Here is a 54,637-nt window from a genome sequence, read left to right on the forward strand (position 1 = left end):
TCTTGTACACCCACTGCTTTCTGGGAAGTAGGCTTGGTGCCAACAGGACAGTCCAGGAGTCACAGCAGTGGCCACCAGAGATGAAATATCCTCATGGCCAGGACAGTGGGACAGGATTGAGATGGGTGTTGACTCAGGCACCCAGGAGACACCAGCTCCTGGGGACAGGGGGAAGCCAGGGCACCACAGGCTCTCATGTTCCCTGGTGGGAGGTCCCTGCCAGAACGGGCAACCTGTCCCCAGAGGCACCACTGTAGGCAGCTGGTAGACTGCTCCCAGGGGTGCAGGTCAACAGCAGGAGTCCACTGGAGCCAGCTGAATCTTGCACTTCAGAGTGGATCTCATGGGACATCCATTGTCTCCAGACCTTTAGTTAAGCCATCTTTGTCCCCTCAAAAACACCCATCTGGGCAGGCAGGCATTGAACTTGGGAGTTGGCTCCACAGAGGGCCAGAGGATCCCAGGAAGCCCCCAGCCCCAGGCAGGGTCCCCCTCAGTACTCACCCAGCAAAAGGCAGCCTTGCTCCCATCAGGCCTGGTGATTGGGAGAGAAGTCAGCGCCTGTCTTCACCTCCCCCAATTCCCCGGGCATTGGCTGTGTCAGGCAGCTTCCGTGCCGACCTCGCCCTCAGAATACACCTAAGCTGGGTTCGTGGTGGTCCCTCCTCGCCCCAAGCCCAGCACCCTCTGCCCCTCAGCTGGGAGTGGGGACACAGGCTCTGGCCCTCCAGGTGTTGGCCCTACCAGTTCTGCCCTACCCAGTCCCCCAGCACCCTTCCTCCTCTCTCCCTTCCCTGCACCTGCCTCACAGCAGTGTCCCTTCCTGGCCTTACCCTGCAGCCCCTCCCGCCAGGCCCCTCGGCCCTCCCCAGGTATTTGAGAATGTTGCTATTTACATCTTGCATGGGGTCAGTCTCCCCCCAAGATGGGCAGTGGCTCCCAGGTGTAAGGATGGCTCAGAGAGCTCTCTAGACTGTGGCAGGAGGCAGCAGGAGAGCAGAGGCGTGCTACCACTTCCCAAGCTGCAGGGCAGCAGTGGGCAGCCCACAGGCCCTAGCCGCTGGTCCCCAAGCTCCAGCAGGCAGGGACACAGGGGTCTTGGAAAGCTGGGCTGAGTGGAGAACCCCAAGCAGGCCTGACCCTGCTGCTTCTGAGGCCTAGGGGTGGATTCTGAGAGTGAGTTGACATGCTTCCCCAATGGCACAAAGTCTCATGACGATCCAATGAATCAACAGACACTTGGGAAATATTAATAAACATTTTTTATGAACTATTACAACAAAGAACTTCAGCAAGAAGGAAAATGAAGTTTATGATCTTTGAGTAAACATTTTTAGCGTAACAGTCTCTGCGACCAGATATTGAAAGAGAAAAAAATCAAGCTTATAAAACACCATTTCTCTGTTATCAACTGGAATACACTAAAAATAGGATAATGGAAATACATGTTCTTAAAGCATTTCCACAGGAAATGTCCATAATTATGACATTCTAAATCATTTAGCAATTGTATATGCTACATTAACTAAAACAAATGTATTCCTTATTGCACATTTTAAAATTGGAAGGATACTCTAGCTTAAGTGGGGGATATTTAGGGGGAAAATATTTTGGCTCAAAATGTATACTGCACCAAGGCAGCTTCATTCTAAAAACATAAACCATACCATTTAAAATAAACTTTTATATTTTGAAGCCAATAATCCTTTAACTTGATGAATAGTTTATAGTCCATTTTCTGACTAAGTGTCAGAGGTTAACTTTATGGGCCCTGTTTTAAGGCCTGTGAACAGCCCTCACTAATCTGAGAATTAGGTGTATATGGAGGTTCATCTTTAAAGCCTGAAGGCATTAAGTCTTTTGCAGCAGGTGGTGGCCCATAGTCTTGGGGACCATGAGTTGGAGGTGGTAATGGGGCACCAGGAATGAAGTACTCTCTTGGGCCAAATGAGCCTAAAGGTCTAAATGGTGCTGGTGCGGGTCCTGGAAAAAAATCACGAGGGTCAAAAGGCAAATCCCATTTTCCAGGTGAAACACCTGGTGCATATTCTCTGAAGCCTATTGGTGGACGCATACCAGGACCTGGAAAATAAAAAGGAAGTTATGTAAATACCCAGAAATTTCTGAACTAGGGTGATTTCAAGTATGTTAATATAGTCTTTAATTTCTCCCAAGCCTAGAACATCAACTGGTGAACATCCTGACTTGCCAGATGAGGCAAACTGAGATGGAACAAGTTTAGTTATAGCCTTTGACCAACCAGCCATGAAGCAACATATTAAGGATTTAAACATGGCTCTACCTAGCTCCAGGCTTGTCTTTTTTCTTTCCCTACTACATAATTGCAGAATTATTTCTATCTCACAAGAGCTCCATTTATATTTGGAAGTACTATATTACCATGACAAGATGATAGATCATGAAATAAGAACTTCACTACATCAAAGAAATATTGATAAAAGGAAATTCCACTATAATTACTGTATCCATTAAAAATTCATGAAGTATTTCAGCATGGACTTTACACATGCCATCAGAATCAAGGTGCATGCCCTCCTGAAAAAGGCCTTCCAAAGCCACCTAATTAAATCAGCAATATTTATTAGGTCACTGTTAAATCCTCCTCTTTAACACTTCCCTCTGACTTTTCTCAAGGTAAGGAGGGTTTGACTTTTCTATATTCTATAACCTACTGCTTATGCTTCCATTATGGGTGATTACAAACTTTATGTTATAGGATTTTCATATCTGTGACAAAATTTTAAGTTATGGCATGTGTCTCATCCACCTTTCCATCTATTGCAGTGCATATCAACAGATTTTCAACAAACATCTGCAGAAGTAATATTTCTGGCTTTTCTGTATATAGCCCCTTATCCTTGTCTATGAGAGATAGCTATTGCCTATCTCAGTATAAGATTATGTAGTGTCCCATATGTCCCAGAAAACTGGAGGAAAAGTTAAAATGTACTCAGCTTTATCCTTTCATTGTTAAGACCTGAGATAGCAACCAACTGTTTTAGCAAGCAATGGAAATGAAAGATGAATGTGATTTATAAGTCAATCACTACTGTTCAGATCATCATACCAAACGGTGGAGGAATTGGCCGAGGCCCAAAAGGCCCACCAAGCTGACGTGGCGGTCCATACCAAATGGGAGGTGGTGGAGGCCGTCCCATCGGGGGTCCCATGAAGGGTACCCCTGAGAAAGGAGGGGGCCCTTTCATAGCCATATGAACCTGCAATTTAAGATTTGAAAGCAGTTAAAAGTTTTAAAATTCCTATGTATTAAGACAAAGTACCAACACCGATAAAAGCTAAAACCCAAAACAGGCACCTGTCCAGAGAACACCATCAGTGCAACAAAACTACCCACCCCTCCTGTGTATTCCCACCGACAGCTTACAGAAGTTGGAAGGATGCCACAAGAGGGAGCAGTTTGTTACTGATTATATCTGCACAGGAAAGGGAAAGGCAAGAGGACTGGCAGAGGTTATTAACAGAGGTGATTTCTGACCAGTATGTCATGCTGTATTCACTACAATCTATTTCAAAGGGAGTCCCCCCCTCCCCATCACTTCCCTTTCATCACAATAGCTCATTACTTCCATATTAAGAATGAACAGAATAAAATGAAAAATCCATTCTCTACCCATGTAATAATAGCTACTATTCAGAGTATCTTCAGTAAGTCTTTCATATATTATTCAACCTCTGAGATCTTTAAGTAGACTGTCTTATTTTAAATAAGAGGGAACAAAAGCAAATGGAATATCATAATTTGTTGAAGGCCACACTGCATATTAAAGGAACTCAATCCCAGGTTTTCCTCCAAGCCATGCTTTTCCCACCTCTACTCCTCTCTAACAATGGGTCTTTTCTCTCTTTTAAATCTTCTACTACAAAGGGATTTGGGGTCTTATCTAAGGTGCCCTTAGATTTCTCTAGAGATGTATATTCCTGGAATATATATATACACTGTAACTTGAGAAGTATTTTCCATCACAGTGCTATATACACAAATTAGGAAGACAAGGCTTTAATATTTACTTTCCTTTACTGTACACCATTTGAGATATTGATTTATCATTTCCTATGAGTAGTGGGTTTGAAACTAAACAATTAAAAATTTATTTTATTATAGAGCTGCAGAAGACCTACCGGATATAATAGCAACACAGTTACAAGAGAATACACTTATGTGAACAAATGAGACCATTTCTTGGGACTGGCTCAAGAGGTCATTTCAGATGATCATTGTTTCACTGAAACAGTATTTCACTTTCAGAAAATCTGATACCAATCTATTTCAAATCACTCAAAATAGGGTTTGCACAAATGAAGGAATTCTTAAATAACATTCTTCCAAACAAAAATAAAAATGATGAATTATGTAATTTATAATGAATTTACTTTGCCTTAGAACATTCAACACAAAATACCATATAAAGTTAGAGTGATAACTTTTCACATTCTATAGTTCATTATAGTTGTACACACTTAAGCAACATTCCCAAGTTAATGAGAAAAGTAAGCTCAATATTGCATGCAGTTTAAAGCAAACAAGATCAGTGTCATGCTCTGAATATCCTTCCCAGAAATGCACAGAATAAAACCCAATTCAGGTCTCAACCTCTAAGTACTTACTCCTACTGGATGCTCAGTCAAAGAAGTAATTGTGGAGACTGAGGGGGTCTCAGGTTCTTGGGGAACAGTTTGCTTTTTAAGAAACAAATGGGATAGTACAAATAGAACACAAAGAAGGATAAAGCAAAGAGCAAGTACTGTAGGAAAGCTACATGTTCCTGCATGACCACATGATTCACAGTAACTACAGAACTTACCTCGCCCTCATTCGTCACCTTAGCTGGAGAAGAACTTCTGGAGCTGCTGTTCATGTGAGCTGGACCACATCCTGGGTCTGTTAGAGATCAAAGAATGGATTCAGACTTAATCCTAACATGAAAAGAATAAAAATCATCCATCCACAATTACAGATTCTTTGAAGTTACTTGGTCCCTTTACCAGAGGCAACGGGTTTCCCAGATGCCTCAGAAGACCAGTACGAGGTAAAGGTCCATCCATTGACCCTTGGGAAAGAAAGACCAGAGCCCTTGTATGTATTTTTCAGAAGAAATAAATCACTGGTGGACAGGTCAGGATTCAACAATAACTAGAAAGCAACATGAAAAATGGGTTGCCCAGGGGTTGGGGTCATAGCTCAGTTGTAGAGTGTTTGCCTAGCATGTGTGAGGCACTGGGTTTGATTCTCAGCACACATTTAAAAAATAAAGATATCATGTCCATCTACAATTAAAAATATATTTTTTTTAAAAAATGGGTTGCCCAATATGTAAATCACAATTTATGAAGAGACTTAAGTAAAATAAAGAACTGCCTTGGGTTGATAGAACAGCAGATTAATAAGTACTGGTCCTAAACTTTAAGCTATAGACATGAAGTATGTGTAGGCTGGCTTTTCTTTAGTCTGTATAACCTGACTTCCAATCTTACCAAGACTACAGTCCTATTTAGAATTGGAAATAAGACTCAGTATTTCATGTTGGAAATATGTATGCTACATAAAGTTTAAGGCTACTTTTATAATATTTGGGAAAGGAACACCATAGAGATTTAATTTAAAGATAAAGGTTTACACTTCACAGTGTAAAATTTAAAAGAAAAAAACAATACAGGGACCTCCAGGAAAAAAAAAATGTTTTCTAGAACAGATTTTACAGAAAACATTCACTAAGATAAAGTAAGAAATTATCTTCTATATATTGTACAGGCCCAAATTCTATGTTTTCTTTAGAATATTCAAAAGGGAAAAAAACCCCAAAACCTTGAAGTAGTTTACTATAAAGCAACATGTGAATGCTCACCAAATCCGTTTCTAGGCATAGCTTTTTGATTAAGAGTAGCAGAAGGAGGTCTCTCAGCTGGCTCTGCTGTCAGTGGAGGGGAACATTCTCCACCACTCACAGGGGATGGACCAAAAGAGCCATTATGGCTCAGTGGACCTAACGACAACAATGCCATGTTACTACTTTAAGGCAGCTTTCTCACTGACACCAACCCTCGCCTCCCGCTTTAGCAAATCATTCAGATTATTTCATAACCATTGCACACAGAAGTAAAAAGTAATTTACATACATTCTGCACCAAGAAATAAAATAGCTCCTTTTACAAAGTACCCCCTACCTCTCCGAGGAGGATTTTGTAAATTTGGTCTTCCCGGCATAGGTTTTACAATCACGGGTTCATCTTGCCGCACTGCCATCTTTTGGGTCATTTCCAATAGTCTTGAATATTGAGAAAGAATGGGCTGAATTATGAAACAGCAATCTATTCCTTCATAGATAATGTCTAGCATAACCTTAAAACACTATAAAACATATAGTAAGATATCAAAATCACATACTTCTGTCTCAAATTAGCAGCTTCCCTTTTCTCTTCAGCTACAGCTCTTTCTGCAGAACGAGCTTTGAGCTTTTAAAGAGAAAATATTCAAATTCAGTTGCGGTAGGCTATGCACAAAATAAAGAAAAGGGGGAAAAAATCTTACCCAATTATCATGAGCTTTCTTCTCATGCATAGCAATCTGAAAAAGACAACACATTAAAAAAATATGTTTTTAGGGACTCATTATAATAGCCTATAATTGTCTGTATTAGATATCAAAGAATTCTGCAACTACAGGACAGTATTAATTACTACCTGGTGTTTAAATGAGCGCTCCGTTTTCTGTAATTCTTCTTCCATCTCTTCAATTCTCCGCCTAAGAATTACAACAATTGAATAACATTTGAAACATTCTGACCATTTTCCCTTTATTCCATCAACTATACTTTTAAAGACTTTATCATACATAAGAAAAACATTTCTATAGTTATATGAATCCAGTGTGATCAAAACTAATACTACAGGCCAGGTGCAATGCCACATGCCAGTAATCCCAATGATTGGGAAGCTGAGGCAGGAGGATCATAAGTTCGAGGTCAGTCTCAGCAATTAAGTTGGAACCTATGCAACTGAGACCCTGTCTCAAAGTAAAAAAAAATGTCTAAGGATGTAGCTTAGTAGTAAAGCACCAAAAATAAATAAATAAATAAATAAATAAATAAATAAAAACCTAATACTAATAACTTCTTTATCATTTAATTGCTAGAGATTCTGAATGATAAATTATAATTTCCTTAACTGTTCATCAGTGTGTTCTCAAGTAATTCTGCTAGAAATATCTTCCTCCTTAAAACTTTTTTTCTTTTTTTCAAATTATATCCATAGAAGATTTCCAAGGTCTAGCAAATGCCACATTTTTGTGGGTCTTGATAAATCACACAGCAAACTGATTTCTTAAAGAATTACAACAACATACAAATCCCCCAGAACTTGTTGCATTGACCAAGTTCCCTATGGTCTTGCCCATTAGGTATAAGTAAATTTTTGTTAACATTTTTCATTTGTTAAGTTGAAATTTATTTTTTCTCCTGTGTGAATTGAATTTATTCATATCCTCTCGTTATTTATACTTACATGCTATTTTCTTCTATCTACATAATGTAAAAAAAGATTAAAAAGAAAGCTAACACTAGTTCATTAGACATTGACACCCTCCTTTAGAAACTGAACTCACTTGTAATTTTTAACTTCCTGTACAGAGGAAACCACCTTTTCATCTGCATCTGACAGCCGCTGTTCTTTTTCTAGTCTCTCATATTCTTCTTGGCTTAGTTTCCTAAAATAAAGCCAGTTATCAAATCCAAAGTTTCTCTTTGTGAATATCACTTCCCACAATTCTATAAAATGCTTAGGCACATAAAATAGAAATTCAAACCTGCAATTTCGTAAATCAAACTCTGGCAAATCACTTACATTTTCTAACTTCTCCTCTTAATTCTCTACTTACCAGTAAATAAAATAAATGTGAAAACAATATGTGCCCCAAGGGCAAGTCTCCTGTGTGTAAGATAATAAAAACTCACTTTACTTCAATGTGGAAGATCAGGACTGATCAACCTAACATAATTAAACATATTAGGATAAAGCAGGGGATAATTCTTTTCTCGTTTCTGCCATGGGTAGGTCACTAAGTATATCTTTGTCATGGGGGAACTCTTCTCAATCCAAGACTGGTACCATAATAAAGATATAGTCAGTCAAAGAAAAAATCTTCTAGAATATGTCTTTTAGCTATGCAATTTACCACAGAACATTTTTCACACTTTAGATATCTATTTCAAAAGAATTGTAATTAAGCAAAAAGACCAATCTGAGTTTTGATAATGTCTGTCAACCAGAAAAAGAAGCCAAACTGACCCACAATCAGAGTATTATCTACTGACAAGTTTTAACTCTGATCATGAAACTCAAGATGTTCATCTACTGAGACAAAGGTAGACACATTTAATGATTTAAAAAATACTATTTTCTGCTATCCTTGTACTACCCTCTTTAGCCATAGTTCCAATTCAAAAGATAATTAACTTGAAACTTAATTTTCCATAAATCAGAAGAACTATAGTAAAAAAGGATTATTGATACCAAATAGAAAAAGGGGATTATATATTCTTATATAGCTTCTCATTTAATTCTTCAGCAAGTATTTTATGAGTGGCTATAATATACTAGTTACCTTGTAAGATGCTAAAGAATAAAAGAGTTCACTGTTTCAGGTATAAATGATGCCTAAAGGAATATAATAATTTTCCCCACTGGCTTAAGAAGGAATATGGAGAAAACTAAATCTTGAAGGACAGAGAGAATTTTGTTTCCAATTATCAAAGAGTTAGTCTGAGGAGCACTAAGAAAAATCAAAATATCTTTATAAGAATATAAAATTGTGTTTGAAGGGATCCAAGCTAAAAAGGCAGTGGAGATATATGGATGTGGCCAAGATCCATTAGAAAAAGGAATCTCAGAATTACAAGTAAGGTTGGCACTTTAAGGTACTTTTCTCCTAGGTTTACCCACATATTGAAGATAACACAAAGATATTATAATGAGTCTGAACTAAGCCTTCATCCAATTCTTGGGCTTAGAGGAAAAAAAGAAGTGTTTGGGGCTACAAATAAAGGGACCCTTAATAAAAGCCCTAGCCTTTGAGTTTAGATTAGAAAATACTGCACACTTAAGTGATGAACAGGCAAAAAATCCAAAAGGAATAATACTGAAACATTGAAAAGACAAGTCATTTTTGAATTATCTTAATTGCTGACTAAGTTTAAAGTGACAATCTTACTCAAGTAACCTCAACACTTTTCTATAAGAAGATAACTTCATCTTAGTCCTCAAATTTCATCTATAATTATCACAACAATGTTAGCCAATCAAAACTGACCAGGCACTCCATAAGACAAAATTCTGTGAGAAAAAATCCCATAGAAAAGAAAACCACCTAATGGGGTTATCTGCACATGTTTTAAAATCACTGTGCTTTATACAGTCAAAAAAGTAAAGTCAAGATTATGAATTTCAGGGCTGGGAATATAGCTTAGTTGGTAGAGTGCTGCCTTGCATGCACAAGACTCTGAGTTCAAACCCACCACCACAAAAGAGGAAAAAAAGAGATTATGAATTTTGTCAAAGGATTAGAAACTATAAAACCAAGAAAAGGTTGGGTGTGGTGACCTACCTACAGTAGAAGATACTCAAGAGGCAGAGGCAGAATGATGAGATTAAAGATAGCTTGGAAAGCAGTAAGACACTAGTCCCTTATGAGAAAGAGCAAGGAGTCTGGGGAGGTAGCTCAATAGTAGAGCACATGGCTCAATGTCCTGGGTTTGAGCTGTAGTACTGAAATAGGACTGGGGTTGTGGCTCAGTGGTGAAGCACGTGCCCCACATGTGTGGGGCACTGGGATCAGTCCTCAACACCACATAAAATAAATAAAATATTGTGTTGGGCTGGGGATGTGGCTCAAGCGGTAGTGCGCTCGCCTGGCATGCGTGCAGCCCGGGTTCAATCCTCAGTACCACATACAAACAAAGATGTTGTGTCCACCAAAAACTAAAAAATAAATATTAAAATTCTCTCTTTCTCTCTTAAAAAATCCTATAAAAATAAAATAAAATATTATGTCCCTCTACAACTAAAATAATATTTTAAACCCTGAACTTTTTAAAATCCTAAACTCAATGAATGATTTTAGCAGCAGATTTGGGAAGTAAAATAAATCCTAGCACTTTTAAGATAGGTCAGAAGAAAATATCCAGAAGAAGTAAATCCAGAATGTAGGAGGCATGGGAAATCAAATTCTAATATGCATTATTATAATCAGAAGAGAGAATGAGGTAAAATCAACATTTAGAAAAAGACTCGAAAATTCAAGAAATGTTTAATGGTCCCAAGCAACATAACTGCAAGAGAAAAAGTGGGTGGGGTGGGGAAAACTACACCTAGGCACTTCCCAATACAACTGTTAAAAAAACAGAGAAATGACTACAGGAACTAGGGGAGGGATAAGACCAAACAACAATGATAATGGATTCCTTAAAGAAAAAATTTAAAACAGATGGTAATTAATTGGATATTTTTAAATTGCTAAAACTAAGTAACAGTCAAAATTCAGTAGCCAAAAGAAAGAACCTTTAAAAAATGGAAACTGGTTTTAACTCTAATCATGAAGTTCATGTCAACCTAATACAGATTATAAAGGTAGCAATATTTAGTGGATAAAATACTATTCTCTATTTATCCTTGTACTACTTTGATACACTAATCAAATCTATCATTAAAGGACAATGTTCAAATAGAATGAAAATAATTTCAAATAAGAAACCAACAGTGTAGAATGCAGAACAACAGAAACTTTAAATATGTGTATAAATTGAATGAATGTTTTGTGGAGTTCACAGTATATGAAGTACTAACATACAATGCCACAACAGTTATCTGATTCAGGAGCTACTTAAAGCCCATGAAAAAATAATAAACCTATTAATCTATGTCAGGTTTTTATTAAATCCAGAATATATACCATGGCCTTTAAATTATGAGAAGATGAATAAAATTATAATTATAATTATATAATTATAATTCCATTATAATTTAGGATTACATCAAGCTTATACAGGGGATGAGGAAAATAATTAAAAATATTTAAACTATTAAAAAGATACAAGGGGGGCTGGAGATGTGGCTCAGCGGTAGCGCGCTCGCCTGGCATGCGTGCGGCCCGGGTTCGATCCTCAGCACCACATACCAACAAAGATGTTGTGTCCGCCGAGAACTAAAAAATAAATATTGAAAATTCTCTCTCTCTCTCTCCTCTCTCACTCTCTCTTTAAAAAAAAAAAAAGATACAAGGAAGAAAAAAAAGAACAGGTCATCAAATAGAAAGCAAATTCTTCATAAACCACAGGCACATATTGACATGGACAGACTTATATTTTAGAAAGTCCACTCAAGCGGCTATAGAGAAAATTAATAAGAATATATTATATAAAAGAATATATATATTATATAAAATAATATATATTATATATATTATATATTATATATATATATTATATATTAATTATATATATTATATAAAAGAATATATATATATAAATGCTGAAGAGTAAAATCAGGTGCAAATAAATAAAATCTGACACAAAAAAAACTATTTTTAGAGAATTCAAGTATTTTTGTGGATTAAAAACTTCAAATGAACTTTCAAAAAATAACTAGCTCCACACTGAGAAGATTAATATATAAATATATACTACAAACAAGTACTTCTGTAATCATAACTCCTAAGGTCCTTGCCACAGTTCAATTTTTAGTGTGAAGATCTGAGATATTCAAGTCCAAAACTTGTACCATCAATAAGTAAATATTATTCCTTTTTGAAGTTTTTATTCTACTAAAACATGTCATTCCAAATCACTCAGTATTTTTAAAGGTCCAGAGTTAGAGATACAAGTTCAAAACATTAGAATTACATAACTGATCACAATGAAAGGTAATTAAAATAAGTAGTGGGATCATAGAAAGGGTCTAGATCTTTGAGAGGTATTTCCACATCAGTGACTGTTAATACCAGTTTACCACTTCCTGCCTTCATATGAATTTGACAATTGATTACGATGTCCTCACAGCCTTAGTTTATGGTTCCAACTACCTCAGGACTCTTAAGACTGATGATGGAAAGAAAAATGCAACTTATAGGAAACAAAACACAAAGGAAAAAAGACAAATCTCTACTTATTACAACTAGAAGAAATTGTAAATAATCTTAAGAAAAGATAAAATTATCTGTTAGTTCACACAGTGATAACAATAACAAACAATGAAAATCTTACTTTTGTAATGCCATCTCATTTTGCTGGTAGAGTTCATTTAAAATCTCCACTTTCTGCCTAAGAGTTTTGCATTCCTCTTCCAGTCCAACTTTAGAAGACCGTAGTGAATTGCAGTCACTTTCTAATTTCTTTATTTGGTCTGTAAAGGATAAAACAGCTTATCTCTATATGTGTACAAGGACTTAAGAACTTGTTTGAGGGAGTAGTGCCAAGAAAAGTAAGAAGCATGAAAGCAAGAAGCTTTATCTTTCCAATAAAATTTTAAGTCTTTCCAACATGGCAATTTCTTCTCAAGAAGAACCCACCTTCTAGATTACATTTTGTGGACTTCGAGGCTCTTAGCTCAAGTTGTGAAAGTTTTAGATCCTCTTCAACTACTGATATTGTAGTTTGTGTCTAAAAATTGCAGAAAAGAGAGGTATTCTTAAAAGTGAGGCACAGGAAGAATTCACAGGCACTATGGGACTCTTACAAAGAACTATACCCGAGAGACATCCATCATCTGCTTAATTTGATCTTTGATCTTCTCGTTCCGATCACCTAAAAAACAAAAGACTTTAGCTTTTTCTTTCCTTACTTTTAACTCTATATTCTCCTAACTTCCCCAAACTAAAGAATGATCGTGTTCAAACACCGGAAGAAAAAAAAATCAATTAAATAATTAAACTGATTAGACTAATGACTTTTAAGAGAATTGCAAGCTTAGATTTAAAAAAAGAGAGAGAGAGGTGAATTTCAGGTTGGGGTTGTGGCTCAGTGGTAGAGTGCTCACCTAGCATGTGTGAGGCACTGAGTTTGATCTTCAGCATAAAAATAAATAGAAGTACTATGTCTGTCTTAGAAACCAAAAAAAGGTGAATTTCTAGTTTGCACAACTAAAATGTTATCTCTGCTATTCTTGTAAGATAAAAGCTTTTCTTCTCTCTCAGATCTATCTTCACCTGGGCAAGTAAGTGTCTTATTTAGAAAGATTCAATCCTATATTTTCTCCCTGAATCTACTACCAGGTGTGGTTTGAAATACTTGCTATGTAAGCAATATCCAACTTGGGAGAAAACATCTGGAAATATTTTCCTCATCAGTAAACACTGTTACACTCCCTCTCTAGCTTTCTGATAGTCTCTAGCCTCTGTTCTCACAGCCTTAGTTTATGGTTCCAACTGCCTCTGGACTCTTAAGACTGACTGTGGACCTTAAAACCACAGAGCCATAGAGATGATGAGTATCAAAATCAAGTATCATCTGCATAAGTTAAGAAATAAATTTCTCTTACTGTACAATGTTCAATACTTAGAGGTATAGGATGTGACTATTGTAGCTGCAGTGTACTTACTAGTTTTCAATGGGATAGAAAAAGTCAGTGTTCTTCACATGCCTATTGCTACATTATACCGCAGCAACCCACCTCTGCCAATGCAACAGACATATCTATAGATCCAGTGATATGTGTCTACAACCCTGAAGCTTAAGAAGAAATTCATCCAGCTGAAAAGTGGCATCTGTATAATTAAAGACAGGAAAGCAAAAAAGGATTCAACCTCCCTGAGACTGATCTTACCTGCTCTCTCTCCATTGGTTAATTCATCTGACTCATCTTCTCTATTTTGATCCTCAGATTTAGATTCACATCGTAACCGATTCAACAATGTGATATAATTAGTCAAAGCCTAGAAAAGAAGCAAAAGGTTGGAAGACTTTCGATTTTAATTCAGAAGATTTCAGGAGAATTCATGAGATGAAACATGTATTTGGAGTATAAACTTACTTTATTAGTATTATCTTCGTAACTAAGAGCTACTTGTAAATCTTTCTGGGACTTCTCAAATGATTTGATTTGTTCACTGAGCTCAGCATGTGATGTACTCCAGTCTTTGACTTCCTGCTGCAACTGAAAAGTCAAAACACATGAATTCCTATGGGTTAGGTAGGGGTTTCTGCACTGGATACATTAGGACTACAAGACTTAGACAAAGAAATAGAGAGCCATACTCCTCGGTGGCCTGCCTCAAATGAGGGGGTTGAGACCTTGGTTAAGGAAGAGGGCAGAGTGGCCCCAACTCTCACAGCTGCAGTAAGAACATCAGAGCTATCAGGAAGTTGACCCTGTTTTATTGCATTCCCCAGAAAATTGCTGTCAATTCAAATAATTTACCTCCAGCAGGAATGGCTGGGCACATATGACTGTCTCCTAAATTTAGATTCCTTATCATGTAATCTTCCCTTGGCCGGTGAATCAGTAACTACTCAAAACAGGATCATAAAATACTTAATTTTCTGTTTTAAAAAGTTTCTTTGAGGCTATGCAAGTTAATAACTGATTGATATTTGATAAGAAAAGCAATAATCCAAAAATCCAAAACAGATGGAGAACATATATATGCACTCAATTTGGGGAGCATTGTTTAAACTTTGCATATCTAGAAAAGGTCCTACATGAATATTCCTTACCTCAGAAACAGATCCAAGAAAGATTCACTTCTCTAGTTTACATTATGTATGACATCAAATTTTCTTTACCTGCTCTTTCTCCTTCTTAAGCATGGTATTTTCTTTCTGAAGCTGACAGCATTCCAACTTCACCTTCTCTTCACGAAGCTTAGTTTCATTGAGGATAATTTGAAGCTAATGCAAAACACTACAGTTAGTGAATTAGTTCCAAAGAAAAAACAAAGTTATACTTTCCCAAACCAGACATCATATAGTTCTTATTTTTTGCACATTTTAGCACACCTCAAATTTTTGGTTCGCAACAAAACTAAGATGTAGTATTAATATCCGTTAGCAAGAGTTGGCAGCTTTACCTCTGAAAGCTCAGAAGTATTCACTGAAATGACATCTTTAAGCTTCTCTATAGATTTCTTATTTTCCATTATCTTCCAGGTAAAAACAGAACTCAAAATATGCATTAGGATTTCAGTAGAAATACTGATACATATGTGTGTGTGTGTGTGTGTGTGTGTGTGTGTGTGTGTGTGTGTACACACACATATATATATATACTAAAAAAGATAAACACAACAAAATATTTGTCAAGCCATCCCATTACATTTCAGGTAAATGCAGGGGATCCAGCTTGGACTAAGCAAAAAATCAAGAAATGAAAGAGATGAGGGAAAATGAAGTCATAAATATTTCATGGCATCCACAACATTACTGTTTATGAGATAACCAGAAAAAAAGGACAAAGTATAGAAAACCATAATGCAATAAGTAAATAAAATGTTTTAAAGCATAGAAAATTAACTAATTAATTACTGTTTCAAGTAAACCAGTTCAAATTAGTAATTTTTTTCGAGTGATAGAGAAAAAAATTTCCCAAGATCATTTTTAAAATTTTCTTATCTGAAGTAAAAAATGATAAAATTTAAGGAAGAATAGACTAATCTCACATACAGAAGAATTCCAAAAAAATTATAAAGATACTCGCTCCTTAAGGAAGTGGACATAACTCTGCAATCTTTGTTTGCAATGCCTGGGATTGAATCCTGGGCCTCATGCATGCTAGGCAAGTGCTCTACCATGAGCTGCATCCTGAGCTTGTAACTCTTCATACTTTAACTGTGGGCTGTGCATGGTAACTTCCAAAGAATGCAATATGACAAGGATTGGAAAGAATTTTTACAGTGGAGAAATCTGATAAATACTACCTCAGCTAGGTGATCAAGCTTACTTGGGGGTAGGATATTTCAGAACACACTCTACTATCTTTTGCAACTTTTATGTAATTACAGAAACTTATAGAAATTGAAAATGAAATATGTAAGTAAAATTTTTTTAAGTGCAGAAAATTCATTAATTCATTACACTTTCAAGTAAAAAGTAAACAAATACTATTCAACTGGACAATAGTTTTTTAGTTGTTCTGCATGTTTCCAAGGGCAGAGCAAAACAATATGAAAATTATCCAAGGTTGAGAATAAAAATATTTCCTAGGCCCATAAAAATAATTTGTTGTATCAGTACTTAAAAGTTCCACAAAATGGGCAGAAGTGTGTTCAACTTCCTTGACTCCTAATCTTACTTTAGTTAACAGCTGGACTAAGTTCAACTTAACCAATTTTACAAAATATTTCAAAAGCCAAATTGCAGTAACACTTAGCAGCAAAACTCATACCAAGTCCTGATTCTTAGCATTCTGTTCTCTCTCAGATTCTAACATAACATGAAGACTTTTAGCTCTCTCATCCAGAAGTTCATTAGCTTTTTCAAGAAGCTTCATTTCATCCTGGAAAAAAAAGGTGTCAAGATCACTCACTCATTACATTTACTTTTGAGTTTAGAATGTAATTCCCCCCAAAGAAGGGATTTTTACCTTATATTTAGTTACTTCATCAGAAAGAATCATATTTTGTTTCATGGTCTCTTGGACCTGCTGTTTCTTTGATTCCTTCATCTATGTAAATAAAGCATTCAGAATTAAGATACACAAATTATAGTGCTACTATACAAGTTACTTCCAGACAAGTGACCCTTTCCAGAAGAAAGCAGTACTTAATACATATGACTGCTTAGAATTTGGATGATTTGTAGGAAATAATGAAACAAAAATTTTAAAATACGATTTTAAATTAAAACAGGTAGAAATGATTCAAGCTAGAACCAAGGGAGAAAGAAAAAGAATAATTATACCTTCTGTTCATAATTTGACAATTTCTGCATTAGTTCCTCATTTTCTTTCATGAAATTGTTCACCTTTTTGGAAATTTGCTGTTCATTGACTAAAAGGGGGAAATACACAAGATTATTACAATCACTAAATGAAATTCAATTACTCAATCTACTAAAAGCAAAGACATGTTATATGGTACTATGAGGAAATACTTCTTAGCATAACTATTATGCTTTTAAAAAGCAATCTATGCTTATTAGCAATAAGAGTATAAAAATTATTAAAATTTAAGAAAAATATAAGAACAATGATATTTTGCTGGGCGCAGTGGTGCACACCTGTAATCCCAGTGGCTCAGGAGGCTGAGCTAGAAGGATCCCAAGTTCAAAGCCAGCCTCAGCAAGAGCGAGACACTAAGCAACTAAGTGAGACTTGGTCTCTAAATATAGGGGGTTGGGGATGTGGCTCAGTAGAGTGCCCCAGAGTTCAATCGCAGGTACCCCTCCCATCCAAAATGATATTTCAATTTAAGCTTATTTGACAGATGGGAAATACAGTAAAGTGTTGTAGCTTGATATTCCTCCCTTCTCAAAACACTCTCTTTTCAGAAAATGGAATCATTTCATTCTTTGCAAAGAAAAACAGAAATGAAAACATACTGATTCACATTGCCATTCTTTAAATTATCTACTCAATTACTTCATGCATGACTAAATCATTAGCATAGAAATATTCTTCAAATGTAACACATCTGCATTACATCAATATTCAAAGTTAATCTGCCCCAAATTAAAACTTATCATCATCTCCCTATCCACAATTTGTTTCTCCTCTTTATCTCCTATCTCAGAGTTGGAACCATCATCATCTACTCTATTATCCATGCTAGCAACCTAGGAATAGTAAAATTTTCAGGAGGTAAAAAAGATAATAGACATTAAAATTCACTCTATCTACTTCTAACATACATAAAACACACATCAAACACCAATACAAAGGGTTATTACAAGTTTAAGAAACCTAAAAATTTACCTTGATATACTCTATCTTTTACCTAGAAGAGAGAAAAAAGATTAAATTTGATGTCAAACATCTGCTCAATAGAAACACCATTCCTAAAACAACAGTCAGAATCATAACCAAGTGAGAATTTAATAACATTCTGGTTCAGGATAATAATTTATAGGATTAAAAATAAGTAAAGGTTAACAAGCCTTTTAAATTTAATTGGTAGTGATATTTCATAAATAGCCTCTGACATAAAAACACTAAGATATGTACCTTATTTCACAGTAAAGATGTGTGTGTGTATATGTGTGTGTGTGTGTGTGTGTGTGTGTCCTCAAAATCATTTACTTGACAATTCTAAATAACCAGGATAAAGTCTAGAAACAATGACTATTCAAAAGGAATCTGAGGAAACAATATTAAAGGCATAATCTTTGTACTAAGATATGCCACTTTCACTCACCAGAAAACATCTTAGAACTCCAATTTAAATTTGGCTATTGGCTGAATTTAGAAACTAAGAGGCTACATCATCTTATTTCTGCAAACCACTATATATATATAGCAAGAAATCTGAAAGGGAAGACTGCTAGAAGAAAATGCACAAGCAACAAGAGAAATGACAATTAACATATTCTGGAAAGGACAAAAACAATCATTTCCAAAAGACAGCAATAAACTGCCTGATAATAAAACCTAAGCAGAAATATTTTTAAAAACATCACTAAATTTCTTTGTAACTTAGCATATTACTTGTCCTTTCAAATGTTATAAATGGTGATGGGATACTCAGATGTGTCCATGGATCATCCATGGGATCTTTGTAATAGGAAATTGCATTCAGAAAACTCCAACACAGAAATAAATGAACATTTCTTTAATGTCATAGCCTTGCTAAACTTTTACTCAAAATGACAACAGAGGAAAATGGGAAGTAGCATAAAAGCAGTCATCTAAGGTAGGGACTAAAGTTCCAAAGTCAAATGCTGAAACTGAGGAGCAACAAGCTAGGAACCAGATCCCACATAACCTAGTGAAAAGAGAAACAGGTACCGCGGTTCTTGAAATGAAAGAAACAAGAGGGAGAAATATAAAATGGTTTCATGTTTTTCCCTTCTCTTTATCCTTCTATTTCCTTTTTCCTTTTAGCTGAGACAAAGTTCAATGAGATTAGAAAATTCCTCACAGGAATCCAGGCAAACGATTCTTCTATTTAAGAAGGGAATACTTTTTAAGAGATTTTACACTCAATTGTACAAGGAGAGGAAACTTATCTTAACAATCATATGTCTGAAATAATTAAGAAATCAGAAAAAGAACACTCAGATTTGAAAAGATTTGTATCCAATGCTTTTAGCCTCTTTAAATGTTAGGATTTTCATATGCACAGTCCATTTACCTAAAATAATTTTCTTCCAATTATGTTAAATAACTATGAAACAGAATAACCTACAGTACAAACTTAAGTATGTATAAGCCTACACACACACACACACACACACACACACACACACACACTTATACATATATGTACACACATACACAGAGATAGACTAATTCTGCTCAGGAAAAAAAAAACTTAATGAACAAAACATTTAATGGATTTTTGGACAACACATAATCTATACTTCCAAATAAAAAGGTATTTTCTGAACATATGATCAAATCATAAAATCTGGGAAAAATTTATATAAAAGACTGGAAAAATTATCTCATCTCCTTTTTCTCATTTTACTGTATTTCTTTGCAGCATTTCCCCCTTTTTATATGTGTTTATATTAACATACAGTTCATCAACATTTAAATCTTAGTTTCTGCTTTTTTTCCCACTTCACATTTAATTGTGAGCATTTTCTGTACCTCAAAGCTTTGAAATAAATAAATCTGCCTACTATTCCATTAATCAAACATACAATAACCCCTAAATGAATTATGTTGTGCTAAGTCTTCAATCTAATACACTATTCCATTGAAAAACATTACCAAAATCTTCAAAACATAGTTATTTCTTTAAGATAGATTACTAGACATATATGCTACATAAAAGGATATTTATCTAACCTATCCCATCTTTTATCCCATTTTTAAGACTTCTGATACATATGAAACTACTGGTTAGGATGGCTGTAAGAATTACCAGTTCTACCAACTGCACCCACACTAAATTATTTTATAAGGTTAGTTTAACTTAAACCACTAATTTGTGTTTTAGCAACTGAAAAAGAAAAAAAAGGGGGGGCCAGTGACTATATAAAATAATCCTTGTGCTTATGTGCTAAGGTATAAGTAAGTCAATTTACTCACAATAAGAGCAGTTCTCCAAAAGAAAATGACAAAGGATACAATCCCAAAGAAAACAGTGAAAACTACAGGCTTCCATGGTAGTCCATAAAAATCAGGCCCAGGTTGAGTATCATCAGGCAATGTAGTAAACAGCTGAAACAGACAAATTAGAAAAAATGGGAAACCTTAAATTTATAACAAAACAGTCACAAAGAATCATGGCAATTCTAAACCAACCTCCTCATCAGAAATCCACCTCCTCAATATTTTCCAATAGCGTCTTCAAGAGAGAGGATACTGGCAGTCTCATATTTTTTGTTCTCTTGCAGTGTTTTCAAGTATAATGAATCTAAATACTTTTTAAAAAATATTTATGTATCTTTAGTTTTAGGGTGGACACATTGTTTTGTTTTTATATGGTGCTGAGGATTGAACCCAGTGCCTCATGTATGCTAGGCAAGCGCTCTACCACTGAACCACAACCCCAGCCCGAATCTAAATACTTTAAATTGAGCATACATTTCCAGTTTGTAACAGGCCCTATATCATCACATTGTCTAACACCTGGCTAGAATCCCTCTGGATCATTCTTTTCTCTGATAACCTGGTTTTTAGAATTTAAAAAATTCATTTAAGACAAAAACTTAACTATATGAAAGAACTAATTAATTTTATGGCAACAAATAAAAACAATGATGATATATGTATAAGATTTTAAATCTTACTTCCATTCCACTCTTATATAAACAGACAAGTGACATGTAATTTCAGACAACTCTTGAAAACTGGCTTAGATAAACTTCTCTGAATTTAACATCCTTCTATAAAATTCAAAGCCTAATTTTAAATGGTTGCTCAAAGGCAGTGTAGTAAACACCTGCCTACTCTTCCGTTTTCACCGCCCTCTACAGGTAATACCAGATAACTGTCATCTGGGCCCAATTCCCCAGCAGTCTCCGTAGGGAAAAGACCTGTAGTAACGTTAGCTGTTTGGATTGTTGGCTGCATTTTGGAACATACCATGAGGTTGTCACCTCTATTCCGTCAAAAAAAAAAAAGTGCAAGTGGGGAAAGCTCAAGTCCACTCTCACCGGCCTCGCTTAACAATACAGTCACGTCCTGCCTGCCTTGGGCCTGACACACTCCATTTCTCCGTCGCCATGACAGTCAGTGCACCCACTCCGCCAGAACTCAGCCACCCGCCTGCCAGAGCTGGGGTCCCTCCCTGGGAATGGGACCGTCACCTCCAGTAGCTTGGCTATGAGGGCTGCGTAGAGCATCGACAGGGGTCCCAGGAGCTCCGGGTCCCCCGGGGAAGCACAGTGGCAGGTACTGTGAGTCCATGGTGTAGGGACAGCTGAGCGGAAGTGATGCTTCCCTGCAGAACAGCACAGGACCCTGTCTTTCACTGTTTCCTACTTTGGGAGGACCCAGCGCAGGGGGCGGGTACTGGGAGTGAACTTTGCCTTCCTCCACCGCAGGCGCTTTTTGCCCAAAGCATGTAAAACGCGTCATCAGAGGAAGCCACTGGGTGGACTGCAGTGAGCAGATGGAGGATGCCGAGGGGCGGGGCTGGGAGCGGAAAGAACCAACTGCGGAGCCCAGCGGGGGACAGCTCAAGGAGAGCCAAGCGGAAGAGTCCAAATGAAAGGACTCCAGAAGGAAAGACGCTCACCTGTCCCTGGATTACTGCTGTACATAGGTGTAATCTTAATATAATCTTCTATTTGTTCCTTCTGTTCTTTGTTCTTTTTCTTTTCTTTCTTTCTGTCTTCTTTTGCAGAAATACCACTATCGGTATTTTTAGTGATTCCTCTATTGGCTTATTATTCCTCTATTGGCTATAACTCTGTTTTCTAATCTTAGTGCTTCAGAGTTTAGAATATACATCTTTAATTTGTCACAATCTACCTTCAGATGATACTATATTACTTCACATATTCAATAAGAACGTTACAATAGTTACTACCCTTCTGAGATTTATACTGTTGTCATGTATTTTACTTTACATGTTTTCTAAGTCCCATACTACACTGATATTTGTCTTTAAACAGTCAATGACTTTTTAAAATGTTCAAATAAGAAAAATTATTTTAAACATTTATGCACACAGTAACCATTTTCTTTACTCCTTTATTCCATTATTTCCATCTGCTGTCTTGGTGCAAGTGTAGGGTGAATTCTTTCAGCTTGTATGTAAGTACAAGTCTTCATTTTAGAAAGATATTTCACTGGGCACGATATTATCAGCCAACATTATTGCTCTTCAAATATATTAAAGGTATCACTCCACTATATTCTGTGTTTCATTCGGGGTACTTCTCTTGCTATGTCTTCAAGTTCACTAACAATTTCATTGCAATGCTTATTCTGGCATTAATCCCATCCACTGTATTTATCATATATTTTCAACTCTAGAAGTCTGATTTTCTTAAAATATATCTTCTATATCTCTTTTTACCTTTTTAACACACGAAATATAATAGTGATAACTTTAAAAAAATGCCATTACCTCATTCTAACATCTCCGCCAGTTCTCAGTTGGCTTTGATTGGATGATTCTTCTCCTCATCATTGTGGATTGTATTTTTCTTGCTTCTTTGCATGCCTGGTAAGCTTTGATTCGATGCCATACATTACGAATTACTGTTCTTAATATTTTGTATACAGTTAAATTACTGGAAACAATTTGAGTCTCTTGGGTCTGAATATTTGTTAGGTATGACATAAATTGTAATAGTCAGTCCGAGGTAACACCCTTCTGATTATTCTACCCAACTTCCTTAGATAGTTTTTTCCAGGTGCTATTCTGGTCCCTGTGTTAGGACCTATTCCTTCTAATCACTTAAGATTGTTTCTCTGACTTGCTAAGCAGTTTCATCACACTTATGTGCTGATCAATACTCTGCTGAACACTCAGGGAGCCTTTCACAAATTTCAAGAATTGTCTCTCAATGTAGAAACCTTCTTTTGTTACTCCACCCTGTGAATTCTAGTCACTTTGGTTTTCCTGGAATCTCAGCACCATCTCTCAATTCATGGTATCCTCTGGTTCTGCCCGACTTCCCCTTCTTTGTCATGGCTTGGGAATCTCTTAACATAGTAAAAGCTGGGACAACTATAGAGCTCATAGCATTTGTTCCTTATGTTTCCAGAACCATTCTTTGTTGCTTGATCTTCAATGTTGCTTGATCTTCAAATTTTATGTTTGTGGGTTTTTTTTTCATATTTATTTTAGTTGTTTCAGTTGGGAAGGTGAAGCCAGTACCTATATAAACCTATCATAGCTAGATGTAAAAATCATTTGCTTTTCTTTTTCTTTTTATGGTGCTGGGGATTGAACACATGGCCTCTTATATGGTAGGCAAGTGCTCTACCACTGAGTTACATATCCCTTTTCTCATTTGCTTATTTTTTTTTTAATAGCAGAATACATAATGAAATAAATTTTTAAAGTTAACTATAAAAGAGAGTAACATCAGGATAGACAGAACTGGGACAAAAGCTAGAGTTCTTTCAAAATCAGGCAGGAGAATCACAAGTTCAAAGCTAGCCTCAGCAACTTAGCAAGTCCCTATGCAACTTAGTGAGAACTATCTCTAAATAAATATAAAAAGGCAAGGTATGTGGCTCAGTGGATAGGAGCCCTGGGTTCAATCACCAGTACAAAATAACAGAAACAACTTATTTTTACAAATTAACTTTGGCTCTTCTAAATATTTAAATAATTGTAAAATAAATTAAAAAATCTTAAAAAGTAATACCTAAATATTGAAAGCAAAAACGAAACAACCTGTGATATCAACTTGGTGACAAACCACAGAAATGAGTTATTTGAAACACACCTTAGTGGGATATAGCTTAAAGACAAGAGAATTTCATTTCATTTCAGGAATACATTTCTGAAAGTATTTTAAATAATATAAATATAGTCGTATGTTGCTTAATGATGGGAATAAATTCTGAAAAACACATCGTAGGCAATTTCAGTGTGCAAACATCATTGAGTATACTTATACAAACCTAGAAAATATAGCCATTTCCACACTTAGGTATTCATATATGGTATATTATTGCTTTGAGGATAAAAACCTATAAGATATTATTATACTGAATACTGTAGACAATTGTAACATTGTAAATGTTTATATATCTAAACATATCAAACACAGAAAAGATATTAAAAATACTAGGTGACAAGAATTTTTTAGCTCCATTATTATGCACTAATGACCAAAATGTCATTAAGTGGCACAATACTGTAAACAATTATATTGATGTCATTGAAAACTGGAACTCCAACATCAGAGAAAGAAAACACAAATCTAAGATAGATGAAGTGAAGTAAAATCTCTAGCATCCTGAATTTTCATGGGAATTATCTAAATGACATGATGAAAAACCCCCACATATTTCTGTGCTTTGTTCACTAAAAAGGCCTACAAATGACAGTCAATTTGAGCAATAAGCAATCCTAGTACTTGGAATGTAGCCTCTAAATATGACTTCTTATTGAAAGGAACCAAAGTTATTTTAGAGAAATAGTTCCTTCAAGGTCTGGACAGGAAATGTTTAAGATGAACGTGGAACATCTCATACTTCAAAAGCAAGGAAAATAGGTAACAATGACCACTAGGTGGTGGCAAAGGGTCCCAGGAGCCAAGATAAAGAGGCTTCTACAAGGCAAAAGGGGGGGGGGGAATGGAGCATCAGGTAAGAACAATTACTATTCCTAATTGGATTAAACACACCAAATATTTTTAAATGCATGATAATCATATTGACAAATAAAAGTTAAAAAGATTTCAAGCCCCTTTGTGTATCATTTGATAATGCTAGAAGAATACCTTACTATTCTGAATTGAACCTAAACCTGACTACCAATTTGCAAGGAATATAAAGCAACAGACAGAGGCTGAGGTTGTTAGCTCAGCACTTGCCTAGAATGCATGGAGCCCGAGGTTCAATCCCCAGCACCACCAAAAAAAAAAAAAAAAAAAAAAGCAATAGAGAAAACAGGTTAAATTGTTGTACCAGGGGATGTCATTTATTCACCAAAACTATAATATATCCTAGAAGTCCCACAAACATATTTTTTCAATTATTGCAAAAAGTTACATATATATATATTTGGTACCAGGGATTGAACTCAGGAGCACTTGATCACTGAGCCACATCCCTAGTCTCAACCCCATTGTGTATTTTATTTAGAGACAGGGTCTCACTGAGTTACTTAGCACCTCACTTTTGGCTTTGAACTCGTGATCCTCCTGTCTCAGCCTCCCGAGCCGCTAGGATTAAGGCATGTGCCACCATGCCCAGTCAAAATATATTTTTAAAGAGCTATTTTTCAGATAGAAAGCCACAAGGGACATGCAACTGTCACCCCTAAGAGCAGGAGAACAAATAGGTGAGCATTCTACCTGGAGGCACCCTCTAGACCTCAGTTTGGGAAGGAGAACCCAAATGGGGCATAACAGTCTCACTGTGCAGAGAGAGACCAGAGTTCCAGGAGATTAAGCAGCCAAAAATATGTAGAGAAAACTACCAGAAAGATGGGAGCCACAAGAAAAAGAGTTCCAGAAATCTGCATGGAGGTGGTCTTCAGTTTGGGGCTACATTCTAAGCAGTACCTGTGAGGGCCAAGAACAACTATAAGCTAACCAATCCCACAGTTGGCACTGAGCTGAGAGAAGTCTGGATTCCAGCTAGCCAGAGAGAGTTGACATACAAAAACAGTATGGTCAACAAGCTCATGAAGAAGTATTTGATCCAGGCATCATGGCACATGTCTGTAATCCCAGCAACTCAGAAGGTTGAGGCAGGGGCTGGGGATGTGACTCAAGCGGTAGCGCGCTCGCCTGGCATGCGTGCGGCCCGGGTTCGATCCTCAGCACCACATACCAAAGATGTTGTGTCCGCCGAGAACTAAAAAATAAATATTAAAAATTCTCTCTCTCTCTCTCTCTCTCTCTCTCTCTCTCTCCTCTCTCACTCTCTCTTTAAAACAAAAACAACAAAAAAAGAAGGTTGAGGCAGGAGGATCCCAAGTTTGAGGCTGGCAACTTATCAAGGACCTAAGCAAGTTAGTGAGACCCTATCTCAAAAGAAAAAAAAGTTCACTCAGTATCATTAATTATCAGGAAATAAACTCACAAAGACATACCCACTAGAATGGCCCAAGTGCTAGTGAAGATGAAGTCAAGTGGAAGTCTCCTAAATTGCTGGTGGAAGTATAAAATGATTGTAGTCATTTTTAGCATGGCTTGACAGTATCACATAAGATAAAAACATACATTAAACGTAGGAGGCAATTGCACTCCTAGATATGAGTCCACTTATAGTGGCATATATATGAAATAGTACTGTAGGAAAAATGAATCTATAGTTTAAAAAAAAAAAAAAACTTATCAGTGGTTGCCTGAAACAGGTGGTGAAGGAACTCACTGGGAAGGATCCCAAGGAAACCCCTTTTCTAGTGAAAAAACTGTTCTATATCTTGATTATGGTAGTTTTTATATGGGTATCTACATTTGTTAAAACTCAGAGTGTGCTTGCTTTGGCAGCACATATTCTAAAATTGGAACAATACAGAAAAAATTAGCATGGTCCCTGAGCAAGGATGACACCCACATTTGTGAAGCATTCCATAGTTTTGTGGAACCAACCCTTCAACAGATGAATGGATAAAGAAACTGTGGTACATATATGAAATGGAATATTACTTATAGCATTAAAAGAGAAAAAATTATGGCATCTGTGGGTGAATGGGAATATCAGGTTAAGGGAAGTAAGCCAATCCCAAAAACCAAAAACTGTATGTTCTCTCTGAAAGTGGATGCTGAACCATAATGGGGGTGAGGTGGGTGGCAAGGGGCATGGAAGAATGGAGGAACTTTGACTGGGCAGAGGGGAGGTAGGACAGGTGAGGGGGCATAGGGATAGGAAAGATGGTAGAATGAGATGAACCTGATTACCCGAGGTACATGTAGGACTACACATGTGTTGTGTACAACTAGGAAAAGTTTTGTTCCATTTATATTCAATGAATTGAAATGCATTCTGCTGTCATGTATAACCAATTAGAACAAATTAAAAAAAAACCTCACTGATATTGGCTATCAAGGAATTACTGTTAAGTTGGGTGATGGCCCGTGGGTTCATTATACTATTCTCTATGCTTTTCTTTAAAGCTTTTCTAATTAAATTTATTCTTTAACTAGTACATAGAAACAAACACTACAATTATTGAAGTAGGTAACATGACATTTTGATGCATGTATACACTATGTAACGTTTAAATCAGGTTAAATATATATCTACCTCCTCAAACATCATTTCTCTATGGTAAAACTTTCACAATCTTTTCTTCTAGTATTCTGAAATGGACAGTATGTTATGGTTACCTATAGTCCCCTACTATTCTCTCTGCTCTTATTTGAAAGTTTCCATGATAAAAATACTAAAAATAATTTTTAAATTAAGATATAACTTCAAATATTTAAAGGATTTCTATGTAGAAAAGAATTCAATTTTATAGAGAAAATCATGTGAAGGAAAATTTGGAGTCAATACAAGGATGAACTAGACAACAGAAGAACATATAGCCTTGTAAGAGAGTGACTCATGCTAGGAAATACTGGTGTACAGGCCTCATAACTACTCGTCAGGGCCACAGTAAAGAAAATTACAGCAATGAATGAGAAACTAGACTAGCAGACTTCCAAGGTTTCTTCTAACACCAAGATTCTACTAAGATTCCATTGATCAATGAATCTGATTGGTGCACATCTCCCAAACACATCAGAGCCTATTACTCTCCAGTCCTATCAGATATCATACTACTTGTTTAAGATTTTACATTGACTTGTTCATAATTTTTGCATATATTTGTTAAGTCCTTTTCTTAAGGCTTTCAAAAATCACAATCATGCCTTACACCTGTTAGACTCTTTTAGTCCTCGCACAATGTCCTGTACATACTGGGCCATCAAAATGCCTTTTTGAAATCTCCTTTCAAATCAGTCTCCTAACATTGTGCCTCTTCTTTACCACTCACATCTATGTCTTACCTATCACCGTACAATCACTGACCATACCTGCACCACATTCGTGTCCCCCGACCTAGAACTAGAGGAGGGCTCTGTGCATACCTAAAAATATGAATAAAGTAATCCTTCCCATATCGTGAGGCTGTTAACTTTCCAAGTGATGCTGATTCATTCTGATAATCAAATTATGACTGTGGAAGACTGCTTTAATCACTGGAAATATCACTATTCTAACTGCCTGGCTTCTATATACCTCTTACTCAGGTGGCTGCCACCATCATGAACAAACATGGAGCCAACTGAAAAATGATTTGTTTCTCCCCACCACATCTTTTCCACCCTGGTGGTCTTTCCTCCCCAGGAATATTCATTGTCTTTATACCACCTTCTGACTGCCTACATGAGAATTAGGGGGTACGTGGGGGTAAAACCCTTCAAAATGCCAGACACCTCACCAGACACTTTACCTTGTCAAATCATTAAATTCTTATGATTGGAGTAAGCATTATCTACATTTTTCAGATGAGGAAAACTTTTTTCAAAAGTTTAGTTATTTGCCCAAACTTCTAAATGATAACCTTGGGATTTGAAACCAGATCTACCTGGCTACAAAATTTATACATTTTACAAGGAAAACAACATCATCATCTTTCTTACTCAAGCCTTGAAATAACACAATCTACAGGAAACAACTTCAGTTTAGGAGGATTACTGTCACAATGGCCCTAGGACCATCTTATCCTCCAACCTCTAAAAGCTTTCTCATTCCTATAATTAAATTCTAAAAGTCCAATATCAACAAATACCAATGGGGGAGAGGTAAGCCCTAAAATGCTTAGATAAGCTTCTAGACAGATTAAATGTCTTGTTTGGATCATGATTTTCTTTAGAAAGATCAGTCTTAAGTGACTCTAAGAAACAGATCTAACCTAATTCCTTTCATTCTTAAAACTTTCTAAGGATCCCCACTATTAATGGTCTAATGCGACTTTGGCTCATGACTTCCTTTAAGATTTGCTGGCCTCTCCAACAGACCATCCCCTTCCAACTTCACACTTTACAACACCAACTATTCACATTCTCCAGCCCTACCCAAATATCCTTTTCTTCATGTTTCCATTTCTCTGAACACATTTCTTCTGACTACCAGCTTCCCCCACCATCCTCCAACCCAGCCTATCTAATCAACAACAAACCACATGTCAGACTCCTGTTTGCCCTTTGCCTGTGCTTCAAACACATCTCAACTACTTTATGACCTTATTGATCACCCTTCCAACCATAATAAATGCATTTATGGACAATAATGTTCTACCATCAAATAAATACCTCTCTTTCTGCCATTATCTTACTGTGTTTCAAGTGAATGCTGTTATCTCCCTGCCAGAAAGAAAGGTTCTGAGGGGAAGAACCAAGTTTTTACAGGTGTGCAAATGACCAGCCTTGGTAGACAGCAAATCTTCCTCATGTGCTAAACCAAGTAGCCATTAAAGCCACACCCCTATGGCTTTTGTTTCTGGAGCTATCTACTCAAAGGGTCAGGAGTCATTTTCATAAAGACATTTTAAGTTCTTCACTTCATGACCAGAAGCCACTTACAAACTAATAAATAATCAACATTCTAATTGAAGAAACTATGTCAAACTTACCATCTTAGACAAATAAAGCAAGAATGAATGTAACAAGAAAAGTATGCTGTCCAAAAGGGTGGCATCTGCTGGCTCTTCTACCTTTATCTCTAGTTGGTTTTCTGTATCAGCAGCATCAACAGGAGTACCTTCTGTTATAAGTAGCTCTAAAATTGAAAGGGGAAATGGTTACTTTATTTTATGCTATAGTATAAGAATTGTCTCTCTTCAGTTTCAATATTCATTGAGTGTTTCACTTAGAGTCACAGTGCCTGGAATATGTGGCTCTCCTAAAGACAATTAACACAGAGAAGAAAACTTCAAAATCCTAATTAGAGCTGTCAGACCCTTCAATTATAAAATGAACATTCTCCAGTCTACTCTCCACTACTTCCATGGCCATACAACTGCTACCAGAACAATATTTATTCAAGGAGAAATTTTAAAACCAGAGATATATAGACAGGGTCACATTCAACAAACATGGATTTAGTGCTGGTGAAACTTTGTGTTTAAAATTTTAGGAAAGCTGAAAGAGGGAGTCTTGGTTTGCAGATTTGCAGGTGGAATGAGCCAAGGCTTAACACAGCATCTGGCACCTGGCAGAGATACTCAACAATTATTCATTGAATGAACAGATGACAGCTATTTAAAAAGAACACAGTAATACCAAGAGAGACTAAAGGGAATTGGGTACAGACCTGCACTGAGGCTCTGTGAATGAGGTAGAATTCCAGTTAGAACTGAGAGCTTGTAGGGGTGGAATTTCAGTATGAGTTACATGAGCCTGGGGTACGTTTGATTAAACAGCAGGAGTCCAACATGCAGTTATTAAGAAGTTGGACCAGTTGCTTCTAAGGTCTTTCTCAACCCTGAGATTCCATTCACTACTATTCTTTTAAGCTTTTGCCTAATTTTTTTTTTAGTTTTTTTTTTTGAGAGAGGAGAGAGAGAGAGAGAGAGAGAGAGAGAGAGAGAGAGAGAGAATTTTTTTCATATTTATTTTTTAGTTTTCGGCGGACACAACATCTTTGTTTGTATGTGGTGTTGAGGATCGAACCCGGGCCGCACGCTTGCCAGGCGAGCGCGCTACAGCTTGAGCCACATCCCCAGCCCTTTTTTTTAGTTTTTGATGGACCTTTATTTTATTTATTTGTATGCAGTGCTGAGAATCAAACCCAGTGCCTCACATGTTAGACAAGTGCTCTACCACTGAGCTATAACCCCAGGCCCTCCATTCACTATTGGTCTATGAATTTGACTGCTGGTGAAGTCTGCCCCATTGCCTCAGCATCTCAGCACCTGAGACACATTAAATGACATTTGGGAAGATTTTACCTATAGAGGTCATTGACATCACTTTGTGGTGGAACCTAAACATCTCCTGAACATCTGTCTCTTTTCCTTTAATATGAAGTTCGATGTCCACTTTTGGCTCTTCATCATTATCTGTCTTAGAGGTTTCCACAAAAAGACCATATTCTGCACTTTCAGGATAAATATAATCTGTTGCTGCTTGTGGTTTCTTCTTTTTTCTATCTGGGACTAAATCTTCCTCATCTTCTTTTTCTTCTTCTGAATAAGAATTCTCCAAATCCATCATATCTGTTTTCTCATCACCACCTGTGCCAATAAATAAAGTATCCTCCAAGGTTGTCAGTATATTTTTATCATCATCCTTGATGCCCGGGGGCAGAGTTACCTCAGCCTTATCTTCTCCATTTGAATTCTGCTCTTCACCTATTGAATATTTCTCCACTCCAAACTCCACTGTGAATTTCATGTCTTCTTCATTTATAAAGGTTAGTAACGGGGGCTCCCCAAAGCTTTCCTCATTCTCCTCTTCTTCCTTATCAAATGCATAATAATCAGCATTCAATTCCTCATCATCAAAATCATCTTCTAATGAAGTCACCAGTCTGGTCGTCTCACCATCAGACACAAGTGCATCAGCAGTAGAGCCAAATTTGGTTTTCAAGTCGAATGTCATTTCTTTTTTCAAAAGTTTATAAGCATCAGTCTTCTCCTGTTCGTTTGAGACCTGAGAAATGTTGCTGGTTTTGTTGCTTTCACTTTCTGGCACTTTCAATTTATCTGGTAGTATTTCTTCAAAAAGTTCAAATGAAGTTTGTTCACCCTGAGCATTATCTGTTTGACTATCTGCATGAGGATGGTTCTTCTGAGCCAAAAATTGTTCCTACCATCCATAGTGTTTTCTGAGAATGCACTTTCAATGCGCTCTGAGTTTTTCCCAACCCCCGCCTCAGTCAGTAGAGAAAAATAAAACGCTGGCAACAAGTAGGAGGGCGCCGGCAGAGCCGGAGGGGACACACACAGGGTCCCGAGGCTCTGTCACTCCTGCACCCCACCCGTTGTCCTTCGAACCCCTAGCCCAGACCGCAGGGCTGGGGACCAGGGGATCGGAGCCCCATGCAGCCCCAAAGAGCCACCGCAGAGACCCCGGGCCGCCCACCCGCCTGCTCACTCACTGGTGCATTCGTAGTCTGCACAGAGTTTGTGCTTCCAGCAGCGCCTGCCGGTGCTTGGGTCCAGGTGGCCCGGCACTCGCCAGGTGGGACAGAGCACGAACAGCCAGAAGAGCAGCCCAGGCACCGCAGCCATGTTGTGGTCACCTCAGTGAGCCCGTGATGCGGTGGAGTAGGCTGAGGCAGGCAGTGGCAGGCGGCGATGGAGGGGGCTCAGGGGGCGGGTGGGTAGCGAGGCAGGGAGGGGTGGTGGGTAGCAAGGCGGGGAGGGGTGACGCCCGGGAAGGCTTAAGCCTTTCCCGGGTGACACGTCAGCAGGGATATCTGGGGGTAGATGCACAGACTCTACTGGAGAACTCACAGAGCCAGAGCTCTGTCCTTCTCTAGTCAAGACCTTCTCCTCAACTGAAGACCTTCTCCTCTAGTCGCTGCCTTGGCAACTAGAACTCTCCTTCTCGTCCAATCACCTGCCTTTGCTTCTATGCCCTCACAAGTCATCACCCACCCATCCCCCCCACTCCGCCAACCGGTCCTTTCTGGCTTTCCTCAATGTCTCCTTTCTGGTCCATCCTGAACTAGCCCACTCCACTCCACCATCACTCCCATCCCCCATTCCTGGTCTGGTACCTCCTTTTCTGAACTACCAAATCCCACCCATGACTTGTCACAGCTAGTCTAGGGTTCCAGGCTCCCTCCCCTTCAAACTCCTTGAGGATCCTTGAAGCCCCACCCCAAGATCCCTCTGATTAGGAAAGGGGAAGGTGAATGGAACTGTGAGTGAGGGTGTAAACTGGAGACAGTGGCCTGCTTTTTTTTAAGGCGGGGACAGGTGGGGGCAGAGAGATGGACATTAGTCTTCCAGCTAAGATCTTGAGATTCTTATCTTTATCCATAAGGGAAGAAATTATTTAATTCAAAAGCATATTTTTAACTCTCATTTTGTGCTACCATTCATGCCAGACGCTGGACAAGGCCCTAGAATGGTGTTGGAGTGGATGAAAATCAAAAGACAAGATATCTGGTCCTGGTCGGAAAAAGTCCACAACTTAGTGGGAACCAACTGACAAAACCGATTGTCAGAGAAGAAAGCTACTAGCTAACGTTTCTTGAACGCTTTATGTCCAGTTGTTATTCTGAAGGTTTTATATATATATCAATTCATTTAATCTTCATAACAATAGTACCTTACAGTAGTAGTAGGTCCTATTCAAATCCTTATTTTAGAGTAAATTGAGGCAGTCACACATCCAGTGAGTAATGAAGCTAAGTTTCAAGCCAAAGGAGTAGACTCCTTTTCATCACAACCTATCAACTAACAAGCAATTGTTGTACTTTCTGACAAGAGGAGCAAAATCTGATTTAAATCATAATATAGCTGAATTACTGATATGTACAGTTAACAGGGGGAAGGCACAAGCTAGCCAGCCCAAGGAAGAGTGTCTGCAATGCTCCCATCCTTGGTGGAGCCATTCTCATTTGTCTGTGACCAAGGGCTTGTTACTATAGTCTCTGCTAAGGTTATTCATCAACCTCCAACAATGAACCCATCAGTTGTTTCCCCAAATTAACTGAATCTTTAAAACTTAGAGAAAAGAATGTAGTCCACCATGCTCATAATGTTAAATAAAGAAAACGATGGAAAAAAGGTGTGCACAAACATTTGTCTACAGGGGCCATGAGAGGTCCCGGTTGGTACAGTGTACTTCTGCGCTTTCTGGAGAACCAGTGGATCATAGAGAGAAACTGTCTATCTGAGTCATTCTTCATTTCTTTTCTACCATGTATTTTTCAACAACATGTTGAAAAAACTGAACTCATTTTTCTCTCAAAATCTGCTCCTTTCAGTCTTCCCTATCTCAGAAATAAGAATGACAATTTAATTCCCATTTTCCAGGTGCTCAAAGCCCAAAACTTACAAACCATCTTTGATCTCTTTTCTCTCACATTCCAACTCCAGTCCATTAGACAATATTATGTCTTTATTTTTATAATTTTATTGAGATATGGTTGACCTACAATAAATTGCACGTTTAAGGTGTACGATTTGATAAGTTTTGACATGAGTATACCCATGAGACTATCACCAAAATCAAAAGAGTCTTTCATCGTTCTTTGTAATCCCTCCCCTCTCCTTTTCTGGGCTGTCTCCAAACATCTCCTGTCATTATAGATTGTTTTGTATTTTCTAGAATTTGATATAAATTATACAGCATTTTATTTATTTATTTTTCTGACTTCCTTCTTTCCAAATAAGCATTTGAAACATGCCCCCAATCTGACCACTCCTCTGCATCTGCTAAGCCAATATACAGGCCAAACCCACATCATAAGTCACCTGAATGATTCCCTTAGCCTTCTTCTGTCCTTGCTTCTGCCCTCATTTCCCCCAATATCTATTGTACTGATGGCAACTAGAGTGATATTCTTAAATATAAATTTGATTGTGTCTCTCTGCTCAAAATCTTCCTATAGCTTCCCATTTCCAAATAAAAGGCAATGACTTTAGCCAGGCCTGGTTGTATTCATCTGTAATCCCAGCAGCTCAGGAGGCTGTCAGGAGGATCCTGAGTTCAAAGCCAGCCTCAGAAATGCAGTGAGTCCCTAAGCAACTCAGTGAGAGTTATCTCTAAATAAAGTATTTTAAAAAGGACTGTGGGTGTTGCTCAGTGTTTAAGTGCCCCTGGGGGTTCAATCTCTGGTATCAGGAAAAAAAGCCATGACTTTATTATGGACTGCCCTGGCTTATTATGGACTGCTCTTATTCAATGTGACTCCCCTCATCCTTTTCTCCCCATTTCCTAACATTCTTCTCTTGTCTGTTAGTTCCATTTAAATACACCAAGCCCACCCCTGCTTCAGAGCATTTACACTTGTAACTTTGCCTCAACCTTAACTCCCCAAATCATCTGACTAGCTAACTACCCCTTCACTTTATCATGTCTCTGTAACAGTGGCATTTCATGTGATAAAGGCCTTCCCTAGCCATCCTACACAAAATAGAGCCTCTTGCCATGACTATCAAGCCCATTACCCTGCCTTTCTTTCTCTTCAGACTTGCCTTTCCACTTTAGACTTCTCTTACCACTTTCCTTACATTTGTTTATCTACTTCACTGCTCTGAGCCAACCTCAAACACAATTTCCAACAGGAGCAGGAAATTAGTTGTTTTGTTCACTACTGTTACATCAGTGACTAGGGAAATGCCTAGAATGTATGAGAGAGTTAACAAATGATTTGTTGGGTAAACTCATGGTTCCAATGATATTATAAATATACTACACTATTAACCTAAACACCTATATTAACTATTAAGCCCCCATATATAAATAGTACTGAGAGGAAATAAGCTATGAGAACAAGGCATTTAAGGTCCACCTCTCAGCAGCATGCATCCTCAACTCCAGGAATGTACCCCTGAATGTGTTTGTTGTTGAATGAAAACATACTTGTGTGGAGAGTAGTTGTTTGGTTACATGATACTGGAATATTTAAGTAGATCTTTTAAAACTAGCTTTAATTTTTTCTTATTTTTCTTATTATAGAATATGGTATGTTGTAGAATTTTTCTTATTGTAGAATAGAAATTAATTATAATTCATTGGTGGAAAAATCAGAATAGCAAAATGATCTAATTGCATATTATCTTCTTGATATTTACTTTGACTCATAATCAGATATACTTTTATATGCATAGTCAGTGCTTCCAGTTACTGAAGAACTAGCTTCTTATTTTGTAGAGTTTTCAATACTTTGATTTATCAGCATTATTTTTTAAACTTATTGCCTTAAAGACATATTAACTAGTCTGGTGGATAATGAGAAGAAAATTTCTCAACTGGCCACAATAAGGTAGTGGTAGTTCTTTCTATCAGGATACATACAATTAGTGGATGAATCAGCATTCACTTTTACTCATAGCATTTAAATATGTGGCATTGATGTTTAACATGATGTTTAATATAAGGTTATATTAAAAACCTTCAGAAAAGGAACAGGATAGAATGTGGTGGTGATTGTTGGCATGGAGATAAATAATCTCAAGTGCATTATTCTTTAATACCTCAAAGGGAAATCTTACGGGGTAAGGGTTGAGTAATGGTTAAAGGTAAATGTGACCAGTTTGGGTGGAGGGGACATAAAATTCTAAGATATGAAGGGTTCCTAATGTCAGAGTACAATCTAAGTGAGACAAGAAAAACATATCTGAAACAAATAATTGGCAGCATAATAACATATACCATTGGAAACTTGTGAAGGCACTTGCCTAGGAGCATTCAGTAGGCCTAACGCTGCTGTTACCAGGAAGAACCTCATCTATTGTAAATGATGAGTCAGAAAATAGTGTTAAACATTTATGGAAGACTAAATCTCTCCAAGAGGGGCAACAGATTTACCCTCACATATAAAACATTGGAAAAAAGTGGACAAAATACAAACAACAGTTCTCAGATATTAGATAATAAGCAGCGTAAGAGTGACCTCTAAGATAAAGTTAAGCATGAGAGATGAGTGCTAGGATTATCCCAATTTACTCCCTGGAAAGAATTTTTTCAGGCCACATCCAGAGAAGGGAAACTCAAATAGAAAATCTCCTGAGTTGAAGAGATGGATTTTAAAGTCTGAAGAGACAGATGCAGCTAGAAGTCCCAGAGCAGAATAAAGGGGAGAGTAGGGAATTGCAGAGGGAGGGAGAGTGTGTACATGCACTAGCTCTCTAGACATCTATGGACGGTTCCCCTGAAGTCTGTGGCTATGTAACAATGGGCACACATGTAAGGCCAGAGAAAGAACCTTCAGAAAAGAACAGAATGGAAGGTGGTGGTGATTGTTGGCATGGAGATCAATTTTTGTAATCACCAGCTAGAATGGAAAATCTATAATAAAAGGGCATCAAGTAACATAGTCAGTAAAAGGGAAAAATTAGCCCAAGATTGAAGGTAACTCCAGTCTAGCAGAATCTTAAAAAAAGATAAAAATGCTTCCAAGATAGTTTAGAAAAAAAAGCTATACACAGCTCAAGAATATTTAAACGAATACAAAATATCCAGTACTCAACAAGGTAAATTCACAATGTTTGGAATCCAATAAAAATGTATGAGGCATGCAAAGAGGTAGGAAAATATAATCCATGTTGAAAAGAAAATTAATAGAAATGATCATTAATTACACTGTGATAGAGTTATTATACAAGGACATTAATACAGTTGTATACCATATGTTCAAGATGCTATGGAAAAGAATAAGCATGTAAAGGAGAAAAAGAAGATATAAAAATGTCTGAATTAGATAAAACAGATAAAATTAGATAAAATCAGATAAAACAATGGCTAAGGTGAAAATTACACTGAATGAGATTAACAGCAAATTCGACATTGAAGAAGTCAATATCAGCAAACTGAATATGCAGTGATAAAGACTCCAAAATCAAACATGGAGAAAGAGACTGAACTGAACAGAGCATCAGTATGCACAGCTTCAACCAGTCCAACATATACATATATATATATATATATATATATATATATATATGTATGTTATGGTAGTTCCTAAAAGAGGTGAGAAAAACACATTTGAATAAATAATAAATAAAAATGTTCTATATCTGATGAACACTCAGATTCAAAAAGCTCAATGAATAAGAAAAATGATAAAGATGACACAAATATACACTAAATGCTTAAAACCAGTGCTAAGAAAAAAATTGAAAAGCATCTACAGAAAACAGACACCATTATGTACAAAGGAGTGAAAGTAAAATGTCAAAATTCATTCAAGAACCATGCAGAAAACAGTACATCAACATTTTCAAGTTCTGAAAGAAAAAAACACTGACATCCTAGAATTGCATTCCAAATGAAAATATATTTCAAAATGATGTAGTCTTTAATGCAAAAGAATTAAGTTAAACCCTACCCCACATAAAAATTACCTGAAAATGGACCACAGACATAAATGTAAGAACTCAAAATGGACAACACACACACACACACACACACACACACACACACATATATATATATATATATATATATGAACCAAAACTAAATGTAAGAAAGCATAGGTAAATCTTGGAGTAGACAATGACTTTGTAGTTAAGACACCAAAGGCCCAAGCACCAAAAGAAAAAAATAATAAAGTAATGAACTTCATCAAATTTAAAACTTTTAAAGGCTACCATCGAAGAAAGTGAAAACACAATCATAGAAGAAAATATTTACAATTCATGTAGTTAGAATATAACTACCTAGAATATACAAGCAATTCTTATTGTTCAATATGAAAAAAAATGGCAAGAAATTAGAATAGACATTTTTCCAAAGAAAATATGCAAAAGCAAATAAGCAAATGAAAGGATACCCAGCACCATTAGGGAAATGTACAACCTCAGTGAGATACTACTTCACATCTATTAAGATGGTTATAATCAAGAAGATAATAATAAGTTGGCAAGGATGTGGATCAATAGGAGCCCTCACACACTACTGGTAGGAATAGACTACAGACCTAAATGTAACAGCTAAACCTATACAACTTCTGGAAGAAAATATAAAAAGCTGCTTGGCAGAGACTTTTAAAATTAACTAGCTCTCTCTGCCTCATGCTCTCTTTTTTCTCTCTCCTCTCAGAAATAAATCAGACTTAAAAACTTTGTCTCAGGCTGAGACAGGGGGATTGCAAGTTCAAAGGCAGCCTCAGCAAAAGTGAGGCACTAAGCAACTCAGTGAGACCCTGTCTCTAAATAAAATACTAAATAGGACTGGGGATGTGGCTCAGTGGTGGTATGCCCCTGAGTTCAATCCCCAGTACCAAAAACAACAACAACAAACTTTGTCTATTCTATATTCATTGTTATGGAAATGGAAAGGTAAGCTGACAGACTAGGACACAGTATTGGCAAAACATATCTCTCTCAAGGGAATGATATCTAGGATATACAAATGATTCTTACAACTTATTAATAAGAAAAATCACCCAATTTGAAAAGATGGGCAGAAGATTTTTTTTCTTCACCAAAGTAGATACAAATATGGTGAATGTGCACATGAAAGGATATCCAACGTAAGTTGAAATGTAAATCAAAACTGCAATGTTATTACACATACAGTAGGATGGACAAAATTTAAGACTGATCATAACAAATGTTGACAAAGATGAAGACTATGGTATCTCTCTTAGAACTGCAGACTATAACATGTAGTACAAACAATGGCACAAACTGTTAGAAAACTGTTTGGCAGTTGCTTTAAAAGATAAATCACATCTGTCGAGATATTTACTCCAGAGAAATAAAAGCATACATCCACACTGAGACTTGTGCACAACTATTCATGGTGGTTTTATTTGTAATAGTCAAAAAATCCCCAATGTTGGACTGTGGGAACATGTCTGTCTTACATGCCTCAGAACCCTTATACTCATATTAACCATATAGTAGGCATTTGATTACTAACTTTTACATGAATGTAGAGACTGATTTTTTTTTTACTGTTAATAGAGCTTCTCTTTTATTAAATATAACAGACAAAAGAAAATCACGTATAGCACAATGAATTATCACAAAGTAAACATATCCACTGAACCCTAACCCAGGTCAAGAAACTGGACATCAAATGCACCTTCATGAGCCCTTTCTTATTGCTCCCCTAATTATTCCCTCCGCTCCCCCAGAGTTAGGCACTATTTTAACTTCTAATAACAAGGATTAGTTTTGCCTGTTTTGTTACTTTATACAGTGTAATCATACACATGTGATCTTTGGTATGTGGCTTTTTTTAGCTCCATATGTATTTTTATAAGATTTATCCAAGTTGTTGAATGTGAATGTACTTCTTATTTTCATTGCTTAATAATTTTCCACTGTATAAATATAACCTGGTTTACTTAAAAAAAATCCCCAATGTATATTGATAGGAAAATAGATAATAAATTTTGGAAACATACTTAGCAAGAATAAAGAACTATTGATAATAGCAAAAACAGGGAGATTCTGAATGAAATAAACTAGACAAAAAGTAATATGCATTGAAAATTCTTTTTTTTTGTACTCCCTAGTACAAATATCCAGGGGTGCTCTACTGCTGAGCTACTCCCCAGCCCATTTTATTTATTCATTTATTATTAATTTTTTTTTTGCTATCAGAGATGGAACTCTTGGGAACTCAACCACTGAGCCACATCCCCAGCCCTCTTTTGTATTTTATTTAGAGATAGGTCCCACTGAGTTACTCAGGGCCTCGTTAAGTTGCTAAGGTTGGCTTTGAAATCCCAATTCTCCTGTTTCACCATTCTGAGCTGATGGGATTACAGGTGTGTGCCACCAGTTTAGTTTTTATTTTGAAACAGAGTCTGGCTCAGTTCCCCACATTTACCTCAAACTTGTGATCCTCCAGCCTCAGCCTCCTGAATATCTGGGATTACAGACTCTGCCACCACCTTCCAGCAGATTCAGTTATATTTAAAGGTAGAAAGTTATAAACCAGGTGAATCCTAGTAAAGGTCTTAGTAAAAAAAAAATAATAAAAATAAAAGCACTATGCTTGGTCACAATATGGTAAGTCAGAAAATGACAACAAATACCCATTTTCTGTCAGGTTGACCAGAACAGTATCATTTCTCAATGGATTTCAAAGGGTCTCCCTCCCTCCCTCCCTTCCTTCCTTCGAGTTTTGGCGTGTGTGTGTATGTGTGTGTGTGTGTACATCATCTTCTGTGCCAGTGTAAGAGGTTTAGGCAATGGATCAACCTTTACACCTGTGCCGAAGGACCCCAATCTGGGATCTATCTCCAAGGGTGGAGGTGACTCTAGATCCTCATTATAATCCCGAGAGTGGGAACTCCTAAAAAAATAAACAGGTCTTTCTTGGTAACACCAGTTTCCTCCTTGGTAAAAGTTAGTGTAGTGGGGGGGTGGAAAGGGCACTACCCTGCCACAAAATAAATGCTAAAATGTATTTTGGTACAAATTGTAAACACTAAAGAGTTAAAAGTAAGAGATGAGTCTTGGGATTTGAGCTAGACCTGGATAAGTACATAGGATTCAGATTCTAAAAAGAGAATAAAAGGCAAGTGAATTAAACAGCATAAGAAAGACTCAGCAGAAAGAAGTATGTTTAAAGGACAGTAAGGATACCTCATTTTGCTAAGAGGAAAGGATTCTATAAAGGATGACATATTTGTGTGCTTAGGTCAGATTATGAAATTCCTTGAAAATCAAGCATAAGGATTTAGACTTAATAGAATAAAAATGCAGAAAATATTAGACTTTAAGTAAAGGGATCATATAACTTAAGTGGAATTTAAACAAGTATCTTGCCCTTAAATCCAGGGAAGATGGAGGTTTAGGCTGGGCATGACCAGTAGGGCTGAGGCACTCCCCACAATTAAAAAGTCATGTTGAAGTGTACTGTACTAATGGAAGTGAGTCATATACAAGGCAAGGTCTTCTGCCAGCATCTACTGTTTGTCTAGCCCTGAAATATTATTCCACTTTCAACTGTACAAAGAAAGAAACTCAAACATCTGAAATTGCCACTAATATATGGCATATATATGAGTTCCTGTTTCTGGTTCTGCCTAATTTACCTTGGCATTCTTTTCACGGAGGTCAAATATTTGGTGTGTTGAAATAAATGCAGAACAGATGTTGGGGACTTGTGGCCTGCACATCTCAATTTCCACAGTGCACTGTTGGGCTTTATACATTTAGTTTTCAGAAATATAAATTACTTCCTTACTAGAACAGCAGCAGAAGTAAGGAATATAGCCAAAAAGATTGTAGTAAGAGTCAGAAGTCTAATTGTGTGACTATAGGGAAATCATTAACTTTTCTGAGTCTCAGATATTTCATCTATACAAATATGGGGTCAAAGTTAAAATTTTATAATTCACTTTTTAAGAAGAAAATGAGATAATATATGAAAGATTGCCCATTTATGTGGTTTAAATAATTAAACAGCAAAATCCTGGCGGTTACAGCCAATATAGACAATTGACAAAGCAACAAAAGTCTTGGCAATAAATGCTTTCATCACTAAGAAGACATTTTTAGATAGTGCATACTCTGGAAACTGTTCTCTTCTCACTGAAACAAAGTAAGGCTGATAACATCCTCCAAAAGTGTGCTTGGAAGATCACAAGCACCTCTTGGAGGAGACAGGGAGAGTGGAGGAGAAAATATGTTCTTCGGGATAACATATAGTCTACCAGAGCATACACTGAAGCAAAGCAAACCCTCCTGAATCTTCAGCATTTTAACTGATGCATGCAGTATAAAATTAGAAACAGGACCATAAACACTATTATGAAGACTATACTCAGTGGGGGACACTGAACAAATATATATGGGAAAGTAAGTTCTCTGTGATTAGCATGAAAGCTCAGTCTTACCCAAATCCAAATGAAATTTGAAATGGTTTGGAATACATAAGGAGGATCAGTGAATGACATCAAACGCAAATGATGAAATAGAGAATCTGGACATGATCTTTCTCTTATTTCTCACTGATCCCTTAGAACCACCAATAGAAATATAATATTAACTCTACATGTAAATTAAATTTTCTAGAAGTCATATTTTAAAAAGTAAGACAGATGAGCTTCATTTAATAATACATTTTACATAATTCAATATATTCAAAATGACATCCTTTTAACTTGTAATCATAATAAAAATATAACTGTTATTTTACATTCTTCATAATAAGTCTTTGATATCTGACTTATGGCACATCTCAGTTCAAACTGGGCACATTTAAAGACAGTCAAAGCATAAGAAAGTAGGGATTGTAAATTAACACTAGGCCATATCATATACTTGCACTTATTTTAAAGAAAAGCCAAGTTTAATAGTATGTTTTAGGTTTTAAAATATTTTTGGCCAACCTCTCTTGGTACTTACTCAGAAGTGAGAAAAGATGATTGAAGGTATCTCAACATCCCTCTTTTTTTTCACTCAGAGGTTAGGATTTCTGTTGCAGTAGCTAGGGATTGCATTGTCATTTCAGATGAATGTCAAGTCTGTAATCAAAAAGTGTAAGTCATCATTAGGTTCCTACACTTGTCATTCTTTTATTATTTTTCATTGTTATCTTAAATATATTTACTTCTTGACAAACATAAAGAAATAAAGAATTATATTTAAATGGATAATAAAAAAATTTGACTGCATAAAATCCCTTTTCGTTTTAGGTAGACCTACTGGTACAAACAAATCACTTGGGTGGTCTATTTTTCTTTGGTAACAGGGATTGAACTCAAGGGCTCTAGACCACTGAATCACATCTCCAGCCCTATTTTGTATTTTATTTAGAGATAAGGTCTCACTGAATTGTTTAGGGCCTTACTTTTGCTGAGGCTGGCTTTGAACTCACGATCCTCCTGCCTCAGCCTCCAGAGCCACTGGGATTACAGGCATGAAGCACTGCACCCGGCACCTGCTCTGTTCTCTTACTTAACTGCAACTGTGTTTTCCTTGGTAGATTACTTCTTTGCACCAGGGTTTCTTGATAGAACTCTATTGGTACTTTGGTTTGGACTATTCCTACTAGCTGAAGGTTATATACTATCTATGGGCCTGGCCAAAAAATGTTAGTAGTTTCCTCAGTCATGGTGAAACAACAACAAAATGCCCCCAGGCATTTCTAAACTTCTCTTGAAAAGACTAGTATCACTCTCCCAGTTTGAGAGTCACTGCTTGAAATGTTAGTTAAACTCTGATCATTTAACAAAGCACCTTTAGTTGTAAGTATCCTATATTTTGTAGTTTGCAAGTATTCTGTATTTTGTAATTTCTCTTATCAGCTAAAAAGAAAGGATTATAAAATCAACATTTAAGGCTGGGCTTCATGATGCACACTGTAATCCCAGTGGCTCTGGAGGCTGAGGCAGGAGGATCTTGAGTTCAAAGTCACCATCAGCAATTTAGCAAGGCCTTAAGTAATTTATGGATTTCCTATCTCAAAATAAAAAAATGTAAAAAAGGGCTGGTGATGTGGATCAGTGGTTAAGCACCTAGATTCAATCCCCTGTGCCCATCCTCCACAAATCAACATTTTAAAAACCAGAATCACTAAAACATCAAAGAAACTCAAAGGCCCTTGTAAACACAAGTGAATTTGCTTCAAAGGTCTTTTTGCCTTTTGTTTTCCACTTCAAGTTAACACTACCTTTAAAAAAATCACATTTTTGAATTTATTTTTTCTGACCTCTAAGAGGGATCTTACATTTTTCTACTTTCCTTTCCAAGACTATTCCCTCTTTTGCACTGTGTAATCTTGAATTTAAATCTGAACTAGTTGCATTGTGTTAATAGTCAAATTATGATACAATTTGAATTATTGAAATGCATATGGAGGGGTTTCTTTTCTTATTTTTAGTGAAAACTCACGTTTTTAAAATTAGCACCTAGGGGACTATAGGTGGAGACTTTACATATTAGAGTCATCAGCATGATAATTGTAATTAAATAAACACAAATCAGTTCATGATAGCTGATTTCATTTACTATTATAATCAGCTTTCTCCTCTATAAAACAGCACAATTAGTCCTAAATTGACATTCACTAATTGTATATTAGAGTTTCAAGGAAAACAATGAAGAGTTAGTGACTATCATAATGATTGAGATGTGTTTTGACATCAGTAATTATTATTATTTTTAAGATGGGGGTCTTGCTATGTCGCCTAACCTGATCTCCAACTCCTGGACTCAAGCAATCCTCCTGGCTTGGCCTTCTGAGTAGTTAGGACTACAAGTCACCAAACCAGCCCAGTAATTACTGTTTAGTAGATCTCTTTTTGGACACTAAAATCACTACTAATATGATTGTATATGTTTGAAATTGGTTTTATGAGCAACATACAGATTTGATGCAATTCCCATCAAAATACCCACAAATTGGTGTGAATATACTTTGTATACAACGAGAGATATGAAAAATTGTGCTCTATATATGTAATATGAATTGTAATGCATTCTGTTGTCATATAAATTTAAAATAATAATAATAATAATAATAATAATAATAATAATAAATATCATTTTTCCAGAACTAGAAAAAACAGTCCTGAAATCCATTTGGAAGAATAAAATATTCAGAATAGCCAAAACAATTCTAAGTCAATAAAGCAAGCTGGAGGCATCATCACAATACCTGACTTCAAATTATACTACAAAGCTATTGAAATAACCACTGCATGGCTCTGTCATAAAACCAGATACATAGACCAATGGGAAAGAAGAGAAGACACGGAAAAAGATCCAACACAGTTAACAGTCATCTGATTCTTGACAAAGATGCCAAAAACACATTGGGAGAAAAGACAGGCTTTAAACAAATGGTGCCAGAAAAATTGATTACCCATATGTAGACAAATAAGACTAGACCCTGTACAAACTTGAAAGAGATCAAAAGCCCAGGAATTAGACCAGAAACTATGCAAATCCTTGGAAGAAAATATAGGTTTGAGACTCCAGCATATAGGTACAGGCAATGACTTTCTTATTAGAACTCCTAAAGCTCAGAAAATAATGACAAAAGTTAATAAACAGAATGGCATCAAATTAAAAAGCTTCTGCACACAAAGGAAACAATTGGTAACATGAAGAAAGAACCTATGGAATGGGAGAAAATATATTTGCTAACTACTCTTTTTTTCTTTTTTTAAAGAAAGCGAGAGAGAATTTTTTAATATTTATTTTTTAGTTTTTGGTGGACACAACATCTTTGTTTGTAATGTGGTACTGAGGATCGAACCTGGACTGCATGCATGCAAGGCGAGCGTGCTACCGCTTGAGCCACATCCCCAGCCCTGCTAACTACTCTTTTGACACAGGATTAATATCCAGACTATATAAGAAACTTTAAAAAACTTAACACCAAAACCTCAAATATCCTAGCTTAATTGGGCAAATGAATTAAACAGATACTTCTCAAAAGAAGAAATAAAAATGGACAACAAATCTATGAAAATGTTCAACATCAATAGCAATTAGGGAAATGCAAATCAAAACTACAGTGAGCTTTCATCTCACTCTAGTCAGAATAGCAGCCATCAAAAATATGAATGATATGGGGCTGGGGTTGTGGCTCAACAGCAGATTGCTTGTCTAGCACGTGCAAGGCCCTGGGTTCGATCCTCAGCACCACATTAAAAATAAATAAATAAAAATAAAGGTATTGTGTCCAACTACTTAAAAAAAGAATATGAACAATAATAAATGCTAGAGAGAATGTGGAGAAGGGACACTTTTTTCTCTGTTGATAGGATTGTAAATGAATATAACCACTATTGAAATCAGTATGGAGGTTCCTCAAATGACTAGGCAGGAAACCACCATATAACCCAGGTATACAACTACTCAATGTTTATCCTAAAGAATTAAAGTCATAATACTAGAGTAGTACATGCATACCCATGTTTATAGCAGCACAATTCACAGTTGCCAAACTTTGGAACCAAACTAGGTGCTTATCAAGGATGAATAAATAAAGAAAATGTGGCATATACACACAATGGAGCTTTATTCAGCCATAAATGTGAATTATGTCATTTGCTGGAAAACGGATGAAACTTTAGAACATTCTGTTACACAAAATAAGCTAAACTCATAAAATCAAGGGAGCATATGTTTTCTCTCGGATGTGGAAGCAAGAGAGGAAAAAGGAAAAGAAAAGTGAAAATCAAAAGGAGATCAGTAGAGTGTAGGAAAGGGACCAGGAGAGGGAGGAGTGAATGGAAAATACTGGGGAATGATATTGGCCAAACTATAGTGTTATATTGTGCATGTGGAAATATGTTACGACAAATACTGCCATGATTTACGACTATAATGTATCAACAAAAAAATGGAAAAAATAAAAGAAAGCAAACAAAAGAACAAAATTGCTTTCATGTATATATGTATGTATGTATGTATACAGCCTAGCCAAACATCTATTGTGAGCATAAACATTAATACTCTGGAACAGTGATGAGCAAATCATACCTGTCAGCCTGACACTGTTTTTTTTTAAATTGTTCTCTTTATTCCTTTTTTCTCTTTCTTTCTTTCTTTCTTTCATTCTTTCCCCCCACCTTCTCTCTCCCTCCCTCCCTCCCTCCCTTCTTTCTTTCTTTCTTTCACGGTGTCCAACAATAACACTTGCGTTTGTAAACAAAGTTTTATTAGAATACAGAAGCTTATATTATTTACCCACAGTCTAGGCTGTTTTTGTGCTACATTGGCACTTGAGTGGCAATGAAGACTTGCCTACAAAGTCTAATATATTTATTATCAGTCTCTTTTCAGGAAAAGTTTGTTGATCCCTGATTAGATTATAGATTAAAGTCAGCAGAATAAATACATAAACATTTCTTTTCTTACGACTAAAATTGGCTGTATGAAATGAGATAAATGATCTATTAATTGCCAAGATAAATGTCCCTTCCCTATAGAAAGTGTGTATTCAGGACTAGAAATCTTGGCACTGTGTCATGTCAAATGTAGGAAAAAAACCTGGCAGTTCATTTTGATGAGACTTAAGAAATTTCTTTTCCAGGGCATTTTGAGGTGTATCTAAACTTTGTAGATAATACAGGGAAGAATATTGTAATCTGCAAATAGATTATGTTCATTATTAGTTTGTAATCATTTCACAACTATCATATAATATTAAAGCATCATAAGAGACTGCCTATCATAATAGAAACTTTTATGACTCTAGCCATTAACTTGTATTTTTCTAGTTATTGTAGACCCATACTTTTAAGCTAGTGCTATTGGTAAAATATATGATTATTTAAGTCTGATTGCCTTACTAATTTTGACCAGTTTATTTTTCAGATATCCATTTTGGGGTTTACTCTTTCAATTAATTTTGGGTTCCATGGGCAATGAAATTGTTGTTGAGTATGTAAGATGTTGCAGTTTCTATGTAAGTTCACCTAAGTGCCTCTACCACTATTGATGGGCAAGGATATAAGTAATTTAGTACTTTTACTTGAAACTGTTATAGATCTACTGTACTGGATTTGTTTTTCTGACACAAAAGTGTATAAAACTAGGAAAACTAAACATTTTCAGGTATTAATTTCAGACATGACTGTAGGCCTGGTGCACAAAACACAATTAGGGAGATGAAGCTCAAGTAAGATGGAGGTCATACTGAGTTAAGGAGAAAATTATCAAAGTGCAAGATTATCATAGTGGTTGGAATTTTGTGGACAAGAATGTCTGAGCTATTTATGGTGGGTGCAATGTGATTATGTGTGTGTGTTAGAGAGAGAATACTAAAAGCCTGGAGGAAATTCATTTTTCATATGAATGTACCAGATGAGACTCTTTAAGGCTTAGCAGAGTTTGACTGCTATAAAGGAGACTGAAGATGATGCTAAATGGCAATGTTGGAAGAAATTAGGTTTCCAGCAGAGTCAGGTTGCAGCAGCTTCACTAATATATCAGGTACTTAATTAAGAGTTCAGAAATAAGCCTTAGCAAAAAGAACCACACACAAAAGAGTAAAGGGAAAAAGGTAGACCTAAATTTGAAACCAAAATTGATTCATGCTGAAAATGTATGTGGCAGCCAGAAAGGAAAAAGAAAAAGAAAGGTGTGTGTGTGTGAAAGGAATCTGACGACAATCAAAGGGAGATCAGTAGAGGAAAGGGATCAGGGGAGAGAGGAAAGCAGGTAAAAGAGAAATACTCGAGAACGATATTGGCCAAGTTTTATCACTGTATTGTACATATGCATGCAAACATAACAACAAATCCCACCATTATGTACAAGTATAATGCACCATGAAATATGGAAATAAAGAAAAATACCAAACCTAGTGAGGCGCGGTGGAATATGCCTATAATCCCAGTGACTCAGGTGCATGAAGCAAGAGGATCACGAGCTCAAAGCCAGCCTTAGTAAATCGAGGTGCTAAAGCAGCTCAGCAAGACCCTGTCTCTCAATAAAATACAAAATAGGTCTGGGGATGTGGCTCAGTAATTGAGTACCCTGAGTTCAATCTCTGGAACCAAATAATAATAATAATAGTAATACCAAATCTAATATGATCAAAACAATTCACCAGTAATTAGCCTGCATGACAAATAAAACAGAATATCCTTTATAGGAAGACAACATAATCCAGACTTCCTATGATGTATCATCTATAAATGACCAGAATATAATTAAAAAAATTTTTTTTGGTACCAGGGATTGAACCCAGGGGTGCTTAACCATTGAGCCACAACCTCAGCACTTTTTTGCATTTTATTTAGATACAGGGTCTCACTGAGTTGCTAAGTGCATCCCTTAGTTGCAGAGGCTAGCTTTGATCCTCCCGCCTTAGCCTCCTGAGTCGCTGGGATTATAGGCATGTAGAATATCATTAAATTTTGCCAGAATGCAAAGAAGATAGAAAAATGAGAACCACAAGAGAAAATATCACATATAAAAAAAGTTCCATGAGCTGACCCAGATGTTAGGATTAGCCGAAAAAAAATTTAAATAGTTTTAATAACTAATTTCAAGGAGTTAAAGAAAAGCTTAATCATAATGAATAAGTAGATATGGGTGTCAACATATAAATGAAAAAATTCTTTTAAAAGAAATAAAAAGTATAGTATTTGAAATGAAAAATTCATGAAACAAATCTATCATCAGATTGTATAGTGCAAAAACAGCAAAAAGTTAACTTGGAGATAGACCAATAAAAATTATCTGTTCTAAAAATCAGAAAGAAAAAAATAGAGACTTGGTTACTATCAGTACAAAGTGACCTAACATACATATAATTAGATTTCTAGAAGAATAGACGCATAAATTGTACAGAAAAAAATATTTAAGACAACGATGGCTAAAATTATCCCAAATTAACAAAAAAGATGTTAACAGATTTAGGAAACTCAGTGAATACTAAGGTTAGTTACAAAGCAAATCACACCTAGATGCATCAGAGTCAACTGTAAATAATCAATTAGGAGGAAAAAGGTCTTGAAGGCAATTAGAAAAAAGTGGTGTGTTTTACATTGGTAAAAATGACTAAAATGATAGCTGACTTCTTATCAGAAATGAGAGGTTAAAGTTAATGGAAAGGTTTAAGGTGCTAGAAGACAAAAACTGCTAATCCAGGATAAATACTCTTCAAAACTGAAAGCAGAATAGACTTTTTCAAATAAATAAAAAGAAAATTCAATACCAATAGATCTCTACTATTAATGCTAAAAGAACCTCTTCAGGATAAAAGGAGATGATCCATCAGGTAGAAACAGATGCACTGTGTGCTTTAGTTCACTGTGTAATAAACTTAATGGTTTAATATAAAAATTCTTTGTTATTTCTCCTTATTCTATGATTTGGCTTTACATAACCTGATGGGTCCTTTGCTCTAGGTATTTATTACTGCTTACGTGGTTTCCTTTAGCAGGAATTGTTTAACCAAAGGTAGAACTGACAAAATAGCTTCGTTTACATGTCTGCTAGCTCAACTGGTTGGGTCAGGCTTATCTCTTCAAATGCTTTTAGTCATTCAGTCATTCTAAAATTTTTTATTTGTTGATTAGATTTCTAGAGGATAATAGTAGAATGTATACACCTTCCCAGGGTGTTATGTCTAGGATTGGCATGGAATCACTTTCACCAAAAATATATTTTGTTCATTAAAACAAGACAAAAGACCAGCCCAGACTCAGTGGGTGGGAAAATAGATATTACTTCATAATGAGAGAAGCAACATGATACAGGAATGTGGAGAATTTGGGGTAGATATTTTTAAAGACAATGCACCATAAACAGAAATGAAAAGTACTAGAAATAGTAAAATGTAGGTAAATATAAAAGGCAATATGTATACATATTTATTCTTTTAATTTCTTGGAAACATGACTAAGGTAAAAAACATAGGGTATACAGCTGTAATATGTATGACGACAAAGCACAAAAGACTTGGGGAAATGTGAGAAAGTATCACAATTTAAACTATGAAAACTGTGATAAATTAAAGAATGCATTTCATAATTCCTGGAAACATTGCTAAAACAATAATGTAAAGCAATACAGCTAAAAGCTAGTGGATAAATTAAATAAAATTTAATTTTTATTTAATGTAATTTTATTTAATTACATTAAATAAAAATACATCATTAATAGTAAGCCAAGAAGAATGCAGAGGCTATACTAACATCAGATGAATTTAAATTCAAGATAAAGAGTTTTATAAGAGATAAGAAAGACATTTCATAATACCATAATGTGTTTTTTAAGAACACAGAAACATGACACCATACAACCAAACATTTATATGCCCCAAATATATGAAAGCTGACAAAACTGAAGAGATAAATCCATACTTTGAATTTTTAACAGCCTTTTAACAACTGATAGTAACAGTATAAAAAATCACTAATGATACACAAGAGTCTGAACAAAACTATCAACCACCTTAACCTTATTGACATTGACTGACAATGCCCAACAACTCCAGAATATATATTCTTTTCTAGTCCTCATGAAAATTTGCAAGATAGGTTATATTCTTGGCAAACTAATCAGTTTCAAAAAATTTTAAATATTGAATATCAGTTTGTTTGCTGATCACAGTAGAAATAAATGGGGTATTCTTTAATAAAACTGGTCATTAAATAAAAGCCCTGCAAATCATCAATAAACAGTGTTTTAGTTATCTATTGCTATATTTTTTAAAATTCCAAAATTTAGTGGCTTTAAAAAATAACCATTTGCCAGGAGTGGTGGTGCACACCTGTAATTCCAGTGGCTCAGGAGGCTGAGGTAGGAGGATCGAGAGTTCAAAGCCAGCCTCAGTAATGGCGAGGCACTAAGCAACTCAGTGACACCCTGTCTCTAAATAAAACACAAAATAGGGCTCGGGATGTGGCTCAGTGGCCGAGAGCCTCTGAATTCAATCCCCACTACCAAACAAACAACCATTTTATTTCTCATAATTTTGTAAGTCAAGACTTTAACCAAGGTTCTGCTCCAGTGTCACCTAGGCTCACCCATACAGCAAACGCCTGATTTAGACTACAAGGTCTGAGATGGCTTTGTATGTCTGGAACTAAGGTGCTGACTGTTGGCTTTATGTAGTCTCCCTTTCCATGTGGTCTTTCAAATGTCAGGGGCTTTCTTCAAATGGACTCTCCCTCTAGCAAGATAGCCTGGGCTTCTTTACAGTGTGGCACAGGGTACCAAAGAGAAGAAAAAACGAGTTTGTGCCTTTAAAGGATACAGTCAGTCCTTCCTCAAGTCTCAATCTTGGGTAGGATCTTGGTCCATGCATTTTGAGGGAATTTATAGTTGGATGACATTTTAATCTACATTACTATGTGAAATGTCTTTGTTTTTATGATTTCATTTTTGCTACATTGTTTCTTTTCCATACAATTAACTACAATATAGGATAATCTATTAACGATAATGTCTCTTCAATTGGTTGTGTGAAGCTTGCTCTATAATAATTTATATAGAAAGGACTCATGGGAATAATATTCTCTAAATGACAATTTCCTGATTTAAAAACATATAATTTGTAGCCAGTACAATAGTGCATGCCTATAATCCTAGCTACTCAGGAGGTTGACAAGTAGGAGAATGGTAAGTTTGAGGAGAGCCTGGGCAACTTGGTGAGACTCTGTCTCAAGGAAAACAAAAACAAAACAAACATTAAATGACTGCAGATGTAGCTCAGTGGTAGAGCACTCCTCAGTTCAATCCTCAGTGCTGGGGGGGAAAAAGGTCATTCATCACCATACTAAGATACTCCTTAGAAAAAAGTAATTGCAAGAACATTGTTCTCCTCCCTTGGGATATGTTTGTTTTTTTTCTAGATTGGAATCTAGAAAGCCTTTTGTGTGCTTTGTGCTCTCATTATGGTTATGTGGCTTTTTAAATCTTGTTCATGCCATTGGATATAATATCAGATTTTTTTTTCTGGTGGTGCTGGGGATTGAACCCAGAGCCTTGTGCGTGTGAGGCAAGTACTCTTCCAACTAAGCTATATCCCCAGCCCCAGTGGATTTGTTTTTTTGGAGGGGAATCTCTTCTCAACACATTTTGTGCCAGATTGTACTTGAGAAAGGGAAGTGATATGTACAGCATGGAACGATATTACTTTCTGATTTTCCCACTTTTTTTATCTTTTTAAAAAATTTATTTATTTTTAATCCTAACTTGTTATATATGACAGGATAATGCATTATAATTCATATTACACATATGGTACACAATTTTTCATATCTCTGGTTGTACACATAGTCACATCAGTTGTGTCTTTTTTTTAAGAGAGAGAGAGAGAGAGAGAGAGAGAGAGGAGAGGAGAGAGGAGAGAGATTTTTAAATATTTATTTTTTAGTACTGGGAATTGAACTCAGAGGCATGAACCACTGAGCCACCTCAGCCCTATTTTGTATTTAATAGAGACAGGTTCTCACTGAGTGCCTCGCTTTTGCTGAGGCTGGCTTTGAACTCATGATCCTCAGCTTCTGGAGTCACCAGGATTACAGGTGTGCACCACTGTGCCAGGCTAGAAAGAACTCTTGAATTAAGAAGCTCAGTAAGGGTGAAAGATCTATATAGTGAAAATTACAGAACCTTAAAGAAAGAAATCAAAAAAAGACCTTAGAAGATAGAAAGATTTACCTTGCTCTTGGATAGGCAGAATTAATATTATCAAAATGACCACACTTCTAAAAGCGCTATACAGATTTAATGCAATTCCAATCAAAATCCCAATGACATTCCTCATATAAATAGAAAAACAATCATGAAATTCATCTGGAAAAATAAGAGACCCAGAATAGCTAAAGCAATCCTTATCAGGAAGAGTGAAGCAGGTGGCATCACTATACCAGACCTTAAACTATACTACAGAGCAACAGTAACAAAAACAGCATGGTATTGGCACCAAAACAGACTGGTAGACCAATGGTACAGAACAGAGAGAGGATACAGAGACTAACCCACAAAACTACAATTATCTTATGTTAGACAAAGGTACCAAAAACATGCACTAGAGAAAAGATAGCATCTTCAACAAATGGTGCTGGGAGAACTGGAAATCCATATGCAACAAAATGAAATTAAATCCCTATCTCTCACCATGCACAAAACTCAACTCAAAATGGATCAAGGACCTGGGAATAAAACCAGAGATTCTGCGTTTAATAGAAGAAAAAGTAGACCCTAATCTCCATCATGTGGGATTAGGCTCCAACTTCCTTAATAAGACTCTTTTGGTGCCAGAATTAAAATCAAGAATCAATAAATGGGATGGACTCAAACTAAAAAGTTTCT

At 36.3% G+C, this 54,637-nt stretch overlaps 1 non-coding gene and 1 pseudogene across 1 annotated transcript; one reads left to right on the plus strand and one right to left on the minus strand.

Annotated features, from left to right (window-relative positions):
* Positions 1 to 1,687: 1,687 nt before the first annotated feature.
* Positions 1,688 to 32,491, minus strand: LOC144251770 (transport and Golgi organization protein 1 homolog; annotated as a pseudogene).
* Positions 26,741 to 26,847, plus strand: LOC144251774 (U6 spliceosomal RNA). The gene has a single exon (XR_013342746.1). It is a non-coding gene; the product is annotated as a U6 spliceosomal RNA (small nuclear RNA).
* Positions 32,492 to 54,637: the final 22,146 nt, after the last annotated feature.

This window comes from Urocitellus parryii, unplaced genomic scaffold (assembly GCF_045843805.1).
Source record: "Urocitellus parryii isolate mUroPar1 unplaced genomic scaffold, mUroPar1.hap1 Scaffold_205, whole genome shotgun sequence".
Classification (NCBI taxonomy): Eukaryota; Metazoa; Chordata; class Mammalia; order Rodentia; family Sciuridae; genus Urocitellus; species Urocitellus parryii.